The sequence below is a fragment of the Heptranchias perlo genome, chromosome 8 (assembly GCF_035084215.1).
Source record: "Heptranchias perlo isolate sHepPer1 chromosome 8, sHepPer1.hap1, whole genome shotgun sequence".
Taxonomy (NCBI): Eukaryota; Metazoa; Chordata; class Chondrichthyes; order Hexanchiformes; family Hexanchidae; genus Heptranchias; species Heptranchias perlo.
This window is the reverse complement of record NC_090332.1, coordinates 85,286,764-85,350,694: the sequence shown is the minus strand read 5'-3', so window position 1 is coordinate 85,350,694 and position 63,931 is coordinate 85,286,764. Positions and strand designations below refer to the sequence as shown.

At 44.3% G+C, this 63,931-nt stretch overlaps 1 protein-coding gene and 2 long non-coding RNA genes across 3 annotated transcripts; 1 reads left to right on the top strand and 2 right to left on the bottom strand.

The window, feature by feature from the left end:
• Positions 1-8,039: 8,039 nt before the first annotated feature.
• On the top strand, positions 8,040-13,187 carry LOC137324770 (uncharacterized). The gene is made up of 3 exons (XR_010963719.1): positions 8,040-8,177; positions 8,272-12,182; positions 12,685-13,187. It is a non-coding gene; the product is annotated as an uncharacterized lncRNA (long non-coding RNA).
• Positions 13,188-15,917: 2,730 nt separating this feature from the next.
• On the bottom strand, positions 15,918-41,791 carry LOC137324847 (uncharacterized). The gene is made up of 8 exons (XM_067989570.1): positions 41,751-41,791; positions 40,380-40,417; positions 40,186-40,326; positions 38,607-38,725; positions 23,392-23,595; positions 22,631-22,809; positions 18,487-18,608; positions 15,918-16,015 (listed from the first exon to the last, which is right to left on the bottom strand). The coding sequence occupies exons 1-8, from the start codon at positions 41,789-41,791 to the stop codon at positions 15,918-15,920; spliced, it is 942 nt and encodes a 313-aa protein (XP_067845671.1).
• A 9,802-nt stretch (positions 41,792-51,593) lies between these two features.
• Positions 51,594-57,128, bottom strand: LOC137324265 (uncharacterized). The gene is made up of 3 exons (XR_010963577.1): positions 57,011-57,128; positions 53,998-54,047; positions 51,594-51,646 (listed from the first exon to the last, which is right to left on the bottom strand). It is a non-coding gene; the product is annotated as an uncharacterized lncRNA (long non-coding RNA).
• Between the last annotated feature and the right edge of the window lie 6,803 nt (positions 57,129-63,931).

Below are 63,931 nucleotides of genomic sequence, written 5' to 3'. Positions count from 1 at the left end.
GTTACAGCATGGAAGGAGGCCTATCGGCCCATCGAGTCCATGCCGGCTCTATGCGAGAGCAATCCAGCTCGTTCCATTCCCCCGCCCTATCCCCGTAGCTCTGCAATTTTTTTCCTTTCAAGTACTTATCCAGTTCCCTTTTGAAGGCCATGATTGAATCTGCCTCCACCACTCCCTTGGGCAGTGCATTCCAGATCCTAACCACTCGCTGTGTAAAAAAGTTTTTCCTCATTTCACCTTTGGTTCTTTTGCCGATCACCTTAAATCTTTGTCCTCTAGTTCTTGACCCTACTGCCAATGGGAACAGTTTCTCTCTATCTACTCTGTCTAGACCCTTCATGATTTTGAATGCTTCTATCAAATCTCCTCTCAACCTTTTCTGTTCCAAGGAGAACAACCCCAGCTTCTCCAGTCTATCCACGTAACTAAAGTCCCTCATCCCTGGAATCATTCTAGTAAATCTCTTCTGCACCCTTTCTATGGACTTCACATATTTCCTAAAATGCGGTGCCCAGAACTGGGTACAATACTCCAGTTGTGGCCGAACCAATGTTTTATAAAGGTTCATCATGACTTTTGCGTTTCTGATGAACAGGGTGATGCCAGGGTCATCAACAGGCAATGTACCCTGATTGTCTACAGTTGCCACCAACCATATCTGCAGACCCTGCCATACCCTTCTGCCAACTACCATGAGAAACTGCCTTCACAGGATCTGGGTCTTCAGTGAGCCAGATGCAGAGCTGCGCCATCTGCTGCAAGGACTCCTGCAGCTACCGTGCAGCATAAGGCTGGCACAGCCAGTGACAGGAATGGTCAGCTGCAATCTCAAACTTGCCTCCACCTCCTTCCAAGCATGCTGCGATGTTGACATATGAGAATGGTGCCATGGAATGACAAACTGGGTCACCCCCCTTGCAAAAAACCATGCAGCACCTCCTCCAACAAACAGTGGATTGGGTGCTGAGCTAGTTCGTCACTTGCTTGCACTTTGGGTTTCCTTTCTCTTCATTTTTGCCTGTCACTTTTTCTCTCTTTTCAACATTGACAAAGGTGTTCAATAGATTGAGGTTCCTTCTGGGGTTTTCCAAAGGCTGTAAAACTTTTATGTCCCTCTATTAGGTGGAGGCAGATTCAATCATGGCCTCCAAAAGGGAACTGGGTAAGTACGTGAAAGGAAAATAATTGCAGGGCTACGGGAACAGGGCGGGGACGTGGGACTAGCTGGATTGCTCTTGCGTAGAGCCGGCACGGACTCGATGGGCTGAAAGGCCTCCTTCCGTGCTGTACACTTTCTATGATTATGTCACTTTAATTTTCTGCACCGACTTTAACTTTCACTTACACATAACTTTCTGTAGTGTGCTCCCTGCATCTAGAGCTTTGAATAGACACCATTATGGCAAGAATTGCACCGATTTTAACCATTTAGAACTGACTTATATCAATGCTATGTGAAACAAGCATGTTTAAAGGGGAATGAAACACTTATTTAAATGTTTAATAGTTAATTTGTAACATAAAATGATTTAATCAGAGGTTGCTGCTGTACTTTGAAGAATAATTTTTTCAGAGTTTGTTTTGTTAGGGTATGAAATCTGTTCCTCCTCCTTTCCATGCAAGTACCTGCAGGATACACAAGCTGTGGCTGATTGGATGTGCAACCAATCTATATCCAAGTCTCTGTCCCACCTTTCCAGTTATTGCAAACTACAAGATGCCAGCCCAGTGATGTTACTTTCTCCAATGCTCTCTCCCCCCACGGTAAACATCTGGCTTGTGATTGGTGCCTATCCACAGCAGTGCCCAAAGCTCAGGGAAGAGTAGGACCAGGAGTAAAAAACAAGAGTAGATTTTCACATTGGGCCTCCAAGGGGCAACTAGTCCAATGAAGTAAGTATTTAGCACCTGCCTGACTAATACCGTGCTGACCTACCTGATTTGAGCCTGGCATTGGACGCTCACTAGAGGAGGGCAGGAAATCACATGTAAGCAGCTTTTAAAAGGGTGATGGGTAAATTTAAGGGGATGTAGCCACTTAAAGGTTTAGTACCTGCATGTGGAGGTGACAATTACAAAGTCGATTAATATTTTTAGTGCATATATTAGTCGATTTCTGCATTCGGTAAGGCAGAAAATAAGATCTCTCTCTTACCTGTCTCTGTTGTCTTCATGTTTCTCTCTCTGTCTTTCCTCTTCTGCTTCTTTCCTTTTCTCACTCTTTAGCTTCTCTCTCCCTAAGTCTTCTTTTTTGCTTTACTCTCTGTTTTTTTCTGCTTCCCTCTCTATCTTTGTCTTCCCTTTTGGGTCTGAGGTGGTGGGTTGTATGACAAAGCATAGCAGGGATAGGAGCCATCAATATCTGCAGGCTGCATTTGAAGTGGGGCTTGTGGGAACAACATGGTCCTTAAAGTGGCTCCTTCCCCATCCCCCCTCCCCAATCGCGTGCTTTCCCCCACCCACTCACTCCCATCGTATCCTCTACCCCCTTCAGCTTCCCACTACCCCCTCTCCTTCCTACCGCCACCATACTCCCATCACTACTCCTACCATTTCCCCTATGAGCTACCTGCTGAAACCTTGAACCCTCCCTTTCCCGTTGCTCATCTCACCTTTCACCTTGGAAAATGTGAGGTTATGCACTTTGGCAGGAAAAATCAGAGAGCAAGTTATTATCTTAATGGCGAGAGACTGGAAAGTACTGCAGTACAAGGGGATCTGGGGGTCCTAGTGCAAGAAAATCAAACAGTTAGTATGCAGGTGCAGCAGGTGATCAAGAAGGCCAACGGAATGTTGGCTTTTATTGCTAGGGGGATAGAATATAAAAACAGGGAGGTATTGCTGCAGTTATATAAGGTATTGGTGAGACCGCACCTGGACTACTGCATACAGTTTTGGTCTCCATACTTAAGAAAAGACATACTTGCTCTCGAGGCAGTACAAAGAAGGTTCACTCGGCTAATCCCGGGGATGAGGGGGCGGACATATGAGGAGAGGTTGAGTAGATTGGGACTCTACTCATTGGAGTTCAGAAGAATGAGAGGCGATCTTATTGAAACATATAAGATTGTGAAGGGGCTTCATCGGGTGGATGCGGTAAGGATGTTCCCAAGGATGGGTGAAACTAGAACTAGGGGGCATAATCTTAGAATAAGGGGCTGCTCTTTCAAAACTGAGATGAGGAGAAACTTCTTCACTCAGAGGGTAGTAGGTCTGTGGAATTTGCTGCCCCAGGAAGCTGTGGAAGCTACATCATTAAATAAATTTAAAACAGAAATAGACAGTTTCCTAGAAGTAAAGGGAATTAGGGGTTACGGGGAGCAGGCGGGAAATTGGACATGAATTTAGATTTGAGGTTAGGATCAGATCAGCCATGATCTTATTGAATGACGGAGCAGGCTCGAGGGGCCGATTGGCCTACTCCTGCTCCTATTTCTTATGTTCTTAACCCTTCATCTACTTCCCCCTTTCCACTCGCTTTCCCCAAGGTTGGGTGATGAGGGACCAGAGGCCCTTTCACTCTCAACCTAATTCCTTCCTTCTTCACATTCTTGCCTATTTGTCCCCTCATTCAAAATTTAACTCTTTTTAAAAAAGGGAAATCAAATTAGAATGAGTAAAGACATTCTGTTTGTCTGCCTTTCTCATTTTTGTATCTCTCTTTCTCTCTGCTTCACGGGTGTTAAAGTTAATTAGCAATTACCTTTTCTAACTGTCAACAAAACCCTGGTTAGACCGCACCTGGAGTACTGTGAGCAGTTCTGGGCACCGCACCTTCGGAAGGACATATTGGCCTTGGAGGGAGTGCAGCGTAGGTTTACTAGAATGATACCCGGACTTCAAGGGTTAAGTTACAAGGAGAGATTACACAAATTGGGGTTGTATTCTCTAGAGTTTAGAAGGTTAAGGGGCGATCTGATCGAAGTTTATAAGATATTAAGGGGAACGGATAGGGTGGATAGAGAGAAACTATTTCCGCTGGTTGGGGATTCTAGGAGTAGGGGGCACAATCTAGAAATTAGAGCCAGACCTTTCAGGAGTGAGATTAGAAAACATTTCTACACACAAAGGGCGGTAGAAGTTTGGAACTCTCTTCCACAAACGGCAATTGATGCTAGCTCAATTGCTAAATTTAAATCTGAGATAGATAGCTTTTTGGCAATCAAAGGTATTAAGGGATATGGGCCAAAGGCAGGTATATGGAGTTAGATCACAGATCAGCCATGATCTTATCAAATGGCGGTAGCAGGCACAAGGGGCTGAATGGCCTACTCCTGTTCCTATGTTCCGATGACTAGTTGGCTTCAAAATTCAACTGACATTTTCTCTGCAAACTGAACTAACGTTAACATAAGGAAAGACAGTACCTTTCTTTCTGTTAATTGCACCTTCTGTAGTTTATAGAGCACAAAACAAAAGCCACAACAGCTGCGTAATCAGTTCACTGTCAGTTTTTTCACTCTCTCAGGCACACAGAGCCTCTCAAAAAACTTTACCTGAATAAAGTTTTTAAAATTTGTCTTCTAGTTTTATTTCAAATAATTTTGAAAAACAACTGATCAGAAGCCGCTAAAAACTGAGGAAAAATATTTCATCAGCATAGCTTACTGAATGGTACAGCTAATTCTCGAGAATTAGGTACACGGCACATGCTCAGACGGCACAATACAAATTCAGTTCACAACATTACAGCTCCGGGCAAAAATATCAAATCCAAGCCCAGGCTTTTGGGAAAGACTGAGGCCTTCAGGTACAAACTACAATTGAAGCATTAAAAAATACAAAAGACAATTCAACGGATAAAGGTAATCTGTTGTGAAATATTAATTTTTTGGACTGTTTAAACTTTTATGTTGGACATTAGAAATTTTAGTTACTGAGTAAAAATGGCAGTTCAAAAATGTTCAGGTTAGAAATCTTTGGAAAGAATTTTGAGCAATTGATGAGGAGAAGATCATCTGGTGTGCAGATTGTGCAATTACAGGTTGTTAAGATTACATGGGAAGATTCATTATAAATGTGGATATTGGAATTTACACTGGCAAAATATTGACTCAAAAAGAGTCACAACAGGAAATAAGGTTTTGTAGGCAGGAAATGCAAACATACAATACTGTCCACGATTGCCCTGGAGTCTCGAAGAATTTAAGATTATTCTCCTGCGAGCATCTTGGGAGAAAAATCATAGGGGCATTTTAAAAAACATTATGTTTTTTTTTTCATTTTCTTCGAACACTTTTATTAGTTGTAGAAATATTGGCAATGGGCCAAAGAAAAAGGCTGTTTGACTGGGCGGGGAGGTTGGAGGCAGGAGGGGCATGTGATGAAAACCTCCAGGCCTACGTCCAACCAGAGTTGGCAACCGCAAAATATTTCAATGAGAAATTTCGGCTGGTGCAAGGGTTATTCGGGTAACAAAGTGCTTAGAGGTTGGCACAATAAATGTGGAGGCAGGAATCCAAGTCTGTGGCCAAATAATGGAGTGATGCAACACTCTTATTACTTGGCGGCTGGCAAAGTGGTGAAGATTGGGGCTGAACTGGGCCATCTTTCCCAGAGGTCGAACTTACAACTTGCCTGGAGCGAGGCACGTGAAGAAAAGTGCAGCTTACTGTTACGGGTTTACTGATTTACAGCGTGGAGTGGAGCAGATGGAGGAAGTACTGCACGTCACAGTGTAAAATTACCTGAAGTGAATAGACCACTTAAGCGGGTGAAATTTAAAATCGTTTCCTTGGGACTCCACAGGGATGGTTTAACAAAATCGGGGCGCTTCCTGCTGGGAGTGTGTGTTTTTGTAAAATTAGTCCTCGTGTTCCAGATCATTTAAGTGAATTAAAATGTTACCATCAACAGACGTCAAGCCTGGATTCTCCGCTGAATTGCCGCATATTTTGGGGTGGATTTGGCGCAGCAAACACAGTAAAAGTGCTACAGCCTCAAAGAAACTGCACCTGCAATTCCATCCCAAAAAGCTGCCAGGTCACAAGGGGCTCTGACTAAGCTCTCCACCCCATTCTCCTTCATTTCTGCCCCAAATAATTACCCCCACTATAGCAGTGGTGGACGGAGCTATTGCAAGGTATCCCTGAGGTGGTGCCACACTGAGAAGGCCATTTTGTGTCATGGCACTGAAAATTAGTGTTTCTTTGATTGTGCATTGATCCATTTAATTCTTTTGGGGTTGAATCAGGTCTTTTGCTGTTACTTTTACTCAGCTATGTTCAAAGTACTGCTTTGCACTCTGGGCATGGATTTCTCAATGGGCACACATTTATTTTGATGTTATGAAGAGAAGGAGGATGAAGATATGGAAGAGACTAGGAAGAGACTTGGAGCCAGGTATCTCTTCCCTACACGTAGACACTCATTGACTAGGGTCTACAGACCGAGGCATCTCCACAGCATGAGGGGAGTGCACAAGATGGAGAAGAAGTGGAACAGGAGAGTCAACAGTCAGCAGTCAGAGAAAGGAGAGTCCAAATGAGAACCCAGAACATTCAATAAATAAAGGTTGACTCACCAAATAAAGTCAATTAATACCTGCCTGTTTTGCTCTCCATACACCCCCGCCCATACCCTCACAAAGTCCCTCACTTTCCAAGACTTCTGCCATTGTCACTCATAAAAGAGAGGTCTACATTTCCCCTCCCAAAAGTTGAAAGCATATACAGAATGATTCCACAACATTATGTGAACTAACTGTCTGTAAACAACAACATTTACCAAGTGCCAACAAGACCAATTCTCCCCTTTTTACAACTACTTCTTAACAAAGTGACTACCCTTTGTGCCACCAACCTTACGTATTCTAGTTCCTAATCTACAACTCTTACAAAATGCTCTCTCGAGTGAGGTGAGGTTGAGCGATGGGTGACTGGGATGGTTCCCCCGGAGCATTAAAGGACCTGATGTGACTCTCATCTCAGGGTAGCTGCTGTCCCAGAGGGACCAGCTCCCAGCAGTCTGGTGCCTGCAGTATCAAGGGGTTGCTGGGCCCAAGTCTGAAGCTCCCTCAAGTGAAGGCATAGGAAAGAACATTAAAGGCACGGGTTCATTGGCACTCTCCAGAGAGACAGCGACACCTGTGCCCTCTAGTGCTGGGCACAGGTTCAGAGGTGCCACTGGTCATCGTCATCACAGACCGAATAGCCTCAATGAAAGATTATACAGTGCCTTTCATGACCTCAGGACTTCCCAAAGGCACTTTACAGCTAATGAAATACTTTTGAAGTGTAGTCACTGTTGTAATGTAGGAAACGCAGAAACCAATTTGTGCACAACAAGGCCCCACAAACAGCAATGAGATAATGACCAGATAGTTTGTTTTAGTGATGCTGCTTGACGGACAAATATTGGCCAGAACACCGGGGAGAATTCCCTTGCCCTTCTTCGAAATAGTGTCATGGGATCTTTTAGCTGAGAGGGCAGATGGGACCTCGGTTTAATGTCTCATCCAAAAGATGGCACTTCCAATAGTGCAGCACTCCCTCATACATTTCATTGCTGTCGTGTTTCCTACATAACAAAAGTTGCACCACTTCAAAATTAATTTCATGTTAAGTGCTTTGAGATGTTTCTGAGACGCATACCAAGATGTTGCACAAATGCAAGTCTGTACGAAGAAAATGCAGGAAACTACATTTTGAGAATTTCAATGCTAATTATTCTTACAATAAAAAATTATTTAGTCTAATCAGTTATGGCCATAAGAATTACTTACCCTCAGATGCTTATTTGTATTGTCGAATAAACATTGGATAAATTATGTTGATGTAGAGAACTGTGATAGAAGCTGTTGAGATAATGCATGTGATTCACTGTAATTTACATTATTTGCTGGTCATTAGGTATTGTAAGCCCACTGGATTTTTTTCTGCAAATAGTAAAGATTTGGGAAACACTCAAAGAGTTGAGATGCAAAAGGTTGTATAACAGTAAAATACAATGAAAATGATCTAACGAAATGACTGAGAGCAGGGAGCTGCTTTCGGCTAGAATTCCAGTAATCTAAGAGGCTGCAATTAAGAATATTGCCAGGAACAACAAGCTAAACTTCTTTAATTTCCTTATTACTGTAGAGTCAGGAACAGCAGAGTTGGATAAACAGAAGGAGTGGTGCCAGCTTATTGTTTCAGATGAAAATCTCAATATTCCAAAAGCCCAGCAGAAAATTGGTGAGTTGGCTGTAAGCCAACAAAATATCATCTCTTGAGCTGCGGTAATCCTCAGTTTAAACATAAAGACTCAATTTATATGATTTCCCCACAGGCAAGAGCCAAAGGTTTTGCTACAACTGAGTTCAAAGCTGACCTGTGGCAATAAATCCAAATCACCAAGAAATGTCTTAGGAAACTCCTGGTCAGGCTTCGGAAAGAAAGTGAGCTGATTGATAAAATAAAAGGGGATGAGGACGTTGACAATACGATGAGACCGTCATCCAATGTGCCTCTTTTTGCGGTTGTCTTATCCGTGCCGTTGATGAAGACAGTAAGAAGCTGGACTTATTATTTCTAGTACTGAAAACTTGAGCTCCCTATATCAATGCAGCTCTGATTTTGGCATCTTCAATTTATTTCCTATCTCCGTTCATCCCCTCTCCGAGCTCATCTTGTCCACCTCGTGCTCCCTTGACCCCAATCCTACAAAACTGCTGACCACCCAACTTCCCTTCCTGGTCCCCATGCTAGTTGATATTTTAAATTGTTCCCCTCCCTCAGACTGTGTTCCCCTCCCTTTCAAAACCTCCATCAGCGCTCCCCCTCAAAAACCCCACTCTCGACCCCTCTGTTCCTGTCAGCTACCACCCCAACTCCAACATTCCTTTCCTCTCCAAAGTCCTTGACTGTGTTGTCGCCTCCCAAATCCATGCTCATCTTTGCTGTTTGAATGCCTTCAATCTGGTTTCCAATCCTGCCGTAGCACTGAAACAGTCATAATCAGTCACAAAAGACATGATAGGTGTCTGTGACCATGGTGCACTATCCCTCCTCATCCTTCTCGACCTCTCTGCAGCCAGTTAACATGGTTGACCACATCATCCTCCTCCTCCAAAGCCTCTCTGCCTTTGTCCAGCTCTGTGGGACTGCCCTCGCTCGGTTCCACTCTTATCTATCCAATTGTAGCTAGAGTATCTCCAGCAATGGCTTCTCTTCCCACCCCCGCACAGTTATCTCTGGAGTCCCCCAAGGATCTATCCCTGGCCCCCTCCTCTTCCTCATTTACATGCTGCCCCTTGGCAATATCCACCGAAGACATGGGGCCAGGTTCCACACGTACTCTGACGACACCTATCTATACTTCTCCACTACTTTTGTGTTATCAGACTTGCTTGTCCGAAATCCAGTCATGGATGAGCTGTAACTTCATCATGAAGTTTGAAGCCCCCACCACAAATTCTATACCCTCACCATTGATTCCAAACCCCTCCTTGGCTACTGTCTCAGGTTGAACCAAGCGGCTCACATCCCTGGTGTCCTATTTGACCCTAAAATGAGCTTCTGACCCCATATCCTCTCCAAAGACTGCCTACTTCCGCCTTCGTAACATCTCAGCCTCAGCTGCTGCTGGCGCTCTCGTCCATGCCTTTGTCACCTCCAGACTCCACTATTCCAATGCTTTCTTGTGCGTCGGTTAAAACGGCCTTTATGTAAATATGATTACCTGTCGTTGGGTTGTAGATGAGAGTTCTCTGCCGCCACAACCTGCAGCCCATGATCTGCGCACCATCTCACAGTGAACCCGTATCCGTCAGGCCTCGCTTCTTCCAGCACAGTCACCAACGTTGCAGTCGAATGCGGTGCAACGAGCTGCGACAATGTCACCGACTGCCTGTGGCTGTTTGCCTGCAAACATATACGTAAATGAAATGAGCTTCAGGTATCACCATTCTGAGATCGCAAGGAAACTCACCCTTCGCAGGTAAAAGAGATTTTAAATAAAACGTCGCGGTGAAATGTCAGCCAGCCTCATAGTCTACCCAGTCTGGAGCTGGATACGCAGGCAGAAAGGAATTGGTTTCTCTGAAGATGATTTTCAGAACAGTTGTGTTTCCAGTGGGCAACAGTCCACAAAAGTGCTGACGATTTGGAAAGCTCACTGAGAAGGCCATTCGGGTGAAGAATGCGGAGGAGTGGAAATGCTACACTAATAAAACACTGGGATGCTTCTGGGTAGAGTTTCAGGCATATAGCCCGGCCACTGTAGGAGCAGCCCTGCACTGCATTTGACCTGTGCCTTGCTTGATCTGGAAGTGCTTAAGATTAAGTTAAAGTGTGCAATAAAAAAGATTAAGTCAATAGAAGGCAGTCACTTATGTAAATCTTGTAAGCTATTGTTCAAATTATTAGTCTAATAACGACCGTCATTCTGGATATTCTCGTAGGATCATAGAATGGTTACAGCATAGAAGGAGGCCATTCGGCCCATCGAGCCCATGCCGGCAACCTATATATTTACTCCTACTCAAGTAGTGAATCAAGCCAGAATCATAGAATGGTTACAGCATAGAAGGAGGCCATTCAGCCCATCGAGCCCATGCCAGCAACCTATATAATATTTACTTCTACTCAAGTAGTGAATCAAGCCAAGTGGAATTATTGTATTACATATATAGTGTTGAGCCAGTTTGTATGCATGTTACTTAAATTCTCACATTATTCGAGTTATATTCAGAAATTGTTTTAGTGCCTCCTTTATTGTAGGATGGATTGTAAAGTACGCAAATAACAATCAGTTTTGTCCTTGGATTATGAGGTTTATTGAAAGGGGAAGCTAGATAAGTGCATGAGGGAGAAAAGAATAGAAGGATATGCTGATAGGGTGAGATGAAGTCGGGAGGGAGAAGGCTCTTGTGGAGCATAAACACCAGCATGGACCAGTTGGGCCGAATGGCCTGAATCTGTGCTGTAAAGGTCTATGTGATTCTATCTAAAAGCTAAACTTTCCGCCTCCTCCCAAATCAGCTGGTCAGACAATAGCCGTTATATCACCTGGGCTTGATGCTCTTTGGAAATTGATCTTCCTGCTTATTTCACAGGATCACGAGATAATTACAGATGAGGAGAGGGGTTTGGTCCGTCTTAGTTCATTCATCCAGAAGGATCCTACAGTCCCGTTACAGCAGCAAACAATTAGTTCTTCAATGATTCCAGGGTTTTCACCTCCACTAATTTATCTAGAGTCCATTCCATTTATTAACCATTCCTTCCCGATCAGTCCTAAAGTTGCCTCCTTCCCTTTTGTTTTTCCCACTCTCCCCCTTTCAATTCTGTTCTCTTCTTTCACTCTTTTTCTCCTTCCTTCATTCACTCATTTTCTTTTCTCCTTCAATAATAAATAACAACAGACAATGCTGGAGAAGCTCAGCAAGTCAGGCAGCATCTGTGGAGAATGTGGAGAGTTAACGTTTCAGGTCGAAGACCTTTCGTCAGAACTGGAAGATGTCAAAAGAGTTAAAGTTTTTGAGCAAGTACAGAGCCAGGGAAAGCATTTTCTGTTTTTATTTCAGATTTCCAGCATCCGCAGTATTTTGCTTTTCTTTCCTCCTTCGCTCTGCTCATTATCGTTCCTATCCTTCATCCATATTTTCTCTCCCTCTCTATTTTTCCTCCCTTCTCAGTTTCACTCCTGCTTCTGTTTTCTCTTTTTCTTTTCCCTCCTCTCATTCTCTTTGTTTTCTAATCACTCTCTCCTCCTCCCTTCACACTCTGTCCTTCCCTTTCACTCTCTCCTCCTCCCTTCACACTCTGTCCTTCCCTTTCACTCTCTCCTCCTCCCTTCACACTCTGTCCTTCCCTTTCACTCTCTCCTCCTCCCTTCACACTCTGTCCTTCCCTTTCACTCTCTCCTCCTCCCTTCACACTCTGTCCTTCCCTTTCACTCTCTCCTCCTCCCTTCACACTCTGTCCTTCCCTTTCACTCTCTCCTCCTTCACCTCTCTTCCCCCTCCATTCTCTCTGTGTTCTTGTTCCCTTCTCTACAATCCTCCTTCTCTTCCCCAAAACCAAACACAAGTTTTGACAAATATTCTTTCGCATGAAGACAGCCCTTCTATAAAAAATAACTCTCCTAATATTTCTATACTTTGTGTTATTTGTACTAATGTAATCATTTGTGCTATTTATTCCCAGTGTATTATTACAATCAAAAATTACACCATGTGAAAATCAGCGTACAAAATGGTGAATGCATTTGTATTAAATTCTTTTTCTTGGCTCTTTTAACAGAGGTGTTAACACATTTAGTTTCATGCATTAATTGCTTGGAAGCTAATTTTTGTACAGTATAATTATATGTCAAGCGAAATTTGATATTGTCACAATTAGTAGGAAATCCAATCCAGTTTGATTTCTCCGACAGGTACAGAAAAAAATAATAAAATGATAGGTTGAAATAAAAAACAAAGAAAATCTGGCAGTGGATCTTTATTTGCGGAAATGTCAGTCCTTTTGTCAACTAGTCTGACCCTGCACTGAACTCTGGAAAGCTCGGTTCACCCCTAAACTAAGCTCTGTTATAGTTATCGCTAGCACTTGAGTTAAGTGGAATTGTGTTTAGACCCTGATAGCTAAATGTAAATTGCAGTCACCCGTACCAGTAACAGCATCATGCCTAAACTCCTATCGGGAAATACCTGATCAGATTTACACTGCTACTAATCCATACATATTGTTATTGTTGTAGGGGTGTTACAGACAGAATGTGATTGGCACCCAGTCACTGGACACAATACCCACCCCCACCATCACTGACAGACTGTGCTTGGAGTATGTACAATCTACAGGATGAACAGCAACAACTCACCAAAGTCACTTCGACAGCAACTCACTCCCCTGCGCCCTCCACCATTGAGAAGCACAAGAGCGGTAATGTTATGGGAACACCATCGCCTTTTAGGTTCCCTCCAACTCTCCCACCATCCTGACTTGGACATATATCGGCATTCTTTCTACATGGCTGGGTCAATATGCTGGAACTCCTTCCCTAACACCATCGTGGGACCACCTTCACCACAAGGACTGCAGCAGTTCAAGGAAAAGGCCCATCACCACCTTCTCAGGGCAACTAAAGACTCAAATCGCCCACATCCCGAGAACAAATAAAAAAGCTATTTGTTGTCCAGATGGATATGGAAGGAAGTTCTGCATTGTCAGCTATGTAAAGTGATGGATAAAGATGTTAACAATTGTTTGAAGAGAAGGTGTCTTCTGTTGCTTCAAATGACATAGCTTCCTATAATTTTCACAGCGAAAAAAAACCCAGTGAAATTTAAATGAAAATCAAAGTCACTACTGCTCATTCTGTGAGATTGCCCTGGGAAAGCTGAAGTGACCCGAGCCTAAGCCTGATCTCCCCTAGTCTACAGGAGATCAGCAACAGGTCATCTGATAAGCCTGGGCGTTTGACTTTTCCCACAAACTCTCCCACACCTACAGAAAATGCCGACGGGTAGCAGAAAACACCGAGATATTTTACAGCAGTAGCGGCCATTAATCTGCAGACTGATTATCGGGGACAGGTGGGAGAAAGAGTCACTGAACTTTTCAAAATAACTCCATTGAGTTATACGGGTAAGTTGTCCCATGTTATCCAGATGATGTTATTCATCCATATGAACAAATGTGGATGTCCTTACTGAAGCTAATTGACTGAAGCTAATGGCTTCTAGTGCTGTGAATCATTCAAAGGACAATGTGATTCAACATTCATAGTGTAAAGGGAAGCTTGTATTTTTTTTTCCGATTTCAACTTTAAAAAAAAAAAATCCTCCTTGAATAACAACTATTTACGCTTATGTAGCATTTATAATGTAATGAAACATCCCAGTGCGATTCACAAAATGGTGATGGGGTGTACGGGATACCGAAAGGAAGGTTCGGGAAGTAATCAAAGGCCCCATCGAAGGAGTAGGTTATGAGGAGGCGTTTGAAGGTGAGGAGAGATGCAGCAGGGTGGAGGAGTTTAGTGACGGATTTCCAGAGTTTAAGGCCAGGGCGCCAGGAATGGAGGGAGGCGGAGGGACGCAGGCATGACATTCACATTAGTTGCTCTTTTTCACCCTTTGCGACAGCGGTGGTCAGTATGGCAACCAATGGGCTCCATGCATTCTGCACGTAATCTTTATTTTAGCCCATCAATAAATACTTGCGAAAGGTTAATAATTACTGTCAGCAGCCTTTCGTGATTCTTGATGCTTATTACCAATAAAAAGGGTAAAAACTGCTCTTTGTAGAATTTAAGTGGAAACGTGGGTTTGGCCAAGTTGAAGAACGTGGCTCTTCCAACCAGAGGTTCCAGCTTTGAAGCGAATTTGTGACAAGCTCCTTCCTGTACAGCAGGCTGCTCAGAATAGCTTGCACACTCTGAGCAGGAATTTAAAGCACTGCTGCAACTAGTTTAAAGGTTCCCATTTAACGTAAATGGAAGAAAAAGGGATTAAAGCTTTGCACTATTTCTGTCTGGTGGAGGGATCCAGACAGCGTGTGGGCACGTTGACAGATGATCCCCTTCGGGTGCTGATTGGTGCAGCGAGGCAAAAGAGGGTCGCCCTGGTTGGCCTTTACGGGCAACCCCATTAAAGTTGCAACATCTCAAGATTAAATCTTTGCTTTCAGGACAACCGGTAAATACACAACAACCACTTGCATTTATATAGTGTCTTTAACATAGTAAAACGTCCCAAGGTGCTTCACAGCAGCGATTATCAAACAAAATTTGACACCGGGTCACTTAAGGAGATATTAGGACAGGTGGCCAAAAGCTTGGCCAAAGAGGTAGGTTTTAAAGAATGTCTTAAAGGAGGAGAGAGAGAGGTAGAGAGGTTTAGGGAGGGAATTCCAGAGCTTAGGGTCTAGGCAGCTGAAGGCATGGCCACCAACGGTGGAGCGATGAAAATCGGGGATGCGCAAGAGGCCAGAATTGGAGGAGCGCAGAGATCTCGGAGGGTTGTAGGGCTGGAGGAGGTTACAGAGGTAGGATAGGGCGAGGCCATAGAGGGATTTGAAAACAAAGGTGAGAATTTTAAAATCGAGGCGTTGCCAGACTGGGAGCCAATGTAGGTCAGCGAGCACAGGGGACGATGGGTGAACGGGACTTGGTGCGAGTCAGGATACGGGCAGCAGAGTTTTGAGCTCAAGGTGGGAGGTCGGCCAGGAGAGCATTGGAATAGTCGAGCCTGGAGATAACAAAGGCACGGATGAGGGTTTCAGCAACAGATGAGCTGAGGCAGGGGCAGAGACGGGCGATTTAGTAAAAGGGAACAGACCCAGCTGGACAAGAGCCCAGTCACTACAAGCCCGTGATTCACTTTAAGGACAATCTTAACTATGAGACCATTGAGGGAGTAGGTAGGCAGAACAAGGTAGATGAAGCTTAGTATACACAAATGTACTGCACATAGGAAGGAAAAATGGGTAACATCTGTACTCCATGAATGGTATTGAAAAAGCTAGGATGAAGTCATAGAAGTTTACAACATGGAAACAGGCCCTTCGGCCCAACATGTCCATGTCGCCCAGTTTATACCACTAAGCTAGTCCCAATTGCCTGCACTTGGCCCATATCCCTCTATACCCATCTTACCCATGTAACTGTCCAAATGCTTTTTAAAAGACAAAATTGTACCCGCCTCTACTACTGCTTCTGGCAGCTCGTTCCAGACACTCACCACCCTTTGAGTGAAAAAATTGCCCCTCTGGACCCTTTTGTATCTCTCCCCTCTCACCTTAAATCTATGTTCCCTTGTTATAGACTCCCCTACCTTTGGGAAAAGATTTTGACTATCTACCTTATCTACCTTATCTAAGTTTAAAGTTAATTAGGAGAATTAATAGACTTGACAGTGAACATGTCCAACCAATGCAGAGCAGCACTCAACAAGGTCAATAGAATGTTGTATCACTAAAAGAGCATACAATTCAGAAGTCATGATCAACTTGTATAGTTCCCTGGGCACCCAACGTCTTGCGTACTATGTCCAGTTCTGGTTGCTGAGGAACAGGGATACATTTAATCCCTGTAGACAGTGCAGAGAAAAACCATGAGGTGGATCCCTAGTGTCACGGAGTCTGAGTTATGAGGAAAGGCTGGAGAAAGACCGGCTATTCATCCTGGAAAGGATGCATCTGAGAAGTGACCTTATAGAGGTATACAAGATAAGGGAATGGAAAAAAATAAATCGGGAATACTACTTTGAATTAAATAGAGTAGAACAAAGAGACACAGGTCCAAAGCAGTAAAAGTAAATTTAGGACTGATATCAGGAAATTCGTCACACAACAAAATTGAACTCCACGATAGAGCAGTGGAGGCAAAATCCCTGGAATCGTTTAGAACCAGTTTGATGCCACAATGGGGCGTTTTCTGGATGGATGAATTAAAATGGGTTGAAAGGCTTTCCTCATCTGTAGTTATCTCAGGGGAAGATGCAGCCAGAGACCTCCACTAAGCTCAGGACTATTATCATACTGCTTCAGTAATGTCTTCTTCCTTACTCACTCACTCACCCACCCACAGACATACAAACAACCTTACTAATGTCATACACACCATGCTGCGATTCAAACATAGTTTGAAGGTGTCTCTCGGAGCCAACCTTCTGTTTTGGAAGAACAGCCCGCTGGAATTGCCAGTGGTCTGTGAAAGCCAATGCCTCTCGGTACCCTATGTCGCTCTCAACAAGTACAAGCAGAACTAAAGAAAGAAAGAGACTTGCATTTATATAGCGCCTTTCACGACCTCAGGACGTCCCAATGAAAATCAGGAGAAGTCTAAAACGAGCTGCCGGGTCGCTATCACCCATTTTTTTTGCCTGGCGATAAAAGTGAAAATTACCCTCCCCTAAGTCAATAGAATGGAAGTATATTTGCCATTCAAACATTCCCTCAGGTTAACGGGGATAACTTCGCCTGATTTTAACACCCGTTTGAACTGGGCGAGCTTTACTCTGTGCAAGAATGCGCTGGGCAAGTAGAAAATTCAAGAGGTGTCCCATTGAATTTTCCGGCCTAATGAAGTTCTCACGGATTTTGTGTGTGTGAGAGACAGCTCGCTGTCAGAAGACAATCAGATAAAGAAACAGCACTGAATGAAGAAGGCAGCGGTTAGGGAAGGTATGAATTCCTTAGCTTGCGATTTTTGTGACTTCGCTCAAATCCAGACAGTTTCAATGCTACTGGGAGTTGAACTTTACTGTTAAAATAAAAGAATTTGAAGTAATCTTACATTTTTTTTTGGTGGGGGGAGGGATGGAGAAAAGGCACGGTGAAATGTCGTGCTCATCAAAGCAAATTGAGTATCATTTTCAGTAATGAAACATTTTTCCACTTTTGAATCTGGTGTCAACAACAAGCCGTCCCAAGTTAGATGCCACACAAGCTAAAATTCCATCTCTGCTGGCCCAACAACAGGCTTTAACCCCAACTTAATAGCTTCTTACCTAAGGGAGGATATACTTGCCTTAGAGGGGGTGCAATGAAGGTTCACTAGATCGATTCCTGGGATGAGACGGTTGTCCTGTGAGGAGAGATTGGGTAGAATGGGCCTACATTCTCTGGAGTTTAGAAGAATGAGAGGTGATCTCATTGAAACGTATAAAATTCTTAGAGGGCTTGACAGGGTAAATACTGAGAGGCTCTTTCCCCTGGCTGGAGAGTCTAGAACTAGAGGTCATAGTCTCAAGATAAGGGGTCGACCGTCTAGGACCGAGATGAGGAAAAATTTCTTCACTGAATACGCTGTGATTCTTTGGAATTCTCTCCCCCAGAGGGCTGTGGATGCTCGTATATTCAAGACTTGCGATTGATAGATTTTTGGACTCTAAGGGAATCATGGGATATAGGGTGGGAAAGTGGAGTTGAGGTCGAAGATCAGCCTTGATCTGATTGAATGGCGGAGCAGGCTCGAGGGGCCGTATGGCCTACTCCTGCTGCTATTTCTTATGTTCTTACTTTCCCCTCCCCAATACAAGGGGGTGATATTATTTCCTGCACTGACATCTATGTGTACACTCTGAGGTTGCCATTTTAATACAAATTAGTATTGAATTCGGAGTGGTTTTGCCCAGTAAACAGGAATAGGAATCGGATTGAACATGCTAAGTTCATTCCAATTATGGTCGGCAGAGAAGAGACTTTCAACCCCTTCAGGCTGGACTGGATTTGAGCCATAAACGAAAAGACATTACTGTGACCGACTGCACCATCAAATCCCCTTGGGTGTGTGTTGAAATATTAACACACCTAGCTTCTACTGCAGATACGGTTGTTTATCAGTTATAAATAGCACATCACATTATACAAAACATTATTATATTGCATAAGACTTTGGAGAAATAACACAAGGATCTTCCACTCAACTTTCAGATTGTCTTCAGTTACCAAACACCATAAAATGCAGTAATTGATTAATACTCAAAGGCACCATTTTTTCGAACCATTGTTATAGAAACAGCGAAGTATTCGTGTGATTCTATACACACCTTAGTACTCTGGAACTCCTGAAGATTCCTCCTTCGTGCTTGCTGCTGTGATTGATGGAAGGTGAAGATCCTTTCCTTCAAGATCTGATAGTCCAGTTTCATACCTTCAAGGACACCTATGTCTATGGAACTAAAGAACAGATATAAAGAAACAAATCACATACTTAGTTACCACTCATTGAGTGAACTTGCTCAACTATGATCAAAATTGAGGAAAAATACCAGCGTTTCAATGCTTAATTAATTCACCTGAAATTCCTCTCTGCTAGCCAAAGTGATAATCCACTCATTTTAAATGGGTTAGTTTCTCTACTAAAATAGTAGAGAAAGGAATTTCAGACACATTGGACAGGCCAATATTCCACTGTGTCATTTCAGGGCAAAAGTCTTTTTCTATGTGCAATCATATCACATACGATACGCAGACCATTTGATTGGAGAACTGAGATTGATAGATTTTTGTTAGATATGGGTATTAAGGGATATGGAAACCAAGGAGGGTAAATGGAGTTGAGATACAGATCAGCCACGATCTTATTGAATGGCGGAACATGCTCGAGGGGCTGAATGGCCTCCTCCTGTTCCCATGTTCCTTCCTATGATCTTTATGGAGATGCAATTATATTGGCCTTTTTTCAAAGGACGTCAGAGCTAGTGAAAGGAATATTTCCCACATTTAGCACCCTATATCAGCATCAAAATAATTGGAGAAAATGACAATTACTATCTCATAATTAATTTACAAGCCTTTATTCTAAATAACACAAAATCTCGCGAGCTGCATCCACTAGCATGTCTGGAGAAGACAATTGAATGTTGCAGTATAACTCTGCCCCTGACCATTTACAATTCACTCCCAGACCTGGTACAGCACAGACAAACATGGACAAAATTCAGAGTAAAAGCTCCCTCTGCTCTGCTCCTACAATGTCCCATAAACCCAGCTTCTGAAGAGAACTCCCTACTGTGCTAATATAAATATATGTGTTTCTCACACCAGTCATCCTTGTGATCGCTGCGTGAGAGTTAGCAATTCAGTGAAACTTTGCGCCAGATTCTGGACAGTTCTGTGCTGTGCACATATAGCCAACCAGACACAGCTTGAGACTCACCCAAGTCTCTTTTATCTGAGACCCGTCTAGCTAGTAGAGGCCATAATGAAGGAAAGGGGCTGAGAAATAGATCACAGTGGGAGTGGAGAATTTGATAGGGACAAAATAAATTTAAATGCGCTGAAATAGAACGCAAATTCCAACATAGGGAGTTTGTATTTGAATTGAGTGGCTTGGCCTCATTCCCAGATAGCTATTGCGAACATAACGGGCCAGAATTTACCGTAGCCAGCAAGCAACTCTGTATCTCCTTAACCAGTCAGATTGAAGAATTGTTAATGAACAACGCAAGGACTGAGAAGGGACTGTAAATTAGAGTGGGTGAATTCAATGTCAAATCAGGTACAGAAAGAGAAATAAAGGGAGGGAAAGAAAGATTGGATTAAGAGAGAGAGGAAAAAGAGACAGAAAGGAAAAGTTTTTAAAAAATTTAATTTAATTTTAAAAAAATCTCCAACAACAATTAAAAGCTGAAGGAATGAGATTTCACACTTAGAAGAGTTATTTTTCAGTGCCAGACAGGTTGCTTGGTAGTAATTAAGATTTGTCTCGCCGTTAAAAATGGTACGTACCCCAACTTTCTGTGGCGAGTTTAGTCCATAACTACCGCGCAAATATAGCATCTTCACGCAGTTCGCTGCATTTCAATGGTGAGGCAGACAGCGCGATGCCGTTTTCACGAAGCGAACGGCGCATCTCAGACAGTAATTTCCGGATTTTCGCCCTCGCCTGAAGTTGCTGTGCGATTTGCGCATAAATAACGGTGAGCGCCATTAACCTCGCTGTTATTTTGACAGTAAATTCTGGCCCATTGTTTGTTCTGGGACAGTAACGGATCAGGACAAACTGGGCCATTTTCTGTGAGTGCATCTGGCTTTTAACGCTTTTTTTTTAGCATGACAGAAAGAGGCTAACACCATGATACATCACAGACTGAAATACTTCATGTTTGTCACAGAGACATACAGCATTGTAATAATAATTTGTATTTCTGTCTCTCACTGCTTGGTGGATTTGTTTTGGTTACTGGGTTACCATTACATTGTACGGAATTGTGGGTAAATGACCTTACTGCAGATTTACGGTCCCTGTGTGAAGATTATCCCTTACGACACTCTTCTTATTTAAACAGTGGAATTGTTTTGTAGGAGACAGGCTTTACACTAGCATGAAGTCCTATTTACATGCATTTGTCAAGCTTGCTTAATCTTTTCCACTACATTGAGCTAGCTGCCTTAATTCAGGAAGATGCCTTGTTTCCCTGGATCACATCATTTATTGCATTTTTCAGTTAAATTAATTAAATCTGCTCGATAATCCTGAAAAATTGAAATTCAGTGTGTCTGTGGGTAATCAGCCCTCTAATTTAATAATCATATTGCACAGTTTATGACTAATCCAGCTACTGCCAGCATATTAATGCAATTCACAAATGAATTGATTAACACTGATAATTATGTCACTTCTAATTTGCTATTGTTTTTCTTCTGTTTGGTTCATTATATCCTGCAGCGGCAATAATAGCCTGTATTTTTCCAAACAAGAAGAATTTATTTATAACATCACTGCTGCGGTTTCTGGCACGACCCAGCTCCCAAATATGCATAAAAACACAGATAACTGCTCGGCCTATACACCAGATGGCTCTGCACCATAGATCGGCAGCTAACTTAGCTATTAAATGCTTTAGATAGCAGTTTACCTATTTGGTATAGACACGACAAGCCAGTTTCACGTAAATCCCTGTAAATAAATTCCGCGGTCCTTAAGATGGGTATAGAGGGATATGGGCCAAGTGCAGGCAATTGGGATTAGCTTAGTGGTATAAACTGGGCGACATGGACATGTTGGGCCGAAGGGCCTGTTTCCATGTTGTAAACTTCTATGATTCTATACACCCATTATTCTTAGCAGGAAACAAATGTGTTTGCAGCCCCAGTGATACAGTAAGTAAACACAGAGTATCCCTTCCAGGTGATTAAGAAATAGCTAGAAACATTTAGTCATGACATAGAGGAGTGAATCATTCGTTTGAAGAAACACGTTCACCTCTGGGGTTCGAAACTTCTTTTATGTAATTAAATCACAACTGCGTTATATATACTTTTTGCCTCATAATTTTACAGCATTTAAAACACAAGCATTCTGATGCACTGACCATCTTTTAACAGACCTACACAAAGGAAAAGTATCTCTACCTCATCTCAAACCTGCATATCAACCTTTTTAGAAACGTGGAATTTGAAGTAGGGCATTGAAATAATGGGAATTCTGGTCAATTTGGCTGAATCTGGACTGGGGAAAGTTAACTTCAATATATAGCGTAAAGGTCATTGAATTTTCAGCCATCAAATGAAAAAATATTCATTGTTAAATCTGCAGTAATGATGCCACCAGAGTAAATCTTTCAGTATCAATGCCATTCTATATCCGTGACATGGATGGATAACACAGCTTGTCAGCTCCAATCAACTCCACAGTGAATATTGTAAGAAACAGCACAGATCTTGGAGTGATTTTGATGAATGTAATCCATCAGATTTTTCATAGCAAAGTTTAAACTCGATTAGCACATATAAGAACATACTGGAGATGTACAGTGAGTTGATCAGCAACTGAAACAGAAAAATAAGTTAATGTTTTGGGTGTTTGTTCGTTAGGCAGGGGTATTAAGGGTTATGGAACCAAGGCGGGTAAATGGAGTTAAGGTACAGATCAGCCATTTGGCGGAACAGGCTCGAGGGGCTGAATGGCCTACTCCTGTTCCTATGTGTAGCTCTGCATTCGGTTCTGATTAAGAGTTACCCCAAAATGTTAGTTTTTCTTGCTCTTTAAGAAGCTGATTGGTCTGCTGTTTATTTTCTGGGGTTTTATGTTTTTATTTCAGATTTCCAGCATTGACGGTTTTTGCTTTTAAACCCGATTAGATTAGATTCTTTAAATCGCTAGGAGGTATCCATTATTCTCTCGATATTCCCACGCACTAATCAATTTAAGAGTGTGGCTGGATTTTAATATCTGATATCGAGTAAGCCTGTACCTTTCACTGTCGAGCTCTTTCTGTGCCTGCTCTAGACGTTCGATGAACAGTTCTTTCTCAGTTCGTTTTGACTCACTGCTGCACAAATCTTCCTGTGGGTTTGCAGTGCACGCAGACTCTGTGAAAAGCTCCATTGCTTCTCGTTGCAGAGAGCAGAAACGCTTCTGAAGCTCAAGAACCTGAAGAGAAAGATATCTCTGTGAGCTCACACAGCAATATTTGAATACCCAATACCTTAACTGAAGAATTAGGCAATTTAGTAACTTCTGATTCAGAGAGAAACAGCTGTCAATAACTCATCTCTTTATAAGTCATGAGAAAGTATTTCTTTCGGTTTAATTCCCTGTCTTGAGATACTCTTGACCTCCGAATGATCCCATTTAAACTTGTAGGGCAAGACAGTCCAGGGTAGCAACACTTCTATAGTTATTTTCACTGGGCAATGTCATTGGGCAATTGACCTCCGAGCAGTTTGGGATGGCCAGTTATTTCTCCCAGTGCAAGGATTACATTTAGTTTGGGCAAAACTGTACTGAACTGAATAGAATCACTTATCATAAAGATATTTATTTGGAAAGGTAAAACACACTTTTGATGGAAAAAGGTCAGGAGGAGTTTGACAATTACTTTTCAGTGTGTATGTGATTCTCAAGTCTTTCCTTCTTCACAGTAAAGTAGGCAATTCAATCAAAATTAGATATCCATTTGAACATTAAGGGTTTTCCGCAGCCACTGTTGATTAGTGTAACAAGACCCATTACCTGACGATGAGTAGTCGTGAGGCTCTTTAGGCGCTGGCTTAATTCACTTATCTCATTTTCTTTAGCTCTCAATTCCGTCTGATAGTTCGGGAGTCCAATCTGTAGATGGGTATCAGGTGAGACTGGAGCAACACCAGGCTTGGCCCCACCAGGGGCTGGTGCATGGACAGATTGGGAAGACCCATTTTTCAAGTGTGATTGTGCCTGTTCATTATTTTAAAAGAAAAGATTAGACTGTAAAATACTCAGAATAGCTAACTGACCAAACCTAGTTAACTTGACAAATCCCCGATCCAAGTATCTGGTTGCAATATTGGAACTCCACTAAGTGAAAATTTAAATGTACATAATTTGGGCTGTTGAAGTCCTGTATACAATATATTTATATAGTGGATCATGATGCCAGTTAGAACTTTTATCTTGTAATTCAATAGGACCGTTGCCTCCTCTCCTTCTCCCCCTCCTCTCTCCCTCTCACTTCCTCTCCAGCTCCCTCACTCCTCTTTTACCCTTCTCATCCTCTATCCCTCCCCATTTGCCCCTCTCTCCCCCAATCTCTCTCCATCTGAGCCCTCCCCACCTCTCTCTGTCTCCCCCTACCCTCCTCTCCTTCCCTCCTCCCCCACCTTCTCACCCCTGCCATCCACTTCCTCCCGTCCTCCTTCTCCCTGCCTTCTAACCCTGCTTGACCTGAACACTGCACTTGGTCTTGACTCTCTAGGGGAGAAATTGGTTTAGACCCGTTTTTCGGGTGCGGGATCGGCAATCTGTTCAACAGGGACGCCAGAAGCCGGAGACCAGGGGCTCATCCCAAATTGGGCCTCGGGCATCCAAAGGTAGCTCGCCAGTGTGCTCTATACCAATTTGTGCTGACTGCCCCTGGACGAGGCAGGAGGAGAACGGGAGGGGGGCTCCACATTAGGGCATGTTCAAAAACAAAAAAAACTTACCATTTTATAACTAGAGGGCTAGAATATGAAGGGGAGGAAGTTTTGCTACAGCTATACAACACCCTGGTTAGACCACATCTGGAGTACTGTGTACGGTTCTGGGCACCGCACCTTAGAACGGATATATTGGCCTTGGAAGGAGTGCACCAGAATGATATCGGGGCTCCAAGGGGTAAATTATGAGGAGAGATTACATAAACTAGGCTTGTATTCCCTGGAATAGAGAAGGTTAAGGGGTGATTTGATTGAGATTTTTTTAGGATTTTGAAAGGAATTGGTAGGGTCGTTAGAGAGAAACTTTTTCTGCTGGTGGGGGAGTCTAGGACAAGGGGAGATAACTTTAAGATCAGAGCCAGGCCATTCAGGAGAGAAGTTAGGAAACACTTCTTCATGCAAAGGGCGGTAGAAGTGTGGAACTCTCTCCCACAAAAAGCAGTAGACGCTAGCTCAATTAATAATTTTAAATCTGAGATCGATAGATTTTTGCTAGCCGAGGGTATTAAGGCATGATGTGGAGATACCGGTGATGGACTGGGGTGGACAAATGTAAGGAATCTTACAACACCAGGTTATAGTCCAACAATTTTATTTTAAAATCACAAGCTTTCGGAGATTATCTCCTTCGTCAGGTGAGTGAGCGCTCACTCACCTGATGAAGGAGATAATCTCCGAAAGCTTGTGATTTTAAAATAAAATTGTTGGACTATAACCTGGTGTTGTAAGATTCCTTACAAGGGTATTAAGGGACATGGGGCCAAGGTGGGTAAATGGAGTTAGGATGCAGATCAGCCATGATATCATTGAATGGCGGAACAGGCTGGAGGGGCTGAATGGTCTATTCCTGATCCTATGTTCATTGTGTTGGTGGCCTCTAGTGGCTCCTTTAAGGACTGCTGGTTTGGCCACGGAAGAATCTGGAAAGCTGAGGCCAGCAATCGTCTTTTGTTAGAGCACCGCCTCAGCCCTAAAATAATTTGCTTTGCCTGTTGCTCCCTCACTAACAAAGAAGCCTGTCTATAACCTTTTAGTTGCTATTGATGTGCTTTTGGTACGGTTTCAGTTGTCAGCTCCTTTCTACGATTACTTTAGCTATGGGCTCCCTGACATTTCCTGTTACACCTTAAAGAGCTGAGGCAATGTCTCCAGGACAAGATTTAAAGACCAACCAGTGCCCTTTGCACACTCTAACCTTGGTGCTGTGTATTGAAGAATCGCTGCAATTTTTTGAAGAAGCACGACACAAGGGGGGAAGAAATTGACCCTTGCTGCACCCGTTTTCCAGGCGGAAAACTGGGATAAAAAGGACAAACTTTAGGGTGCAACTTTCTGCACCCGATCTGCGCCACCATATTTTAAAGGCAACTTTCCTGGCGTCCCTGCCAGCTGCCTGATCAGGCGTTAGGGCCAGCTCCGTTCAGTTCTGTGGTTCCTAATGTGGTCCTTCAAGGGATCACTGGATGGCGCCATCAAAAAGGTAAGTATATTCTTCAAACTTGTTTTTATGTGGAGCTGGGGAGAACAGGATTGTTCATAAGAGCATAAGAACATAAGAAATAGGAGCAGGAGTAGGCCAATCGGCCCCTCGAGCCTGCTCCGCCATTCAATAAGATCATGGCTGATCTGATCCTAACCTCAAATCTAAAGAACACAAGAAGTAGGAGCAGGACCCGGCCACACAGCCCCTGGGCCCTCTCCGCCACCCACAGGGCATTGACCGATCCGAACTCAGCTTCATGTCCAATTTCCTGCCCGCTCCCCGTAACCCCTAATTCCCTTTACTTCTAGGAAACTGTCTATTTCTGTTTTAAATTTATTTAATGATGTAGCTTCCACAGCTTCCTGGGGCAGCAAATTCCACAGACCTACTACCCTCTGAGTGAAGAAGTTTCTCCTCATCTCAGTTTTGAAAGAGCAGCCCCTTATCCTAAGATTATGCCCCCCTAGTTCTAGTTTCACCCTAGTTCCTCAACATTACTGCAGGCCGCTGCTGGCCTGACCTCATCTCCCACCCGTTCTCCACGCACCCCCCCACCCCCCAAACCACCCCGAGGGCCACTGCCGGCGAGGCAGCCAGCCCAAATTGGTCCTCTTCAAATCAGCGAGCTGCCTCTGGACGCCCGATTGGCGTCTGCAGCTTGTCAGCAATATGCTGATGGGGCCTAGGGTCTAATTTGGGATGAGCCTCGGGCCTACGACTTCTGCTGCTCCTAATTCAGGCCTGAAAACGGGCCTGGACCATTCTCTAGCCCGTTTGGCAATCCGTTCTACGCCAGGCCTCACCAGTCCACTATTTAATCTCGCTGCTCCAACCCCAAAAAAAATAATGTCCAACAAAGCCACAGTCTTTCACTTTAGTCACAGTTATTGTCGACGGAAAAATGCATTCTTCTGTGGTCACAAATGATTCTGCATGAAATAGTTATTCGAATTCGTTTTAAGGATGTCATAATATAGAAAAATCTGAATGCGTTGGAAAGTTTGTAAACCCAATTCAGTATTCAAAGGGTTAAGAGCTGAATCGAGGCAATACAGAAGTGCGTGATTTCTTTCTGACCTTTATCGTCAGGGGTAAAGGCAAAGGGCGATGGTTAAGCTCCCATCAAGGCTGAGACCACCACCAAAGCTGAGTACTTACCCCTCCCCCTCCACCTTCCCAACCAGACTCCAAGGCTTTGGATATATTTAAAACTGGCAGGTCGTCATTTTTATTAAAGAGGCCCTGTTTTCATGACAAGTGTCTGATTTTTTTTCTCTCGGTTTTGGACTAGTGAAGAGTCAGAGGAGCCTCAGACTGTTGTCACAAGGGTGCAGTTTGATACGATTTATATCCTTGTATTGGGCATTTGCAAACAAACAAGAAAAACATTTGCCAAACACGTTTTGTGAAGAGAGTGCCTCTTGGAAATCAACCTTCAACTTGTATTCTAAACTTTATTAGTTTTCTCCTTGGACATCTTTCCTCCACAGTTCACGTCCTGTGATACTGGTTTCTCTTGGTCCCCACTACTTCTTGTTATACTGTACAACATTACTGAAATGGTTTCTCCTCCTGTGTCCCACAGTCATCTCTGGTATATCTCAAGGTTCCATCTTTGGCCTCTTCCTCTTCGTCATTTACATGCGACACCTTGGCAAGGTTATTTGGAAGAATTGGGAGCAGCTTTCACGCACAGCTTATTGACTCCCAGCTCTACCTCGCTACCTCCTCCACCAATCCCACGGCTGTTGTCACTGTTTCCAACTGTGTATCTGACATTGAGAATTCAAAGAGCCAAAACTCCCTCCATCCGACTGTCAGCAAAAACCACATCCATCCTTTTCCACTTCTCTCTAATGCCTAAGCATCTCCAGCCTCAACTCCATCCTCCTCCCCAGCTGCCACCTTAAGCTAAGTCTGTAGGTGTAGACCCTGTTTTGTTGTCAACCCTGAGATCAGGTTCCTGCTCCAATACCCGCTCCATCACCAAGATTGCTTTCGTTTTATCTCCACAACATTGACCACCTCATCCCCTCCAACACCAAAAACCCCAATCCATGCGGTTAACACCAAAACCCCAATCCATGCGGTTATCATCTCACGGCTGGAATTCTCCAATGCTCTCCGCGTCAGACTCCCAGCCAGTTCCACCCATGAAATACAAGTCATCGAGACTGGCCCATGTTCTCAGGAAACTTCGGCGTACCTCGCTGACGGGAAGGTCTGCATAAATTTCGCCGGCTATGCCATTTCAGGAAATTCCGGGTCCATTTCTCGCTTTCTTAACCGTCTCCCATTTAAGGGTTAGGACTCTCAGCTAAGCTTTTAGACGCTCATTTGGTAAACATACTCGAACGAAACAATGAGAACTGCTGTTTCTGCACAAGGCAGCATGCACAATGGAACTCCAGAGCTTGATAAGAGGGACCAGCATCTATCACTTGGAAACAGTTCAGTCTAACCTGATGGCTTTTTAAAAATAACAATAGCAATCCATCTATAATATTGGCAGATTTATTACGTTACTGACCATTCTGAACTGATCCTTTGGCCTCGACATTAACCCCCCCACTTCTGCTGCACAGGTTTCCCAGGGGTCGGGAGCTGCCGGTCCCACAAGGTAAGTGGCAGTTTCAGCACTCCTCGTGGGCCAGGAGGAGCAGGAGTGCTCCCCACTCCCAGCCCCTCAAGGAAGCCTTCGGCCTCTCCCGCTTCCGATCGCCGCCTCTCCGGCCTCCCGCTTGCCTGAGATCGCCCCCCTCCCACCCAAGGTTCCCCGGCGAGTGGCCTCCTGCCGCTGGTGTTCACTCCCGCCCGGACGGCCAGGCTGTCCTTTTTGGCCGGCTGCTGGGCGGGAAACGGAACCAGAAGATGTCAATGAATTCCTGCCGAACTTGGGCAGGACCTCAACGTCCCCGGCCTGGCCGGGTTCTTTGGCCGTTTTGGGACCCTCCCCTTAAATATTGTGGCCTCCTTCCTAAAACCAGGGCTGTGCTTTTTTTTTTAACGTGCCATTTTGTTTCTTTGTGAAGCAGAAGGTGCATACACAAAAAACCAACAATATTGAGACTTCTGCATCGCTATATTTTGAAGCTGCACAATGTAAAAGGCTAACATTCCTGCGTATACAGGCATAAAGCACAACCTGGACAAATGAGTGGCTTTAAAAAAAAAGTATAGATCCCAACCCCCCTGCCTTTATAGAATTTTAAGACTGAGCCAAACCAGAGGAGTTGTCTCCCAGAGCAACCTTGCTGCTTTGCTCTTGCTATTAATGGGGGGAAACAGCTACTAAACTTGGTTGACAGCTCTTCCCAAACCACCCACCAGCTGTCCTCCCTCTAACATGTTCCCCCCCCCCCCTCCCTGGTCAACACAAGTCCCACAGGAATCATGCACGCAGTCTGATCAAGGCCTGTGGAGCACCGAGTGTTGTCCCTGTTTCAAACTTGGATTCCTGGCGAATTCTTTTCTTAAAGAAACACTCTGAGAGCTAACGCATAGGACAACGAGTGCTGGAATGTATCTATCAGCAGCACCGCCAGTCATCTACTGGTTAAAGCATCTCAGCCTTCATTTTGTAAAATGCAAGCCAAAATATTTAATGCAGCACATTGTGGGAGACAGTGAAGAAATATTTAATAACAGAGTGAACTAAAAACAAGGGCTTTCCTCAATGTGGAGTCAAGACCCCTGAGGTTCGTCTGCAGCAGAAAAATCTAAATTCCATGACTACTCAAAATAATTGTTTCATGTGGAAAATATGTGCAAAAATAAACCCTTTTCAGGAAGAGATCCATTTGTTGTCTTTTTTTTTTAAAAGAATTTTCCCAGGCAACCTAAGTTTTGGTTCTTGTCTCCCTTTCAGTCTACAATTTTTCTTCACTGTCTCCTGTAATGAGCTTCATCAATTTTTAAGTTCCTCACCCTGCATCTTCCCTTTCCTTTTGCCCTCTGCCTCCTTTCACCACCTTAGGCTAGAAATTACTGTTGGTGATTTTTTTTTTATTTGGTCAGGCAGGTGTTTTGACAAACGTGGCAAACTTAAAAGAACGTAAGAAATAGGAGCAGGAGTAGGCCAATCGGCCCCTCGAGCCTGCTCCGCCATTCAATAAGATCATGGCTGATCTGATCCTAACCTCAAATCTAAATTCATTTCCAATTTCCTGCCCGCTCCCCGTAACCCCTAATTCCCTTTACTTCTAGGAAACTGTCTATTTCTGTTTTAAATTTATTTAATGATGTAGCTTCCACAGCTTCCTGGGGCAGCAAATTCCACAGACCTACTACCCTCTGAGTGAAGAAGTTTCTCCTCAACTCAGAGCAGCCCCTTATTCTAAGATTATGCCCCCTAGTTCTAGTTTCACCCATCCTTGGGAACATCCTTACCGCATCCACCCGATCAAGCCCCTTCACAAACTTATATGTTTCAACAAGATCGCCTCTCATTCTTCTGAACTCCAATGAGTAGAGTCCCAATCTACTCAACCTCTCCTCATATGTCCAACCCCTCATCCCCGGGATTAACCGAGTGAACCTTCTTTGTACTGCCTCGAGAGCAAGTATGTCTTTTCTTAAGTATGGACACCAAAACTGTATGCAGTATTCCAGGTGCGGTCTCACCAATACCTTATATAACTTCCATCATGTTTCAAAGTCTCCAAAACCAGGCTAGAGGGGAATCTATCCTGAGACGAGCTTCCGACTCCACATCTGCAACGTCACCAAGACCGCCTACTTCCACCTCCGTAACATCGCCCGTCTCCGCCCCGCCTCAGCTCATCTGCTGCTGGAACCCTCATCCATGCTCTTGTTACCTCTAGAGTTGTCTATTCCAATGCTCTCCCTGCCGGCCTCCCATCTTCCACTCTCCATAAATTTGAGCTCATCCAAAACTCTGCTGCCCGTATCCTAACTCGCACCACGTCCCGTTCACCCATCACCCCTGTGCTCGTTGACCTACATTGGCTCCTGGTCCGGGAACACCTCGATTTTAAAATTCTCATCCTTGTTTTCAAATCCCTACATGGCCTCTCCCCTCCCTACCTCTGTAACCTTCTCCAGCCCTACCACCCTCCGAGATCTCTACGCTCCTTCAATTCTGGCCTCTTACGCATCCCCGATTTTAATCGCTCCACCATTGGCAGCCATCTAGGCCCTAAGCTCTGGAATTCCCTCCCTAAATCTCTCTGCCTCCTCTCTCTCCTCCTTTAAGACGCTCCTTAAAACCTACCTCTTTGACCAAGCTTTTGGTCACCTGTCCTAATATTTCCTTATGTGGCTCGGTGTCAAATTTTGTTTGATAATCGCTCCTGTGGAGCGCCTTGGGACGTTTTACTATGTTAAAGGCGCTGTATAAAAGCAAATGCTGTTGCTGTTGTAGGGCTTCTGTTTGCCTAATACAGAGTGCACGCTCTCCCAGGAGGGACATAGCTTACTTACTCATCTAAATCCAGACAGCTTGGGCGCAGGTTGGCAGAGCTAAGGTTTAGAGACCCTGAGTGTGTGAAGGGGTTATGGCTGGAGTTTAAACAACTAAAACCATGCAGTCTATCAGTACAGAGCATGGGTACTCTTTCCACTGCTTGTCCAGCTAGGAACTCCCTACCCATCAGCATAATTGCTTTCAGTGCTATCTAGAGCCAAGCATAAGGCCCCTGGTGATCGGTGTGTCCCTCCAGACTCCATTAGAGAACCAGGCTGGGTGGTCGGCCATCTCCAGTATCCTAGAGAACTACTTGGCTCAGGTATCAGATTATTGGGTTTACCACAGAGAGTTGACTTGGTTCTGAACTTCCATTGCCAGCTGTGTCATTTTGGAGCCACCTTGACCCTAAAGAGACCCTGCCTATTCCCCCCAGAGAGCACGAGTGAATCAATGCTTAGTACATTTATATGACATTGTTCTGTTTGCTATTTTAACAGGGCAGATGAAGGAATGTCATACAAGCCTGTAAAACACATATCTGCTAACATCGCCAACAGTAATTTCTAATCTGCAGTCTTTTTTTTAAAACTTAATGTCTTTTTCTTCCTGTTTTGTGGAGAAGTTTTAATTGATTTTTCTCATCATTTGGTTACAGATTTTGTCTGGGAGAATGGGAAGGGTATGCAAAAAGGCAATTGTAACTTTTGAGGCCCTACGTGACAACATCATTTTACTAGAGCTGATTGGTAATAGCACTGTTTCTGTGCATATTCTGCAGTTCTAAAATCACTGCAATATCATGTACCCAGGATGAGAAAAAGGCATTAGGCCACATTGAAATGGGTAGAACAAAGAAAACATCAGCCTCCCCAGGCTTTATGTGCCCTTGCTGAGCTCTTACACAATTCCAGTGAGAGGACAATATAACTGTAGGGGTAGGTCCTACAAATGGTAAGTACTTACTTGTAGATAAGTCCTAGTGAATTAGGATCGCTGTTTAACAATTATTTTTCACGCGTGAGGGTAAATTCAGTAAGGCTGCGCTCCTGGCATGGAGCCGCTAGACAGGAGGAGGAATCACAAAATCAGCCCTTAGTGTTAAGTGACCTATTTACCACCATGCTTCCCTCTAGTGAGAATGCAGCCTGACTGAATGTACCCTAAGGATAAAAGATTGAGATCATTTGGGGTCATTCAAAAAACAGTCTAATCGCAATCAAACCAATGTTAGGACAGGGGACATGTTGTAAAAGGTGACCAGTTGCAGTACTGTCACTTCCACCTCCCTCACATGGTGGAGTCAACCTCCATGGCGGGATCCTATGTAATGACCCCTGACCCAGGAAAAACCAACCCAAGCACTGGGGTTCATTTCTGGAGGGATAAAATTGAAAAGCAGGGAAGTTATGTTAAACTTGTATAGAACCTTGCTTAGACCACACTTGGAGCACTGTGAACAGTTCTGGCCTCCATATTGCAAAACGGATGTAGAGGCACTGGAGAAGGTGCAAAAAAGGTTTACTAGGATGATACTAGAATTGAGAGGTTATACCCATCAGGAAAGATTGAGCAGGCTGGGGATCTTTTCTCTAGAAAAGAGAAGTCTAAAGGATGACCAGATTGAGGTCTTTAAGATTATGAAAGGGTTTGATAGGGTAGACGTAGAGATGATGTTTCCACCTGCGGGGGAGACCAGAACTAGGGGCCATAAATCTAAGATAGTCACTAATAAATCCAATAGGAAATTCAGGAGAAACTTCTTTACCCAGAGAATGGTAAGAATGTGGAACTCGCTACCTCAGGAGTAGTTGAGGCGATTAGCATAGATGCATTTAAGGGGAATCTAGATAAACACATGAGGGAGACAGGAATGGAAGGATATGCTGATAGGGTTAGATGAAGTAAGGAGGGAGGAGGCTCATGTGGAGCATAAACACCAGCATGGACCTGTTGGGCTGAATGGCCTGTTTCTGTGCTGTACATTCTATATCATTCTATGTAACATTCAGCCCCCTTCAGCTATCCCTTGAACCCACTGGAGAGCTGATGGGACAAGATTCTCTCCTTCAGCGGAAGGCCAGCATAAAATTGTCGGCATGGGCTTTGTCCCTACTTGACCTCCCCACTCCTGGCCCGTGTGAATTGTCCTAGATCAGCCTTATTTGTTGGTGGGCTCCCGGTGGGAATCTGCCGCATGGAGCTGGCTTTGATGGGGATTGGGGAGGGGGGGAGCGGGTCGTGAGGGGAAGGGGCAGAAGGAAAATGGTTGCCGCGGGGTTCTGGTGCTTGCGACGATGGAATGGGGCTGGGTTTCAATGGGGCAGCTGAAGAGAACGTCCCGTTTCCTCAGAAAAGTTGAGAAATTGTGGGGTGTGAGAGTGCAGTCAATCGGCGTATAATCAAGTGCATTCCTTTAGCGGCACTTTGCATTTTAAACGGCCTCCATCTTTAGAAAATCCACTTTAGTAAGGACGTCAAGGCCTTGGAGAGGGTGCAGAGGGCATTTACTAGAATGGTACCAGGGATGAGGGACTTCAGTTATGTGGAGAGACTGGGATTGTTCTCCTTAGAATAGAGAAGGTTAAGGAGAGATTTAATTGAGATTTTCAAAATTATATGGGCTTTTGATAGAGTAGATAGGGAGAAACTGTTTCCACTGGCAGAGGGGTCGGTAACCAGAGGACACAGATTTAAAATACTTGGCAAAAAAGCCAGGGCGGAGATGAGGAGAAATTTTTTTTACGCAGCGAGTTGTTGCGATCTGGAATGCGCTGCCTGAAAAGGCGGTGGAAGCAGATTCAATAGTAACTTTCAAAAAGGGAATTGGATAAATACTTAAAAAGGTAAAATTTGCAGGGCTATAGAATCATAGAATCATAGAATCATAGAAGTTACAACATGGAAACAGGCCCTTCGGCCCAACATGTCCATGTCGCCCAGTTTATACCACTAAGCTAGTCCCAATTGCCTGCACTTGGCCCATATCCCTCTATACCCATCTTACCCATGTAACTGTCCAAATGCTTTTTAAAAGACAAAATTGTACCCGCCTCTACTACTGCCTCTGGCAGCTCGTTCCAGACACTCACCACCCTTTGAGTGAAAAAATTGCCCCTCTGGACCCTTTTGTATCTCTCCCCTCTCACCTTAAATCTGTGCCCCCTCGTTATAGACTCCCCTACCTTTGGGAAAAGATTTTGACGATCTACCTTATCTATGCCCCTCATTATTTTATAGACTTCTATAAGATCACCCCTTAACCTCCTACTCTCCAGGGAAAAAAGTCCCAGTCTGTCTAACCTCTCCCTGTAAGTCAAACCATCAAGTCCCGGTAGCATCCTAGTAAATCTTTTCTGCACTCTTTCTAGTTTAATAATATCCTTTCTATAATAGGGTGACCAGAACTGTACACAGTACTCCAAGTGTGGCCTCACCAATGCCCTGTACAACTTCAACAAGACATCCCAACTCCTGTATTCAATGTTCTGACCAATGAAACCAAGCATGCCGAATGCCTTCTTCACCACCCTATCCACCTGTGACTCCACTTTCAAGGAGCTATGAATCTGTACTCCTAGATCTCTTTGTTCTATAACTCTCCCCAACGCCCTACCATTAACGGAGTAGGTCCTGGCCCGATTCGATCTAACAAAATGCATCACCTCACATTTATCTAAATTAAACTCCATCTGCCATTCATCGGCCCACTGGCCCAATTGATCAAGATCCCGTTGCAATCCCAGATAACCTTCTTCACTGTCCACAATGCCACCAATCTTGGTGTCATCTGCAAACTTACTAACCATGCCTCCTAAATTCTCATCCAAATCATTAATATAAATAACAAATAACAGCGGACCCAGCACCGATCCCTGAGGCACACCGCTGGACACAGGCATCCAGTTTGAAAAACAACCCTCTACAACCACCCTCTGTCTTCTGTCGTCAAGCCAATTTTGTATCCAATTGGCTACCTCACCTTGGATCCCATGAGATTTAACCTTATGTAACAACCTACCATGCGGTACCTTGTCAAATGCTTTGCTGAAGTCCATGTAGACCACGTCTACTGCACAGCCCTCATCTATCTTCTTGGTTACCCCTTCAAAAAACTCAATCAAATTCGTGAGACATGATTTTCCTCTCACAAAACCATGCTCACTGTTCCTAATTAGTCCCTGCCTCTCCAAATGCCTGTAGATCCTGTCCCTCAGAATACCCTCTAACAACTTACCCACTACAGATGTCAGGCTCACCGGTCTGTAGTTCCCAGGCTTTTCCCTGCCGCCCTTCTTAAACAAAGGCACAACATTTGCTACCCTCCAATCTTCAGGCACCTCACCTGTAGCGGTGGATGATTCAAATATCTCTGCTAGGGGACCCGCAATTTCCTCCCTAACCTCCCATAACGTCCTGGGATACATTTCATCAGGTCCCGGAGATTTATCTACCTTGATGCGCGTTAAGACTTCCAGCACCTCCCTCTCTGTAATATGTACACTCCTCAAGACATCACTATTTATTTCCCCAAGTTCCCTAACATCCATGCCTTTCTCAACCGTAAATACCGATGTGAAATATTCATTCAGGATCTCACCCATTTCTTGTGGTTCCGCACATAGATGACCTTGTTGATCCTTAAGAGGCCCTACTCTCTCCCTAGTTACCCTTTTGCCCTTTATGTATTTGTAGAAGCTCTTTGGATTCACCTTTGCCTGATCTGCCAAAGCAATCTCATATCCCCTTTTTGCCCTCCTGATTTCTCTCTTAACTCTACTCCGGCAATCTCTATACTCTTCAAGGGATCCACTTGATCCCAGCTGCCTATGCATGTCATATGCCTCCTTCTTCTTTTTGACTAGTGCCTCAATCTCCCGAGGCTATGGGGAAAGAGAAGTGAGGGCTTGGTTGAAGGTGGGACTAAATGTTGGCTCTTTCAGACCGCCAGCACAGGCACGATGGGCCGAACGGCCTCCTTCTGTGCCGTATCATTCTATGATTCTATATGTGCCAAAGCAATGCTGGTGATCTTGCATCCAGTGTTGCTATGACGACAACAACGGTCACCCGTTGCCACTCCATCACTATCTGAACGCACCTGCCCAGATTTCGGTCGGACGTGTCCAACTGCCACTGTCACTACCAGCGGAAAATCTTGCAAGTGACGGCAAACAGAAAGGAGCTGGCAGAATGGCTCTTGGGCCCGACTCCCACTCCGGGTCCACTCAAAATCAGGCGGAAAGGGAGCAGCAAAATATATCGTTAACGTTCATGCCTCTACATTCAGCGGTATCCAAGAGCCTCAGCACCTGCTGTAAGAATGGCAGGGTGTCAGGACTTGTTGGGGGTGAAATTGGATAGCCCCCCACCCCCCCGGCCTGATCCCTGTGCAGAATCGGGTAGGCCCGAGGCACACTCAATATTGGGCCTCAGCCCTCATTTAAATTAGGCTGGCAAGAACAGATTTAAATTTCGGGCCGCTGCGTCAGGTCTCAGGTACGCAGGGAGGCCCTGAGAGTGGGGGGGGAGAGGGGGGCGGCGAGGGGGGGAGGCAATCAGGAGGGGGGGGAAATCGATTGAGAGGAAGGAAATGATCTAGAGGGGGCGATCCAGAGGGGGCCTAGCGGAGTCAACAACAGTCTTCGGGAGTGCTGTGGAGCTGGGAGCAGCACTCCTGTACCTCACGTCTCCCCATTCAGGTAAGTATTTATTTAAAAATACCGCATGTAGACTTGGTGGATCCTGAACGCAGAAGCCCCAGCGCTGGCTGAATTCAGGGCAGCCCAATTTTGGGAAGGGGGTCCTGATAAAGGCCACCTACTTGCTTCTGCAAAGGGCCAAACTCCTATTCCTGGCGCGGGCCCTGGACGCCTATTCTTCAGCCTTTACCAATATGGCGGATCGTGCATTTCCAGCGCGGGATATATCGTCCGCCATATTGGACTCTCGGCTGTTAAGTTTTGTCCTTTTCCACTAATGAGTCAAGTTGAAGCAACAGCAAAACAAGGGGACATTTATAATAGCTGTCTGCTATTATTTTATGGGGTATATTTTAAGACCAAATTTTTTTCTGGATGATTATTTAACATGTCCACGAGTTAATGCCTGCAGTTTAAAAAAGTGCACAGAGGGAATGTAATACGAGTGTGTAAAACATTCATACAGATACCTCCGAACATTGAGAACTACTCTTTAAAAGTTTATAAAATACGGAAGTCATCAACTGAACCAAACCCACTGCACAACAAACACCAGAACGGGGCTGTCAGTCTTTTGGGAGTGTTTACTCCTTCAGTGACCTTGTCCAGGTTCAATGGTATCATTTCCTCTCAAAACAAACAAGACATTTTGCATTACCTTGTCCTTTTTCTCTTTGATGCTATTGAAGTTGGTGTCCTTTCAGTTTTTAGTATTTATTTTTCCCCTGACGAGACTCTTTCGCACTAACACAGAGCCCACTATAATTCCTTAGATTTGCAATCAACCAGTTTTGGAGGTCAACAGGTTCTCTGTGTGATTCCAAAGAAATGTTATTAATAGTGGCACCAGTTGCCTGGTGTTCCTATATTTCCCTGGATTTTATAAGGAAAAATGCTTATCGAAAGCAAATTAAGGAAAGTTTGTAACCTAAAGAGATTTGACAGAGAGAGAGAGAGAGAGAGAATATGACCTAATGTTCCATTAATAGCCCATTAACAGCTTGGAGTGATTTTAAAACTGGATTATTACATGGTCTGTGAAACAAAACAGAGAGTTTAACTGTAGATGGAACCGGGAATTATTAAGTAGGCAGTCTTGAATGGCTTGGTACGTTATGTGAATGACACCTGGTAGTTAATAAGATACAATGGTCCCATTCTGGAGTAACTATTGTAGTTCTACAATAATTAGCAGAATATCATAATATGATTGTTTGCAGATTTTTCTTGTTTTGCTTTCTGGGCATATAGGAGAACATACATGAAAAAACCATTAAGGAAATACAGTAAAATAATATCTAATAATCTGAAGCAGAAATCTGATCATAATCCGGGAGACAGTAAAACTCAAAAAGCCTCATTCACAGTGACTTGAATATCAAATTTGGTTTCGAGCTCATCTTCCAGCTCCTCGTTGATTTGCTAACGAAATGAAATTCATGTTAATTTATTAAAACTGTAGGATTCAACAGCTTTCTAAGACTGGGATTTTGTTAGTGGGTCATTAACTAAAGGAAATAAAGTGAAATTGTCCTGTTTTTCACTAAAGGAGGAATTTTACTCATTACCCAGCTCCTCTTTCGCCTTTACACTTGCAAATTCGCTATTCTTTGAATTTTACACTTGTGTACTCACTTATTGAATTCTCTTGTTGAACTCACCTCTTTCTCCACACTGTTGAAATTATCACTCACTTTCTTGCACAGTTGCAATTTGAGTTCTTTTTTTCCCAAAAGCTTCAGTTCACCTATTTGTTTCTCTGCTTGCAATTCCTCGACCACTGTTGGAGAACACATTTCTTGGTTTTAGTTTTGTGGTTTGCCTCCTCAGAACTCCCTTTCCCACTATCCCCATCTTCACAATGGACTGTAAACATGAGGAAATCATTGACTTCTTTGTATCCAAAATCTCAATAGCCGCTATCTCCTGTGACTGTCCCTCATCGTCCAGTTCTCTTCCCACTCTCCATCTGACCAAGCCCTCACTCAACTTGTTCTCTGTCAATTCATCCCCATATCCCACTCAGTCCTCGACACACTCATTTTGCCCATGAGGCCCACTACCTGCTTCTTTGCCCCTCTCCCATCCCAACTCTTGATCACCTAGCTACACTTCCTCAGCCCCATGTTTGCCAACACCATCAACCTGATTCTATCCTCCATTGCTGCCCCCATCTCCCACAAACCTGCCTTTATCACTTCCTTCCGCATTAACTATTCCCTGGCATTGTCCCCATTTCATGCAAGACTGTCATTATCGACTTTATCCTCAAGAGACCGTTCCGTAACCACTTCACTGCCATGATGAGATGGACGTTGTAAAATTTCCCTTTAAGGAAACAGCCACAGAGATGCAGATTGGTCAACAATATTGAATCAATAGAACCTTAATATTAGGTAAGAAAATGAGTTACATTATTAATTAAAAGCTCCGTAAATCTTTAATTTGACAAGATGCCCAATGTAGACCAGCACGGAAATAGGCACCAAAACAAGATGATTATCCAAGCCAAATCTTTGTGTGATAATTGATTTCCAGAACCGATCTCCAAGACAATAACTTGCATTTATATAGCGCCTTTAATGCAATAAAACATCCCAAGGCGCTTCACAGGAGCGATTATCAAACAAAATTTGACACCGAGCCATGTAAGGAGATATTAGGACAGGCGACTGAAAGCTTGGTCAAAGAGGTGGGTTTTAAGGAGCATCTTAAAGGAAGAGAGGTAGAGAGGTGGAGAGGTTTAGGAAGGAAATTCCAGAGCTTAGGGCCTACGCAACTGAAGGCACGGCCGCCAATAGTAGAGCGATGAAAATCGGGGATGCGTAAGAGGTCAGAATCAGAGCAGCGCAGAGATCTCGGAGGGTTGTAGGGCTGGAGGAGGTTACAGAAATAGGATGGGAAAAGGCCGTAGAGCAATTAAAAAAGACAGAGGGTTGTGAATCTTTGGAATTCTCTGCCTCAGAGGGCTGTGGATGCTCAGTCGTTGAGTATATTCAGGACTGAGGTCGATAGATTTTTGGACTCTAAGGGAATCAATAGACATGGCGATCGGGCGGGAAAGTGGAGTTGAGGTCGAAGATCAGCCACGATCTTATTGAATGGCGGAGCAGGCTCGAGGGGGCACATGGCCTACTCCTGCTCCTATTTCTTACATTCTTATGACATTTAATAAAGTGAGTACAATCTGCAATAAGGCAGATTGTACGTGAAGCTGTCAGTTGCCAGGAAATCCTTTACCTTCGCCCGTTCTGCTGGTTATGATATCCAGGGACAGGAGACTGGTGTTCTCCTTTAGTCCCAAAATTTTCGTACATGCGTCAAGTACTTTAGCAACCGTTGAATCTCTCGAGACCTTCAGCTGCAGTTTTTGCTGAAAAGCTGCGAGGAAAAGAAAAAGAGAGACAAATGAAAGGATAAAACGTGGAATTTACCAACAGAGGCTTCTTCCTCCAGACTAACCGATGGGTCCCTGCACATGGAGAAGAAAGTTCAGTTTTTCGGAATAACAGAACTCCCATCTTGTACCTCGCAGCAGTGGCCTAGTTTCTTCTAAAAGTCTTTTTTTTTGAACAAAATAAAGAGCGGAAACATTCTGGAATCAGGAACACAAAGGAAAAGGCTGATCAGACCATTGCATTATCACCAAAGAATTTGACTGTGGCCGCTCTCTAATCAGAAAACAGTGGAATTACGCACGGTAATTGTTTGCATTGTTAAAACAAGACAATTTGACAACATGGAGTAGTGTTTGGAGAGGAATTTGTACTGATTTAAGGACGAGGAGTGTTTGTGCATTGCTGATAAAGTTGAAGCACAGTGACGTCATCTCAGTATATTGAATACCAAACATTTGGTGGCTTCTGTTTGGTGGGACAAGTGTTTCTGGTCACTACTTATTTCAGACTATATATAGCCAATGCCAGTGACCTGGTGTGTGGGGAACTATGAGTGTGACCCTCGTTCCATTGAAAAAGAGCATTGAAGAAGACAGAAGCTGACACACTCTCTCTCCTGTGTGTGTTTTTGAAAAGTTATTCTTTCAAAATGTTTTTTTTTTTACTTTCATTGCCTCCTCTCTCTCCTTGACTCAGTTTTTTTCACTTCCTCTCTCTCTTTCCACATTCCAATTCTGGAAATGGCAATTAGAGCAACAACAACAACTTGCATTTATATAGCACCTTTAACGTAGTAAAACGTCCCAAGGCGCTTCGCAGGAGCGATTATCAAACAAAATTTGATACCGAGCCACATAAGGAGATTTTAGGACAGGCTTGGTCAAAGAGGTAGGTTTTTAGGAGCGTCTGAAAGGAGGAGAGAGAGGTAGTGAGGCGGAGAGGTTCAGGGAGGGAATTCCAGAGCTTAGGGCCTAGGCAGCTGAAGGCACGGTCGCCAAAGGTGGAGCGAAGAAAATCGGGGATGCGCAAGAGGCCAAAAATTGGAGGAGGTTACAGAGATAGGGAGGGGCGAGGCCATGGATGGGTTTGAAAACGAGGATGAGAATTTTAAAATCGAGGCATGGTCGGACCAGGAGCCAATGTTTCTCAGTGAGCACAGGGATGATGGGTCAATGGAACTTGCTGTGACGTTCTAGTACACTTGGGATGCTGATGCATGCAGTGAGGCAAATGAGGTCAGGCCCTGATTGGCATTAAAGGATTCCCTACCCAGAGAAAAAAAATTATCCAAAGTGCGTTGACAGGAGATAGCAAGCATGGTGATTGCTCTCTCTAACACCCAGAGGACCTGGCCACAGATGGAGATGAAGATGGCAAATTTGAGAAAAGATGCCAAAGTAATCCTACCTAGCGAATTCCTGCAGCAAAAATCTGTCCCAAGTATTCATGCCCCAAAATGTGTCCTCAGGATCTGTGACTCTTGTAATGCTTGCCCCTCAAAAGTTGTCATCCAACCTCACAGCCCTTTGAATGATTAGCATGCAAGGCACACATGCAAGCTGCAACTTATATTTGAAACTGTAATCACAACCGAAACCTAAATGGCAAATCCTTCAGGCATACTCTAGATGAATGATGCATGTTCAGTTACTGACACACACATGGGATGCAAGATGGCCACGTGATGCCTGCACTCCATGAAATGCAGCAGTGTGGCGAAATTGTACAGCCATGTCATGTTGCTTTTACTATTCAGTTGCGTAAAAGGTGAAAATGCTGGTCCTGCTGAGCAATGTATCAGTCGCTTGTTTGATACATTTGTGGGTAGCAAATTGACAGGCCTTCCTCATATTAGCCTGGAAGGAAGCAGGGGCAGAAAGTTAAAGGTGGTGTTGACTGCCATTGGCAATTTCATCCTCATGGTGGAAGTTGGTTGCAAGTTTCCTTGCAGAAGATGTCCTAACTCTGCAATTGCCTCCCCATTGACTGGAGTCGGCATAGGCAGGTGCCCTCAGTTATTGCCAAGATAGTTGCAAGCTGTGGCACAAGGCCAGGTGTGGGCAGCCTGCCTCTGGTTACAACAGATTTTCCAGGTACCCCTTCTCCGGTCTTCATCCTCAAGTGTGAAAACTTTTGAAAGCAAGCACACGTTTAAAAAATCGGCCACCTACAATAATGGCTGCGTATCTTTAAAAGCAGTAATGTTGCCCCCCTTGAAAGCTCACCTTCAATGGGTGGGCTTATCGCTGGTGGAACTTCTGCCCAAAAGATGGAAAATCAAGGTTGCATCACAGCGCTGTAATTAACTTTGAACATAGACGGCAAAGGAGTAGACAGTGTCAGCAGGAATGGTGGTGCAGATGACAACACAGTGCACCTTATGACTTTGGTAAGTCATGGTTTTTAGGTCATTGCTTGACTCCTGGCTGAACCATATCTGCTGATCAGAATTTCTACCCTGTAACGTGCATCTTTGATCTAGCTTATTCTAGTTTTGCCAATTAAGGACTGGAAATTAAGATTTGTATAAGAATATCCACCAAATATAATGGCTACAATTAGCCGAATTAAAAGACCACAGTGTTTTTCATATAATTATATTTCTAGTAGAATCACACAAATATCTGACCGACTTTGCTACGTGCCAGAAGCAGGTCGTTCCTCTGTTAATAAACAGCAAGATCGGATGAAAAAATTAATACATTTTACCTTTCACCGATAAATTGACCAAGTGAGACTTTTTCAATGTTTTTTCTCCCACTGGTTTACCTTCCCTGGAAAAAAAACATAAGGCACACAATGAACTAGTATTGAAATAGTCAAAAATATGAGGTAGTGGTTAATGCATCATCTGGGATGGTCTGAAACCATACAGGCCAGGAAGGTCTCTGTTTTGATCATTGGGGTTGAGTTAACTGATTTCACTTAAGGGCAATACAATTGGCTTTCATGCCCTTGAGCTATGGAGCGGGTAATCATCTTGATCCCTGTTACGTGACCCTTATTGGAGAGTGCATGTGTGCGAGTGTTGGATGTGGACATGGTTGAGTAGTCTGCGAGCACCCAGTATCCACGCTCAGAGAAGAAGGTTGAGGTATTGAGAGGGCTGTTAGTGCCTGTGTGACCATATCACCACACGAGATAACGCACCACAAGAGGGAGTTGGGAATTGAAACGGGGAGGAAGAGCCCCCCGAGGAGGATTCCAGCCAGAATGAGGCCTAAGAAGGTGAGAGCATTGGGCCATTTTGCAGGGAGAAGCAACCTCTACCAAGCCCTCTTGCTTCATTAAAACGATTTTGAGACCTGACCACCTCTACACTGGGCCGAAAGCCACCTTTCTCCAGGTGCTCCCGGGGAGCAGCAGTATGAGAGGCAGAGGGCAGCAAAATTGGCCGGAAAGCCGGGCCCCACCTCTATCAATATTTACATGTGGCGGGGGCGGGGGGGTGGGGGGAGTTGGAGGTGGGGGGGAAGGTGTTGCAGGCAGCAATCCCAGCGGGGGTGAGTGGATGACCCCACCATCTAATTTTGCCCCCCTTTTCCAGCCTCATTTCAGGCAGGATAGCAGAGTAATCCCTTTCCTTGTGCCATCTTCTGCTGACGGCTCGCAGGGATGAGGAATCCGCACATTAAGAGCACCGCTGAGAGACGCTCCAGACGGGAAAACATTCAAATCCGAACCAAACACACGCTGCTAACAAAAGTGAATTTTTAATTCCAAAATATTTACCAAATCATTTTTTAAAAAATCGATACAAACAGAGGAAATAGACCCCTAAAGGATTGCCAGACAAGAACGCACTGTAACAGGAATGACGTCCAATATTTTTCCCAATCTAAAGAACTCTTTCACAGCCTTGACATTGGGGATACATACCACCAAACTCACAAGGCCTTGAAAGCCTCAAGGCCAACCACCTTGAAATGAATGAAAAAGTCTAAATTATCCTTCATACAAATCCAGCATGTGAAAATGTATCTGACAATTAATCTCTGGCTCCATAAATCTTCATTGACGATCTGGTCTGCTGTGCCGTTCGGCCTCCACTCCCAGTGGCTCTGTTTTGTACACATCTGCAGACAGGTACATTTCACTGGTGGTTTTTTCTTACCTGCTATGGAAGCGGCTTGACTGATGGCTGACCCAATCTGAAGACGGAGACGTCTGAGAGGCACTAAGAGTTACCAGGGCTGCTGTAAATCTTTCGATATCATGAGGGCCTATTGTCTCTTGAGATAACAATGCAAAAAAAAAAGAAGCGTAAACTGCATTGGTGAGTTAGAATAGGAAGTGTACACATCTGCTTCTACAGAGGCAAAGTGCAGCCCTATCGATATCCCTCTCAGCCTTGCTTCTCCACGTTCAAAGTTAAAATGCTTGAGTTTACTTAGTAACTGGAGTCAATGTGCTAGTCATAAATTAAGTAGCGTTTTACAGCTTGAATGAGGTTCCCAAACCATTAAGGTCGTAGGTTATTCCTTTTCAAGTGACACGGTGTTTGTCAACCAATTGTACAAAAGGATAAGTGACAACGGTGAGGTTTTTAGGTAAATATAATTGTAGAGATGAATGTAAGATATAGAAAACCCTGTGAGACTACGAATGAAAAGTTAATAATGAGATAATTTGCCTTTCATTTGTCTCTTTAACTCTCCTCAGACTTCCTCAGAAGGGGCCTTGCTATAAGCAGGTAAAATGGATTTCGTTTTTTAAGCCAATGAATGTACTTTGCAAACTATAACTGCTTATTCTTCCAGAAGTCGACTATCCACACCCTGTCCCAAAGCAAGTTTCACTCACTTGTCACCCCCTGTCCACTGAGCTCCATCGGCACCTTGTCCTCCAACACATTGGATTCACCCCTGTTTACAAATCCCCCTTACTCCTCACCCCACTCAACCTGTCCAACCCTACGTCTTAGTCCGTGCCCTTTAGTCCTACAGATCGGGCCTCCTGTGCATCCAGCCCTCTCTCCGTTCCACTGTCAATGTCAGAACCTTCTGCCATCCCAGCCCGACACTCTGCAACTCCCTCCTCTAAACCCCTTCCACCTTGTTACTTCTCTCCGATGATTTTAAAAGCTTCCTCAAGGCCCAGCTTTTCAACAGCACCTTTTGCTCATCTCTTCTCCTCATCATCCCACTGCCGCACGGCTTCCTCTGTTTCTCCTGCGCAAAGCGCCTTGGAATGTTTACTACAGTAAAAGAGTATGTTAACGGAATTGTTCCTGTTTTAACATCCCTATCGTTATAAAACAGCGTGGGGCATATATTCAACATTGGGCATGAAACAGTTCGCAACGATAATTTAGCAGGGTAGAGGCCTGCATCTTTTCAGCACGGGCGTTCAGCCCATTGCTAAATTGGTCGGGGCCTATTTTTACTCAGACCTGTTGGCCGCCCGAAATGAGTGCAGGCCCGGCTTCCTAAATTCGGTTAAACTAGCCGGAGCTGGCACTGCGCAAGCGCCAGCTAGTATTTCCCGGTCTTAAGCGGTCAGAGCAGCTGTCCTTAAAGGGACCGCTGGATGCAGCTCAAGAAAAGGTCAAATGTAAGGAATCTTACAACACCAGGTTATAGTTCAACGGTTTTATTTGAAAATCACACACTCACCTGACGAAGGAGAAAGCCTCCGAAAGCTTGTGATTTTCAAATAAAACTGTTGGGACTGTAACCTGGTGTTGTAAGATTCCTTACATTTGTCCACCCCAGTCCATCACCGGCATCTCCACATCAAGAAAAGGTCCCCCAGGAAATTTGAGAAATGTTGTTTATTGCGGAGTCGGAAAGGATCAGGGTTGCTCCTCCTGTCTCCGCAAACCGCCGGCCAGCCCATGCTCACCTAACTCCCTGATCGCCACTCCCCCTTTTTCAGTCTCGGCACCAGTCTAAATTGGTCAGGCCCCTGACCAGGGAGCTGCCTCGTGGTACCTGACTGACGCCAACAGCCCAATGAATGATAATGATTCAGGACGGTCCGCAGCCCCCTCTGTTCGGGCGCTGTCTGATTTCTACCCCTGTTATATTCTGACTCGTTGCAAGCAACACCGTGGGATATCCATGAGATCATTAACGGTGTGACCCCCCACGAGGATTGCAACTACCTTGCTCTCTCTGAGGTTACTGCCATTGTTAAAACACGTTCAGGCACTTTCCAGCATTAGCACCTCATACAATTGAGTTCCCTCTTGAAAGAATCTACCAGGACAGCAGTTACTGCACTAGGTGGCACTTCATAGCACAAGACAACCACTGCGAGCAAAAGCTTCTTTAGCTCGTGATTTCCTCCTGCTGAAATGACGCTCCTTCCCCCCATCACCCCCACCCCCCAATTCTTGGATTAATTAAAATAAATTTGCAAACTTCTATTTAATTTTCTCCTTCGTTATTTTAATTAAAGCACTGAAGGCATCAAAAGCTGTTCTTACATTGCCCGAGACCCGTGACAGTGCCCCCAGCTCTCAATGGGGCCAGTGGCAACTCCAAAGTAAACTTGCTGGATGCGTTAAAGTTCTCCAGTGGGAAGGCCCAGTAAACAAAACAAAATCTCCCTGACCGATGGCCTTAGATAAGCTGACGAATTTCCTTTGGGGTTGTCACTGGCTTTGCAAATTCCAGGCATTAGGTAGCAGCGACCCAAACCTGACATATAACCCAATATAAAATCAATGTGGGGATGGTCTCAGTGTATTTTTTATCAACTTCATGGCAGCATTTCAGTTTCTCATTGATTGTATGGCCTTGTAATTATATCTGGGGGAGATTCGCATGAGATTGCTTAATGCATTTGTATGTAATTTCTTTGCACACTATTTTAATGGAGGCATTAACCCATTTATTTTAAATACATTTAAAATATGCTAACACTTCGGTTAACATACCAGACAAAGGAAATTCATACAGAAAGATAAAGATTAGCATGTTAATCTTCACATGTTGTAATTTGAAGGTTGACACTCCTGTTTTCTGTCAATCTTTTTCTCTATCCATGTCTCCTGAACTCTTGTTCCCCTCTGTCTGCCATCTTGAATTGTCTCTTTCTTTCCTCTCTAGTTTTTGATTCTTTCCTTTGCCCTGCATCTTGTTTCTTCCTTTCCCTGCTGCTCAGTCCATGTTCCTCTGTGTTTTGCTGCCTCTCTCTCTCTCGCTCAGTCTCTAATCCCTCACCAAGACTTACACCTTCTCCCTGAAACCTTCTGCAAGGTTTCAGCTCTGTTCCAATGTGGTGTCACTGACTTTTTGTTACTGTCACAAACCCATTCATACCGAGCAGTTTGTCAAAGTTTTGACTGGCTGTGTCCATCGGATGGAGTTTTTTGTAAATTGAAGATAGCAGAGTCTCTTTCTGCTCTGCCGTTGTTAACTGCAGTAGGTCAAGAGTATCCAGGTCAATCGCAGCTAACTGGTGTCCTTGCAATTCTGCTTCTGTGCGGCAGAAATGAAAAGCGGAAATTAGTACATTCCAATGAAAACAAAGCCCTTGAAAGGGAAAGTTGTAGCTATTTTGGCTTTAGCCGATATTGTATCAAACCGCCAGCTGGCCAGCGGACACTAATATGGGGGAGCGCTGTGTTATGGAAGGATTTATAACAGTAGCGGGGAGTGCACCTGGAGGAACTGATTGCATGTGAAAAATGGCACTACACACAAGGCTACCGAACTGATCTTCACTCTGTTCACTGCATCATACAGCAGCAGAGTCACACCATGGAGCAGAGAGCTCAGTGAGCAATGGTTTGTGGAAAATAAACCCCCAGGAGGTATGAACTGTGTAGTGGCTGTCCCCACTATGAGTGATGCCAGCCACAACACAAGTGGTTCATTCCTTGTAAATCACCAGTATTAACACATTCTTTTATCTATTTCTACAACATGGGCGAATTTTTAATTCACACGAACGAAATTTTACTCTTTTTCTATCACATAGAAATTACAAACACAGGAACAGGCCATTCGGCCCAACCAGCCCATGTTGGGGTTTATCCTCCACACGATAGATTTTTGGACTCTAAGGGAATCAAGGGATTATGGGGATCGGGCGGGAAAATGGAGTTGAGGTCGAAGATCGGCCATGATCTTATTGGGTGGCGGAGCAGGCTCGGGGGGCCGTATGGTGCTCTTATTTCTTATGTCCTTATGTTCTTACAACCAATAGACTCAATCCCATGCACCTGCCCTGTTCACATTATCCCGTTATTTCTTTCTCCTTCAACCACCCATCTATTCTTAAACGTTGACATGGGGGGTGATTTTAAACCCCAAGGACGGGTGGGTTGGGGGCGGTTAAATAACAGTTTTTTTCTGGGTCGCAACCTCAAAATTTCTGGACTTGGCATTCCCAGTGGGAAGCCTGTACTTTTTCCGTGCCGACGTTAAACCCGGAAATAAAGCCGGGTTGAGGTCGAGACCCAAAATAACAACTGTTTTCAACTCCCACCCGCCCCCAACCCACCAGTCCTTGGGGTTTAAAATCACCCCCGTGATCTCTGCTTCAATCACTAACTCCAGGAGTGCAATCTACCATCTCACGACCCTCTGTGTGAAAAAAAAAGGTTTCTCCTGCTCTCTGTCCTAAACCTGTTACATTTAATCTTATATTCTGTCCCCTTGTTCCATTCCAAACCCCTTAACCACCACAAACAGTTGGTTTCTATTTATTCTGACCCATCCCTTCATAATCTTAAATGCCTCTTCTTAAATCGCCCCTTAATCTTCTTTGTTACAACAAAAACAGCCCCAGTCGGACTAAATTGGACTTAAGAGCGAGTGTAGTGAATTTTCTGACTGTGCAGTCTATTAGGGTGCATATTTGTGCTAGATCTCCTGGCCGTTACGCGCGCTCCTGGCTGGTGAGGCTGAAGACGCCAGAAAATTATTCTTAAAGTGAAAGGTGGAAAAGTTGCAAATATTTATTTAATCTCTTTTCGTCGGCTCACAAAGATATTTAAAAAAGAGGAGGCAGATTGAGAGAAGGGAATTTAAGAATCGCTCTCGTTTCACAAGTGCTAATGAGATACTCGTCTTCCCATGACTTCTTTTTTGAAGTGGGGCTGGTTCAGTAGAGGCAAAATTGACTGAGGGTAAACCCTCCCCTTCAACACATTGCCTGTGTTGTGCAAGTGAATTCACACCTGATCACTGGCTCCTTGTTGTGCGGTGGAACTCAGTGAGTTCCGCCATTGTTCGATGGTATGGCAAAACACGGGTTAGCTACTCAGAGACTGGAGCTTCTTTCCGTTTAACTGGTGTTGTGTCACACTGGATAGCTTGACACCAGTACCATTTTTAGAGCAGACATCCCTCAGTTATACTGCCTTGCTTTCTAATCAGGGAACTTAAGAAAGACTTGCATTTATGTCGCATCTTTCACAACATCAGGATGTCCCAAAGCACTTCACAGCCGATTAAGTACTTTTGAAGTGAACTCACTATTGCAATGTAGGGAAATATAGCAGCCATTGGCGCTCAGCAAAGCCCCACAAAGAGCTGTGAGACACATGACCAATTAAAACTGTTTCAGTGATGGCAGTCGAGGGATAAGGAAGGATATACTTGCCATAGAGGGAGTGCAGCGAAGGTTCATCAGACTGATCCCTGGGACGGCAGGACTGTTGTATGAGGAGAGATTGGGTCAACTCGGCCTGTATTCACTCGAGTTTAGAAGAATGAGAGGGGATCTCATTGAAACGTATAAAATTCTGACAGGGCGAGACAGACTGGATACAGGGAGGATGTTTCCACTGGCTGGGGGGTCCAGAACGAGGGGTCACAGTCTCAGGATATGGGGTAGGACATTTAGGACTGAGATGAGGAGAAATTTCTTCACTCAGAGGGTGGTGAACCTGTGGAATTCTCTACCACAGAAGGCTGTGGAGGCCAAGTCACTGAATATATTTAAGAAGGAGCTAGATAGATTTCTAGATACAAAAGGCATCAAGGGGCATGGGGAGAGAGCAGGAATATGGTATTGAGATAGAGGATCAGCCATGATCATATTGAATGGCGGAGCAGGCTCAAAGGGCCGAATGGCCTACTCCTGCTCCTATTTTCTATGTTTCTATGTTTCTATAAGTCATTGGCCAGGACACCAGGAGAACTCCTCTGTTCTTGGGAGCTTTGGGGTCTTTTATGTCCACCTGAGAAGGCAGATGGGGCCTCGCTTTAGCGACGCAACAGAAAGTTGGTACCTCCGACAGTATGCCTGGATTTTGCGCTCAAGCCCTGCAGAGGGGCTTGAACCCATGACCTTGTGATTCAGAGATGACAGTGCTACCACTGATCCACGGCTGACGCAAAAGCAGAGTTCTGTGCGTAGGTTCCTAAACACACAGAGATTTGCTCACCGGCCTCTAACTGATGTTGAACTTTTCCTGTTAAAGAGCTGTGCAACATATTATATACGTACTGTATTGGATTGTGGAGGAATTGCTTGGGAGAAAAATCCCTCCAAAGTAAAGACCACAATGACAAGACAGTACCAGCAGGCAGAATCCCATAAATTAGTCCTAGCGATTACAAATCTCAGGCATTTTGTTTTTTCAAAGTTAAAGATGTAGCAAATGTCTTAAAACAACACCAATGACAACAATTTGCATTTATATAGCGCCTTTAACGTAGTAAAACGCCCCAAGGCGCTTCACAGGAGCGATTATCAAACAAAATTTGACACCGAGCCACATAAGGAGATATTAGGACAGGTGACCAAAAGCATGGTCAAAGAGGTAGGTTTTAAGGAGCATCTTAAAGGAGAAGGGAGAGGTAGAGAGGCGGAGAGGTTTGGGGAGGGAATTCCAGAGCTTAGGGCCGAGGCAGCTGAAGGCACGGCCGCCAATGGTGGAGCGATGAAAATCGGGGATGTGCAAGAGGCCAGAGTCGGAGGAGCGCAGAGATCTCAGGGTTGCAGAGCTGGAGGAGGTTACAGAGATAGGGATAAGTAGGATATATCATCGGCACTTGTGAGAGTGACCATCTGGTCAGTTCCATTTGTAGAGCTGTTTATCACATCTTACAGCTGCCCCTGGCATAGGTTCTATTCCCCAGATCTGGAGGTTTGATGTGGAGAGAATTATTGAAAAGTACCATGGCCACTTAAAACAACAATTATTAAAGGCCATGATAAAAGCAGAGAAAGTTTATACAGTACTTTAAGGTATCACAGTGTGTGACTAAAGTGATCTTGGAGTAAATGTCACCTCTGATAAAAGGAATACTCTCCTCCAGCCCAAGGTCTCGAAACCACTCACAGACCTCCTCTGTGTTCATTTCCTCCAGAGATTTGTCCCTCGGCTCTTTGGTATTCACCTAAAGGAACAGGGCCATTCGTAACAAGAAATGTCAGGCGGGCAGAGCTGAGTCACCTGAACAAGACAGTACATTTATTCAAAGCATTTCTTTTACTTGTACCAGAACAGTGCCTGCTTAAAGTAAAAGGATAATCATTGATGCTGTTCAATTCTCTTAGAGCTGGTGGTGTACTGGGGAACTTTGGGCAGGCAGATTCATGCCTTGGAACATCAAGAGGAGCCCACTTCGCAAATCTACTTCAGGACGCTGGAGTATTGCTCTGAACATATCATTTCTTTAGTTGGTATTAAACCCAAACAAGGATAAATCTTTGGCTCCAGATACAGTTGGCAACATGACTATATTATTTCACGACCATGGTAACGCCGAGCAGTATTGTTTTCTCTGTGCTAAGTTTAACAAAAGCATAGATATAAATAAATAAACAGGTGAGCAAGTTCCAAAAGGAAGCAGAAACTGATTTTGTTCTTTGCCTGTTATCATTGAACTCTGGGGGAGAAATTCAGCTCACCGCTGCCCTTCTTTCCACCCGTAAAATTACGTTAGGACCCCCCGCCGCTGGATTTCGTGTTGTGATCTGTCACACCCAATCTGGGCCGGAAGTGCCCCAGACACCATATTGGCTCGGGGGACTCCTTAAATATGCAACTAGGGGGGTCTTGCTTAGGACTCCGAATGTGAAATTCAGGTGCAAATGGGCGGAGCTTCTGTACTAGTTGTAACAGGTCATGAGCGGCCTAACCAGCGGGTCCTTAAAGAGATTCAGAGACCTCCACTCTGTCCCAAAGAGGCCGAAGAAGCAGAAGAGCTCCTCCTGGGCCCACAGTAAAGATCCGGCCCACTGTTGGCCCACTGCAAGATGTGGCCCTGGATCACCTCGCCCCCCCCACCCCTCTCCCCGCCAAGACCCAACCTGCCGGCCGGCTCCGCGCGATAACGGCCGATATCCTTCCCTCCCTCCCCGATTGGCGAGCTACAGCGGGGGTTGTCCATTTGATGCCCGCAGCTCACCGGCGGCATTTAAATGCGGCCTGAGGCCGAATTTGGCTCGGGCCTCAGGCCGGCGCGGAGTGGTCGTAAAAGTGGCCATTTTGGCCGTAAGTCAAATTCTCTCCCTCTGAGTCTACTCTCTATCTCAAAACGCGGTTAAAGGAACTGAATGGAAAATACCACTTTGATAAAGGATCATTCCGAGAAACTTGTACAGAACTGGGTTGGAGGGAGTGGAGGTATAAGACAAAAATTGTGTACTTTACTTGTATCCAAAACTGGCATCATATAAATCGAGGTGAACATTGTAAAGTAGCAACACAGTTAGCACTTGCTGTTAAAAATAATTTAAAAGATAGAACTGTCCGATAACAATACAATAGTCCTACAGATAGTTTTATAAAAATGTCACTATGGAACCAAAATAATTTAATGGCAATATTTTATTAAGCACACAATGCAGTTTTTACATGCCTGACACATTTAAAATTTCAACAGTAGTTTGTTCGAAGGAAGTATATAAATTAATCAATTGCTCCAATGTGTTGCACAAATGATAATGTGCAGTGATTATGAGGCAATGATAGAATCTGATAGACTTTTTGAATATTTCAAAGCCATTATTTCTGACACTACGTGATGGGAGCCATGGCAACTTGAAGGAATCTGGAGTGGTTGAACATTTATGATACGGAAATACATCTCAAACAGTGATTTAACAACATCGCAAGAAATATACGTCTGGGCTTTTTTGTGAGACTGATGATGTTACAAATAGTCCATTTTATAAATTATTTACACCTAATAGAGTATAATGGTGACTGAAATCCTTATCGTCTTATTCTAAGCTAACCCAATCTTAACTCTCACTATAAAACAAGACTTAAACATTAATCTTTTCTGTTTATGATCTCTGTTAGTATTTCATGCTGATCTGTATCCTTGTTTTAAAAATGTTTTGGGTCCCAATGTATCTCAGACAGTTTGCTATTTGCTTTCGAATCTCTTGTGGCAATTAAAAAATGTATTACAGAAAATGTATTAAATATTTGTGTATGAGGTGGGCCCAGAGTGCTAGTACATTATGCAAATAGGCTGAGCTTGTGTCATCTAATGAGGCCAGCCCCATTGGTGAACACGTAGCCAATGTTGGTGGTCCTTGGACTGCATTATCAGCACTCCTGGGTGTCCCTGCCTCCATCTATTATTGCTAATTGGTTAGCCAACTGGCTTCATCAGCGGTAGTGGAAGTTTACACACGCTCGTGGCAAACGTAGACACAGAGAGACAGCCAGTAAGGTAAATACCTGAAAACGTCACACTCGTTTGTGGGAGAAATTGTGCGAATAACCTCATACCTTTTCTTTCAAATTTCCATTGTGATCTGTCGAGGGAGGTATGTAGGATACTGAAAAACAAGAATAATGTCTGAGGCCAAGATCATTATTGTAGCATCCTTAAAGCTTGGCCTTTATGTAGTGTAACTTAGCATTTCCCAAATCAATAAAGTGTTTAACACACTACACTTTTCATCTGATACATTCTCTCACACTTGAACATGATGTAATTGATAAATGGACCCAATTTGGATATGGGTAAAATATAGATTTTTATGTCAACCACTGGGGACACACAAACTAAAATTCATACCAATGGAGTGAGAGTGTGTACCGGACCCTTTGAAAGAAGTGTCATGACAAAATAAAATTTCACTTTTAAAAGAAAGATTAGGGTACAACACCGTTCGTTCACCTCCGAAACTTGGTTTGAATCAAAGCCAGATAGATTGGATGAAAGTTTGCTATCCCTGCTGGCTATACGTGTCATCTGTTTAATGAATTTGAGCAGTCTCAACCCAGCTCTTAGAGCTCAGGATTTGGCCCAAAATTGGCCCTAGGGTGTGTTATGTCTGCAGAAACACTCTTATTGGTGTGGTATTGATTAATTGCTTTTTAAAAAATTTCCAGACCTTCTAGAACATTCCCATCAATGAATAACAAAAGAATACAAGAGAAATGTAATTGCTACAATGTAATTACTCCCATCGGGGGGCCATCTGGTGTTTAGTTCACAATATGTAAGTACTGTACATATCAGGGTAAATAATAGCCCAGAAATTGCTTTTAAAGTAACAGGGAGCCTAACAGTGCTCGTCGTTATTAGTGGCGAAATCGAGGAGTAAGTTCTGGTGACCGCACATGCGCAGTCAAATGCAGAAATCCGGAACTTGCTCTTCCTGGTTCGCTGGAGATGTGACAGCTTCGCGTTAAAGGGATATCGCTGGCTGCAATCAATGGAATCAACGGACCAGCGTCAACTTGCTCTCCTGCCCAGCTGGAAATGAACTAATCTCGCCACAAAACAGGTACATTCAGTTTTTTAAGTCTAAACTAAGTTTTAACAGCACGGTAAGTCTTATTGACTGCCAAACAACCTCTCTGGCACTAAAAATTAATTTTTAAAAATGTGGAGTCTCATTACTCCTGATTTTAATAGTTTTTGGACATTTCAAAAAAAAAATTTTTTAAGTTAAAAAATTTTAATTTTTTCCTTTTGTTCCTTTTATCTCAGTCTTTTAATCTTATCCTTCTTTATTTCGCTTTCTCTATTTCATTTTATAATACCTTATCGGGCACACCCGGGTTTTTAGTTTGCGCTGTTTGTCTTTGAACTACATTTCCTGGTTCTCACAGCGTGGCTTGCTTCAAACTAAGTGTTTGAGGGGCCTCAGAGATCCTTTCACCACTCACACAGCCCGGGAAAGAACGCTGATGTTATTTGAACTCGCAGTTCAAGGAAGTCGCTGCCAAAAAGAACACGGTAACTTAGTGGGTGAATTTAAATCTAATGAGCAGTGACCACTGCAGATCTTGTACGAGAATGTAAGGCCAACTCACTGCAGTAAACGTCTGGGAGCGAAACAGGGTCAGGGGCCGATTGTTCGGTGCCAGCAGCTTTTAAAGAGCTACTGGTTGCTCGTAAAGCCTCCCTGCAAAATGGCTGAAGGCAGATAAGGTGGGAGGATTGTCCCACTGTAAGTAGGGTGAGGTGCGATGTTATGTATGCAATGGAAATAAAGGCCAGCAGAGGGAGTGCTGAGTCGCTGTAAAAATACAGGAAGTGGGCGCATGATCCCATTTGGGTGGAGAGGTTGTCACGACCAAGCTGGAAACTATGGAACTGGAATTCTGTTCCCATGGAGCGGTGGTGCAGGTGAATGCTGTGGTGCAGAGGAAACAGAAAGCCAGGTTTAGGGTCAGTGTGCCTGATTTTCACTCGCCCCGGGTTTTCCGACGGGCGTATGCTAGGCTCCGTGGGACAAACAAGCCACATTACAGCATTCATTTGGGCGGGTGGTGTTTGGGATGTGCCCTTGATGACCCAGGAATTCCAATGCGTTGCACCATTGGCACAAGCCAGCCGTTAGAATTTGGAGCAAAGCACATCCAAGCGGGTTACAGGAACCAGACATCATCGTAAGACTATCTGGACTGACCTTTTGGTGAGATTAGCTCTGGATTTTTACCATTTTTTTTCGCATTTGCGCTATTGCTTGTTTCTTTGGATTGAATGTTTATTTGTTCCGTTTTGTTTGGTTCGAACTTTACTCTTGGATCTCACTTCTCCAAACACTTTGCCTCAGCTAGGCGGTCCAACCTACCGTAGGAACATAGGAAAAGGAGCAGGCCGTTCAGCCCCTCGAGCCTGTTCCGCCATTCAGTTAGACGACGGCTGATCTGTATCTTAACTCCACCTACCCGCCTTGGTTCTGTAACCCTTACTACCCCTGCCTAACAAAAATGCCAAAATACCCCCTGGACATTAGCAATGTCCCACCTAATCTCGACACAACACACAGCAGAAAAGGCCATTTTCAAATGTAGCCACCAAAAGGAAGTCCAGTTGCCGCTTAAAGATGTGACACCAGCACCTTTTCCGCTCCTGCCCAGGGAATCCCAATCACTGTACTCCCAGCGCATGATACAAATCCCACTAGTTGTGAACCAGCTCCATTTAAATGAGGGGAGACAGAGAAAAATCCAGAGATGTCCACTCTGCGCTCCATGAAATGGGCCTGGCAAAATGCCACCGGTGGCCATTAGTAGAATTTCAATGTATGGTTTCTGTTGCGGTGGGTCCGCCTCAACTCTTGGAGGCCCAGATCTTCAGTTTCATTTTGGTCGACAGTCGAGCGGGCTCGAGGGGTCGTATGGCCTACTCCTGCTCCTATTTCTTATGTACTCCAGTTTTACAGTCTTTAAAGACTAAGGCCGGAGGAGGGGGAAGAGGAAACAATTTGGAACTCAGCTACAACCCCCCCTCCCCACCCCCCATTATTAAGTGAACGGAGGTTCTGTCGTTGGTTCTTACCGATGGTGATGCGCCTTTGCCGCGGCGAGTCACCTCCTTCTGTCTCCGTGTCTGCACCAAGCCCTAAGCTCTGAAGGTCTCCAGCCATGGTCTTCACATCACCCAGGCTGTACGTCCTAGTTGCAGGTCTCTTTAACAGAAAGTGAAGCAAATAAATTACATGGACTCCACTCGATTTATGTACGTAAAACAAGTAGGGAAAGCATCAATATAGTTACTGTAAATTAGACATAAAATAATAATTTTTTTACGCAATAAAATCCTGGAACTACACAGCAGGTGAGTCATTTCCTGGTAGAAATTTGTCCTCGGCATTAACACAAAGTGGGCGTTATACGTCCCGCCCCGATATTCAATTCCATTGAGGTTTTAATCGCTCCACCATTGGCGGCCGTGCCTTCAGCTGCCTGGGCCCTAAGCTCTGGAATTCCCTCCCTAAACCTCTCCGCCTCCCTCTCCTCCTTTAAGTCACTCCTTAAAACCTACCTCTTTGACCAAGCTTTTGGTCGCCTGTCCTAATATCTCCTTATGTGGCTCGGTGTCAAATTTCATCTGATAATCGCTCCTGTGAAGCGCTTTGGCGTGCCACGGTGATCAGCGGCCAGTGTTGCCGGTTTGGCCGCACCCGCCAAGATGCCACCAACCATTTCTGAGGGTGCTGGCAGCCGTCTCTCTGCAGTGGCAGGTCCCTGGACTCCAGCCTACTGCTGCTCCTCCTCCTTCTCTTCCAGGCACGATGATGTTCCAAGCACCCACACCCATGAATCCAAACAGAAGTTTGCCAGAAGTTCCTGATCAAAAAAATCTGCAACACAGAAGATCCAGGATGGAACCTAGGAATTTCTTTGTCCTCTCTCCCTCCTCTTATTAGATAATCCAGAACATGCTCTAATGTCTAGGAAGATAGTGCTGCTGAAAGGTAATATATAAGACTAATATAACACGATATTTTACACATTTTCTGGTTCTCTCACTATCAGCCCTTACCTAACCTTTGATAAGCAGGTATCCCGAAAATAGCCTGCCCTCACCAACTAAGCCATTGAGGGAGCCCTTGCGGAAAGGGCAGTGCAATCCCACATTCATAGCAACCCTGGTAGCTTCTCTTTCCTTGCCTTTACTTGCAGCATGGAGTCCAGCTTGGTTTGAAGGGGCCTCAGTCTGAGCTTTGCCTTCATCAGTTCCCTGGAGTTTGCTTCCTTGTTATTTAGATCATCTGCATAAAGAACACAAAGAGAATAAAGCACAGCCCACTCTCGAACCAAAACACCCACCCTCCTGCACTCAACTTGCAGGCAATCCTTCATTTTTCTGAAGTACTGTGGCAGGACATGCTATTGCAGATCTTCCAGGATATAAATGAATAAACATTTACTTATTAGTTCATCCGGAAAAATTTTCCATTATCTAGGAAGATGGTGCGATTTTAAGGCAATGATGTGGAAACAGATAAGGTACCAGATAATAGACTGGTACAACACAATAATTATTTTATATATTTTATGGCTCGCTCCCAAACAGAAAATGCCTAAAAACAACTTTTTATAAGTAGGTATGTCAAAAGTGGCCCTGTAAAGATACTATGGCAATCATTATGAGTACAGGCACTAATAGAATAAGTCATAATTGCGAGTAATTAATGGTTGTGAGATTATTTACAAAGGTGCCTCAGATCCCTCATTGATTTAATGGCCTAAAACCAATTCATGAGCATACACACACCTCTGTAACTCACTCTGATCATCTGTAATTCGATATGTGTATTCAGTTCACCTCAAGACTTCCATACCTTACAAAGCTCTCACTGACTGTCCCTTTGTTGGTACTTAAACTGGAGAAATTCCTTTTTTTTTCCATGATTCTTTTCAGTTTATTCTCTGTGGTTTTTGTCTGGGGTTATTCTGGACCATGAAACCAGTCATTTGTTATTCAGTGAAACCTAGCCAGCCCGAATCAGACCGTCCACCAGCCTGTCCATCATACGGGTGGTCAAGTCAAGGGATACCAATGGTGTTTTACCCAACTGAAAGCAAATTGGAACCTTAATGTCCTGAGATGAAAGTCAGAGTCTCACTAACAACTTAAAACTTGTTTTATTCAAGTCCTTTATGAGGAATAAAGATGCCACAGATTACTTTTTGTTATTTTTTTTACACAGCGAGTTGTTATGATCTGGAATGTGCTGCCTGAAAGGGCGGTGGAAGCAGATTCAATAATAACCCTCAAAAGGGAATTGGATAAATACCTGAAGGGAAAAAATTTGCAGGGCTACAGGGAATGAGCAGGGGAGTGGGACTAATTGGATAGCTGTTTCAAAGAGCCGGCACAGGCAAGATGGGCCAATTGGCCTCCTTCTGTGCTGTATCTATTGTGATAAGATCCTTTATGGCTCAGTGAGTAAATGCAGCATGTGATATGTATTGACCCATACATGGTATGGTATTGACCCATATATGGTATGGTATAGACCCATACATGGTATGGTATTGACCCATACATGGTATGGTATTGACCCATATATGGTATGGTATAGACCCATACATGGTATGGTATTGACCCATACATGGTATGGTATTGACCCATATATGGTATGGTATAGACCCATATATGGTATGGTATAGACCCATACATGGTATGGTATTGACCCGTACATGGTATGGTATTGACCCGTACATGGTATGGTATTGATCCATACATGGTATGGTATTGACCCGTACATGGTATGGTATAGACCCATACATGGTATGGTATTGACCCTTACAGATAGCAGTGGCTATGTTTGAAAATTCTACAATCTGGACCAACTATTATCAACTCTTCCCTTTCTCATTTTCTAAAATCAACTATTTCAAAGTTGAACTTTTAAATCGTTTCATTTGTTCAACAACTGATTTTCAATTTATCTTATTCTCCAATGTATGCTAACACTAATACCATCAGTTATATTAATAACGTTCCTCATTTTTAAAAATAATCTGCTGGGTGTCTGACAAGTGTGAAAAACACAACGCTGTGATGAAGAAGCTCCGAATCAAATGACTGGAAAGTCCATACAGGTAAAGTTTCTGTTTGCCTGTAATGAGGTGCACGCACACACACACACACACACACACACCCTCTCTCCACAGAGGGACACCCCACTTACACTATACTGAAGTGGCCCACTGTTGTCTTTCTTTCGCTGATGCTTTCACAACGTGAATACCTGGCAGATTCATGACAGGCACTGAGCAAAAGAATTCTCCCTCATTAGTGATCCAGCAATGTTCCCAGGAGATGTATACAGCTAAGAGAGGCCTATTGGCATAAATTTGAGTGAGAATAGCAACCAAGGGTTAAATAGGGCTGATTTTAACTTTCGACGGTGGTACAAAATGATTGGTAGCAGATCGGCCGCCTATGATGCATCCCATTCGACTGTCCTTTCTATTTGCTTCAATGTGTAACGGGTGACTGATCCACCACTGCCTGTCTTCCATCACCGCTGAAATTAAAATCCACTCCAATGTTAGGGAATTCCAGGGTTCTGACCCAGCGACGGTGAAGGCATGGTGATGTATGTCCCACTCAGGAGGATCCGTGACTTGGACGGGAAATCAAGAGGACTTTATCGGAGCTCCATTTAAAGCCAAGCCAGCCAACAAGAAGTCAGATACCTGGATCAAGCAGAATTCAGGCATTTCTGATTGGGCTCAAAAGGATGTAGAAGAAAGGACTGAGCAGACACTCGATAAATCACAAGGAATCCTTCTAGCTGACGTGTTTGGAGGAAAAGGGGACCAAAGGAAGGATGCCGAGCAGATCAGACGTCCCAAGAGATGCACTGGGTCCTCCCACCCACTCCCACCCACTCCCAACATCTGCAGAGAAAGGTAGCAAAGCTCATTTTTACAGACGCTGTTGGTGGAGGCTTCTCTTGCCAATGACGGCTATGCCAGCAGATCTCCAGGTGGCATTACAATGAGTTGCGAATGCCCTCTCTAACGCTTATACTGGAGGCTCTCCTGGCCAGCCTCCCATCTTCCACCCTCCGTAAACACGAGTTCATCCATAACTCTGCTGCCCATATTCTAACTCGCACCAAGACCCGTGCTCGCCAACCTACATTGGCTTCCGGTCCGGGAAAGCCTCGATTTGTGTTCAAATACCTCCATGGACTCGCCCCTCCCTATCTCTGTGATCTCCTCCAGCCTTACAACCCTCCGAGATCTCTGCGTTCCTCCAATTCTGGCCTCTTGCGCATCCCCGATTTTAATCGCTCCACCATTGGTGGCTGTGCCTTCAGCTGCCTAGGCCCTAAACTGTGAAATTCCCCACCTAAACCTCTCCACCTCTCTACCTCTCTCTGCAATTTAAAGTCACTCCTTAAAACTTAACTCTTTGACCAAGTTTTTGGCCACCTGTCCTAATAAGTCTTTATGTGGCTCAGTGTCAAATTTTGTCTGACAATCGCTCCTGTGCAGCGCCTTGGCACGTCACGGTGATCAGGAGTTAGTGTTGCCGGTTTGGCCGCACCTGCCAAGATGCCACCGACCATTTCTGAGGCGACTGGAAAACCCACCAGGAACGACTGTCGTCTCAGAGTGTGGATCAGCAGAGGGGAAGATGTTGAGGTCTGCCATCTGCTGGAAAGGACACCAGCAGCTAACATGCAGCACTGAAGTTGCACCTGTGCAGGGACAATAACAGTCAGCTGTGGCCTGAAACTTGGCCGCACTTTCTTGCTGCAGAGTGGCACAGAGGAAAGCCCTCCATGCAAGCATCGCGTGCAGCACCAGCTCGGCGTCAGCAGCCATCAAAAAAAGGAGGCCAAGTGCTGGGCTGAGCTGTCACTTTCCTGCAGACTCATGCTCCCCCTTCATCCTGGCCTGCCACTTCTTAATCCCACGCCCAATCAGGTCCTTTTGCATCTCCTACTAATTTACCTGGTTTTCCTAATGACTTAATTTCCCATGAAGGGAAAAAATTTGCAGGGCTACGGGGAAAGGGCAGGCGTGTGGGACTAGCTGGATTGCTCTTGCAGAGAGCCGGCACGGGCTCGACGGGCCAAATGGCCTCCTTCTGCGCTGTAGCCATTCTATGATACTACTTGCACTAAATTGGTGCAGACACAATTGGGCTACATGTGAATTGAAATAAATGCCTGATTTGGTCTCCCAGCTGGTTTGGACAGAGATGTAATCGCATTGGGCTCCTTTGCAATAACCTGCCTTCCATAATATAGGCTTTCCCTGCAAATCTGACTAATGGGTATCGACCCTATTTCTTCACACTGAGATATAGATATACTTCACTCCCCTCAAACATCTCAGTCAGGGATCGTGGATCCCTAGTGTTCCTCCTGAGGGAATTTTAAGTAAGAATTGCCCATTTCCTCCTACCATCCTAACTCTTCCTGAGATTTAAGAGAAGGTGGAGTTTTTTTTTTGTGGTTACTGACGGAAGTCCTTTGCGGGAGACAGGAGATCAAAAGCATCCTGTTGTGAATTGCTCTCTCCTGTTGTGGGGGGAAGAGCACAATAACCCGGATGTGAACCCCACCTTCGAGACAAAGACAGATTGAATCCAAGTTATACATCTCCTTCTTCCTAAATTATTTGGACTTCACGGCTCTCCCTTGTGGCCCAGGTATCTCCCTCCTTATTCCTTTGTTGTCCTGCGCAGGCAAATAGGCACCCAGCTTCTCAGCCTGGCTGTGAGGTGCAAGCATTCTGTTCGTTGGGCTTCAAGTAGCACTGTACTGCTGCCATTTCCTCTCTGGCTCACAGGTAGGGACCCAGGAGACATTTCCTGCAGTCCCCTTTTGCTCTGGGAGATTGTAATGATCTAACATCAGATCTTTTCCATGACCTTTTCTGCGCAAGAATAATACTTGTAATGGAAGGCCTTTAGGACTGCTTCAATTGGAAATCAGTCTCATTGTCCTTGAATTTCTTTTTGTGTAGTCTGTACGCCTCACCCCAGCACCATTTTCACTATCTTCCCACCGGCACAGATTATATGTCTCACTTTTACACCATTATCAGGTTCCTTTGTATCTCCTCTTAATTTACACGGTCGTCCCTATTGGCCTGCACAAGGCTGCCGCAGGCACAATGGGGGCTGAACAGAAATTCAAAATAATTTGACGTGGCAGAATCCCGACGAGTTTTCAGCAAAATGATTGTTTCAATCTCCATGGTGAAACGTTTGTTTTCAATTGTGAATAACTTGAAAAAAAAATTCAGAATCTAGATGCGGTTTCACACCTAAACCCTGTGACACTTTCAAAGGCATATATTTCGGCCTAGTTCCCATTTTAAGAGGGGAAAAGGGTTTCAGAGGAAGTGAACAAGGGAGGGATCTAGAAATAAAAGACGGTGAGTATGTGGGAGAGAGAGAGAGAGAGAGAGAGTATTGTTTAATACAAGTAAACATGCATCAAAGCCCGAAAGCAGATTCAGTCACTAGAGGGCCTGCTTGTTTGGGAGTCTCGATGCTCCTTCAAATTAACATATCAGCACCATTTGTCGGTTATAATCCAAAGGGAAATTTCATATTAAATTAGTAATGTGAATTCTTTCACCTGAAAACAAAACGAAATACTAGCTGAGATGTTATCTCCCCTGAAATCGAGCTTTTGAACCTGTGATGAATGGCTGAGCCTTTAGTGCATTCTGTGTTTGAATATGATTCCTGGGAATGGAGAATTGCTGAGCGCAGGGAGTGGCAGGACAATGGCTGACAAGAAGCAGCAGTGAATAGTAGAAAACTAGCTGATAACTCTTGGGACGACTAATTACAAGGCATATTAATGTACAGTGCCCCAGATTGCGGGAGGGGTTTATCGCACGGAGGAAGCTTTTTTTTTTGTCTTGTTGATAAAAACACAGGCACACACGCAAAAAAAACTTTCCCTTTTTTTTGCGAAGCAGAGGGGTT

Coding starts and splice junctions, on each gene's coding strand:
- LOC137324847 (XM_067989570.1), bottom strand. CDS start 41,791: ATGAATACTTGGGACAGATTTTTGCTGCAGGAATTCGCTAG. Junction 40,418..41,750: donor TTGCTGCAGGAATTCGCTAG/GTAGGATTACTT, acceptor CTCCATGTGCAG/GGACCCATCGGTTAGTCTGG. Junction 16,016..18,486: donor GAATCTTCAGGAGTTCCAGA/GTACTAAGGTGT, acceptor CACTGTCTACAG/GGATTAAATGTATCCCTGTT.